Genomic DNA, 72,089 nt, shown 5'->3' on the forward strand with positions numbered 1-72,089 from the left:
CTATATATGAACCATGTTGTTTCCCTGTATATTGTATTATACAGTTTACATACAGGGAAACAACATGGTTCTCATATATAATAGTCATGTTGTTGCCCCTCTGTATATATGAGACATGTTGTTTTGCCCTTCTCTATATATGAACCATGTTATTTCCCTGTATATTGTATTATACAGTATACATACAGGGAAACAACATGGTTCTCATATATAATAGTCATGTTGTTGCCCCTCTGTATATATGAGACATGTTGTTTTGCCCTTCTCTATATATGAACCATGTTGTTTCCCTGTATATTGTATTATACAGTATACATACATGGAAACAACATGGTTCTCATATATAATAGTCAAGTTGTTGCCCCTCTGTATATATAAGACATGTTGTTTTGCCCTTCTCTATATATAAGCCGTGTTGTTTTCCTGTATACTGTATAATACAGTATACACAGACTCCCTGTATTATACAGTATACAGGGAGACAACATGGCGTATATGCAGAGGGACAGCAACATGTCTCATATATAGAGAGGGGCACCAATATATATTAATTAGGCTTTTACCCACCACCTGTATACCCCACATATACCTGTACCCCCCATATATATATTTGTACACATATATCACTATTATAGGCTATATAACCACCTACCTACTGCTCCACCCTTATACCTGTATCTATATGGTAGATAAATAGGTGGTAAGGTATATTGCCTGTAATAGTGATATACTGTATGTGTGCAACATATATGACAATCACTATTATAGGCAATATACAGTGGTGCCTTGGATTACGAGCATAATTCGTTCCAGGACCGTGCTTGTAATCCAAATCACTCTTAAACCAAAGCAAATTTTCCCATAAGAAATTATAGAAATGCAGACAATTGGTTCCACACCCAAAAAATAATGATTTATTATTCTGAATAACATGTAAAACAGATGAAACAAACATATTGTGATATTATAAGTTACTGTACAGTAATGGAGAGGATGTGAAACACAAGGGCGGACAGAGACTGCAGGCAGCATGAAGGAATGAGCAGGACAGATGTGGGCACATACATGCAGCGCTCTCTGTCCGGGGAGAGAGGGGTTACAGCTATGGGGAGATTACCTCCACAGTCCTGTCCCCTGATGTAAGCCCCAGCCTGAGGTGGATCTGCTATGATTTGGCAGGTGAGGGAGACTTCCTGGGTCAGAGTATAGAGCTGTAGACCCCGCTATTCAGACCATGTCCCTCCTCTACCCGCCCTCCCACCCAATACAGGGAGCTCTTAAACCAAAACAATGCTCTTAAACCAAGTCACAGTTTTGAAAAACTGTGAGCTCTTAAACCAAGTTACTCTTAAACCAAGGTACCACTGTACCTTACCAGATAAGAGGGGCGGCGGCCGCTGGGGGGGGGGGGGGGTTAATTCGCACCTCTGCCCAGGGGCCCATAATGCTGTTAAGACGGCCCTGTCTGTATGCAGTGCATTATATTCACCCTTGCAACGTACAATTTATAGCGTGTCTACAAGCCCAGCGGGGCTCATTATGATGGAGACTAAAACTTACACAAGAGTGGGTTAGGGGTTCCCCTGTATTCAGAATGCTGTTGAGTGCTAGGCAATGCCCCGTCTGGGATTATTGAATTTCGAGGGTCTATGCAGAGCAGGATAAAGACACCTCTGCTGCACAAACAGGATCTCCTAGAAAGCGTTCTCACCGCCATGTATTCGCTATCACTGGCTTGGGTGAGCTAAACTAGTCTGCCTGGGGGGGGGGGGTGATTTGTATATGCTCACTAACATGGAACAGCCTCATTATATTAGCCTTATCAACATATTCTATGTTAGTGAGCATACCCGGGGGGGGGGGGATATTGGTGAACATATATAAATCAAACAGCCCCCCCAAACCCTCAAAATTCAATAACCCCAAATGGGGCATTGCCTAGTACTCAACAGCATTCTGAATACAGGGGAACCCCTACCCCACTCTTGTGTAAGTTTTAGTCTCCATCATAATGAGCCCCGCTGGGCTTGTAGACACGCTATAAATTGTACGTTGCAGGGGTGAATATAATGCACTGCATACAGAGCACAAGAGGCAGCTATACAAGTAAGTGTCTGTATGGTGACATTTAAATTGCACCTTGTTCACATTTAATTTCTACAATTTTATAACTGTATAACAGAGGTTACATTTTAAGCCACTGGGGAAAATGGGGTATATGAGCCAGTTCTCTAGAATTGATCTGAACCAAATTATACCTCCCAGCAAGGTGTGGGGCGAACAAACAATTTCTTTTATTTTTTTATTAATGTGGGGGGCCCAGACACTTTGGTTGTATGGGGCCCCGAAATTCCTGATGGCGGCCCTGGTCTTTCAGGTGGGGGCAGTTTTGTGTTCAGCAGTAATGACTGAAAGGATTTTAAAAGGTAAAACTTCTACTAAGAGCCAGAAATGCACAGTTGACACTTCCTTTCACCCACTCTCCTTGGCAGCTTGTAAAAGGTACACCAGTCAACAGGGGGTGACAAAGAGCACAAGGGAAAGAGAATGCGAACCTTAAAGATGGTATGATTGGAGGAATAGGTGAATAATACTGATTGGGGGTGTTAGTGAAATCTATTTTTTCCATATAATGTAGGAATAATTATAGCATTGATGTCAATATGAAGATTGACTGTGAATGTTCTTTACTCCATACACTATACATAATACAAGGGCAGCAGAGTCTTTTAATGTGGAGGATTTGGCAATTACAACCACAATAGCCCGTTCCACGCTGCATCCTCAACATACACGAGATGCAGAGCTTAACCTTTACCATGCACATGTAATTGCTAGGCCAGTTGTTGATGTGTTTAAAAATGAAATGCCCTTCTGAAGCAATTCCCTGAAATGTATTGTGTGTTGCTGAGTTTCTTATGACAAGTGAGAGTGGGAAACGACAGCACGGTTATTGTATGAAGCCTGCTGCCTCATACTAACTACAGCCAAGGACAGCGGACAGGCTAGTCACGTAAAGGCAGTGAATTCAATGAGAGCAACGAATCCTACAATATGAGGAAACAGAATTGCTGCCATATTAAATGCATAAATTTACCATATTTGCAGACAGGACTAATGTGATTCTATGAGTCCCAAATGTTCACAAGTCATATATGCTCCACTATTTATCTTCGCAGTCAATTTTGGGCACTTTCACTCATTTCAGGTCCAACAACGGCCATACTTTTACGTAGTGTGAACATAGCCTAAGAGTTGCATGCCCCAAAGTCTAGAGCAACCACGGACCAAGCCAACATACAGGAGCACCTATGAGACATTGTTGACGGAAAGGGTAAAAGAAAGGGCTCAGACATAGAAGGTGTATAGGTAGCATACACACTGAAGCCCTTGCATCTGAATTGACTCAAAGGATGTTCTGCCACATCAGATATTAGTATTATTCAATACATGGTAGGCAAAGAACCCTTTTAAGCCCCTATCACACGGGGTGACTGTGAGGAGTGCTGTCAGCGCTCGCTTGCTCTTTTTGCCCCCCTTGCTGCCGCCGCTACTACACTTTGGGAGGGGGGCGCTTGGAGCTGCAGGGGGGCTGCCCGGATGATCACTTGATCATGTGGGCAGCCCATAGCATATAGCAGTGGTCTGCTGCCACCGCTCTTGTTCCATGGAGCTATGGCAGCAGATCGTTGCTATATGAGTCATTTGTCTTTCAACATACTGTATTGAAAGACAAACGATTACAATGATCAGCCGACATTGTTCATTCCTTTAATCAGATTCGAATAACTGAGAAATTCTGATAATCCAGAGCTTCAGCTAGGGGAGTTACAGTAAGTAATAAGGAGATTCCTTTTATGATAGTAGGATTTATTCCATTAGCATTTTATTTTGCTTCAGGCTAATACATTTTAAATACCAATCTATGGTCATCTTGAATATCCATAAATCCTAATAATGTTGAATTAAAGAAATTGTACTATATATTCTATGGTAGGTCTGAGTTGATCTACTAGTATCCCTAAGTGCAGGAGAGTCACTAGTCCAATCTGGACCACCACCACTGATAAACAGAGACTTTGATACCATCTAAGATCTGGTAGGAATTATTCAATTGGAACTATCCCGTTCTCATAACCGTGCACTTAGTCATTTACTCCATGGTCCAATGAGACCATCAGGAGCACTGGGGCACCATCAGGAGCATTGGCCCATCCCCATAGCGGTCTGCACTATATGGGCAAGACAGTGCTGCTCACGGTCTTACCGGACTGAGGAGTAAATGACAAGTGTACAGGAACAGCACTGAGGATTAAGGTAAGAGACATACCTTCATCCTCAGCACATCCTGCACAATAAAGATATATCAGCAGGTTAGATTCATCTAACCTGCTGATAGTTCCACTTTCAGATTAGAGAGAAATGGTAACAGCCTATTAATATTACTTTTCTACCCCCCCGTCCCCCCAAAAAAATAAAAAAGTATTTTGATTTTTATCTACTGCAGCTGGAATGTCCTCTCCCTTTCACTTGCAAAGTTACTATAATTATCTAAACTGGCATTATAATTATTACAGTAATTATAAGAAAATTATAGCAGAATATTTTCTGTTGAATAATTAAATCTTTGAGTTGTAGTTGTTCTAAAAGAAATATCACCCATAAACGTAACTTTTTTTTATTTTATTTTGGCCAGTAACATGATATGATATGTGTCCGGCTCTGCAGACCCACAGGACCTGAATAACTATAATCTTTCTATATATTGGCAGTAGAGTTGAGCGCACCTCGAACATGCTCAAGTCTGATTTTGAAGGATTTGAATCCCGGAGGCTGAAGAAGTTGGATGCAGTCCCAGGTGCTCTCCTGTATTCTGCACATCTCCCTCACCTGTTTGTCTGCACATTGAATTAACGCCATGATGAAGCTGAGAAGTATTTATTTATTTTTATTTATAACATGGGAAAAGGGAGGTGATTCAAACTTTTATTAGGGGAGGGGGCTTTTTATTAATAATAACGCTTTTTTTTACACTTATACTAGAAGCCCGCCTGGGGGACTTCTAGTATAAGTACACTGATTTTTTATTGAGATCTATGCAGTATAGTTAAGTATACTATGCAGTATAGTATAGTTGAGATTGGCACTCAATTGCTTTCGGCTGCTGCAGCCGAAAGCAATCGAGTGCCGAGCTGGGATCAGCGCCATTACAGCGCAGACCCCGGCCAGTGCCGGAAGCAAGGATCGCACCTCCACAACAACGTTGTGGGGGGGCAATCCACCCCACTAGACACCAGGGAAGCCCGACAGCTAGTATTCAGATGCAGCTGTCAACTTTGAAAGCTGCATCTGAATACTTAATTAGCGGGCACGGCGATTGGACCGTGCCCGCTAATAGCCGGCCCCCCTCTGAAGGCCCCTAGGTGATCTAGGACGTACAGGTACGTCCAGGGTCGTCTAGGGGTTAGGATGAGTATAGTCTATATATTATCCAAGGATTCCAAGTTTTGTTATATTTTGAGAATGACTGGTTTTGTATATGGGAAGTTCATATATATATATATATATATATATATATATATATTGTAGAAAGGTGAATGGTAAGATACTGGAATGGCGGGTAGGTTGGTAGTGGGACCTGCCATTCCCTCCCCCACTCCAGTCCACACCTTGCACACAGATGTAAGCAGGTGCTAATCGCTCCAGCTCATAAAAGGCAGCTCAGAGGGCTGAATGTTGCTGAGAGCCTGGAAGCCACTGACCTGTGTCAGATATTACTGCTGTTTATTTCTGTTTGGTTGAGTCAGGTGAGACCTTTGTTTATTTAGAGCCCAGCCGGGCAGGACTTTATTTTGTATCCTGTTTTTGCACAGTGCTGCTATGTTTTTAAAACCAAGTTGGACTAGTTGGCATAGGGACTGCATTATTCTTGCTACCCCCTACTAAAGATGTCCACAATATATATATATATATATATATATATATATATATATATATATATATATATATATATGTTATATTCTTGTACAAAGCTATATAGATCATAAGCTGGCACTGCCATAAGAAGCGGGAATACCCTGCGAAACAGCTGTAGCCAGTGTATGCAGTGATCGGCTTCCTCCTTCCTCCCCCAATGTATGCCACTGTCTGAATAAATGGTTCTTTAATAGAGATGAGCGAGTAGTGAAATATTTGAAATTTCGAATATCAAGTCGAGTAATAATAATAATAATAATAAATGTATTTGTATAGTGCCAACAGATTCCGCAGCGCTTTTTTTCTATGCATACAGTACAGAGATACATAATACACAGTTAAATAATTAGAATAAATAAAAATAACATAAAAATACAAAGTATAAACGAGACCCCAATACTCGACTATTTGATCGAATATCGAATCCCAGTCTATGGGAGAAAAATGCTCGACACTTAAAAAATCTAAATCAACCACTTGGAGGTCACCAAGTCCACAATGGAGATGATGCCAACACCACTGAAATGCAACTGGGACAGCAGGGGAAGCATACCTGGGTGCATCTAACATGCCAAAGTTGCATTATTATGCCATTATAGCTGCCTCTCAACAATAAACTTCAAACATAATATAACCTCTATGTAAAGTTGAAAAAACACCAGGCAACCTTCTTTCCTCTATCTTATTATGGAAATAAAGCCAAATTTTAAGCAAAAAAAAAAAAACCCAAAACAAAACATTTTCATGCTCCCCTTTAAATGACATTGCCTATGACAACCACAGATGGACGCAGCTCTTCCTGGTAGCAGGACCCCATCACAGGCTTGTTCTTCCTTGGTCTGGAGATATTTTAACGCAAACGACAAATGGAGGGTGGTTTGCGCACTGTGCCATTTCAAACTGAGTAGGGGCTCAGAATACAGTCCAAACACGAGTGACCTGAAAAAGACAAAGAGAAACAATTAGCAAAAGGGGTGGATTAAATGTACCATGGGCCCCAGGCTGTTCAGAAACTGTTCCCCCCCTGGTAACCATGCCCCTTTCAGCCCTGCCCCCTTGCAAACATGGAGGATACATACAAACTCTCTGCACATGAAACATCCCTGGCTTCATTGGACAGTAAAGCGGGAGGTACACCTATGTTGTGGCCCGAGCAGCCAGAACAGGAGGTAAAATGGATAGACTATAATGCTTCCAGTCACTTGTCCACCACCCAGGTCATCCACCCAGAGTCTAGTCTCGTCACTAGCCAAGAGTCTGGACTGCAGAAACTTCACTCTGACCCTCCTTCCTCCCAACCTGAAAAAGAGAAAAAGAAACATTTAGCAAGATGAAAAAATAATGAACTCAAGCAGTGGAGACTGGAGTCTTCCGCAATCTGATGGCAGCTATTCTGTCCCTAGCCGTGTGCTTTAGCATAAGGTGGGCCCTGAGTAACTCGGTTAGCACAAAGTTCCACTTGACCACCAAAACGTGGATAAGCGCTTGTGGCAGGGAATGCTACATCTCCCTGACCAGAATATTTGCCAGGACCCAGCAGAAAACAGGATGTCCTCTCCCGATTGGGCGCAGGTGATCAATAACAGCAATCTGTAGCTTAACCGCATATGGTGTTAACACGGTGCTATTAAATAAATTACTGTCTTTTGGAGTCCATAAGGTGCAAAAACTGATTTATTTGTGGCACAAATAAATCAGTTTTTGCACCTTATGGACTCCATATGCGGTTTAGCTACAGATTGCTGTTATTGATCACCTGCGCCCAATCGGGAGAGGACATCCTGTTTTCTGCTGGGTCCTGGCAGTGATTTACCTTCAGTCCCTCTGGGTCCCTCCAGTGTGCTGCGGTGACATTTCCAATACGTTGACTAGCGTTGTGCCTACTTGCACAACCCTAGTAGGGGAGTGTAAAGTTAACCCTCTCTGGGTACCTCTACAGCTCATTCTTATTTATCTGGCAATATTGCACCAGGAAGCGCTTTTCTGTTTGTGTTTTGTTTTATTACATCTCTCTGACAGCACACTGGGTCAATGTTGTGGAGGTGGGGACCAAGTGGTACCCAGGGACGGGCTACCTACTACCTTCACCCAGGATTTAAGACCCTGGTTCTGTCAGGGTTTCTGCAACCCCTCCTCCTCCTTGTGGTGTTGTGGTTTTCTGAAATCCCTGGGCTGGCAAGATGCTAAATTTCGAATTCTGTCCAAGCAGGAATGACCTAAAAAACCCTAACCCTACTTGCTTAAAGGAAGGGGCAGAGGGCCCTCAGCAGAGTGCAGCATCTGCTCCTTCCTGATCATCACTTCCCGGATAGACAAACAGAAACAAAAAGGTGACTACCTGACTACCTCTGCCCTATTTTGGCGCCTGTTGGGGGTAAGGAGGCTGACATGTCAATTAGAAAGTTATAGTCACGTCAATCGTTGAAGTAATAGTTACCCTCCCCGCGTGGGTGGGGGCGTTCGGAGCGGGGCCGCACGGCGACCCCGCTCTGAACCACTGCGGTCCTGGCTGCCGCATGTAGCCTGGGGCTGCGGCTATTAGCGGGCACAAACCCATCGCCGTGACAGCTGCATCTGAAGACTTCAGAGCAGCTTATCCCTGGTGTCTACCAGGAGATCACTCCCCCGTGACGTTGTCATGGAGGAGCGATCTCCGTGACTGGTGCCGGCCGGGGTCTGCGCCGTAATGGTGCTGATCCCGACTCGCCGTTCGGTTGCAGCAGCTGGAAGCAAACGAGTGCCGATCTCATTGATCTATGCTGCATATCTATGCAGCATAGATCTGAATGAGAGATCAGTGCACTTATACTAGAAGTCTCTCATGGGGGCTTCTAGTATAAGTGTAAAAGTTAAAAATAAAGTGTCATCATTAATAAAAAGCCCCCTCCCCTAATAAAAGTCAGAATCACCCCCCTTTTCCCATTTTATAAATAAAAATAAATAAATAAACAAACATGTTTGGTATCGCCACGCGTGTAATCGCCCAAAATATTAATTAATCACATTCCTGATTCCTGATCTAGTACGGTAAATGGCGTAAGCGCCCAAAAATCCCAAAGTGCAAAATTAAGCATTTTTGGTCACATCAAATCCCAAAGAATTGTAATAAAAAGCATTCAAAAAGTGGCATATGCGAAATCAAGGTACCGATAAAAAGAACACATCATGGCGCAAAAAATGACACCTCACACAGCCCCATAGACCAAAGGATAAAAGCGCTATAAGCCTGGGAATAGAACAATTTGTTAACAATGGTTTGAATTTTTTACAGGCCATCGGATACAATGTTATACAAAGTTATACATGTTACATATCGTTGTAATCGTAACGACTTGAGTAACGTACATAACAAGTCAGTTTTTCCATAGGACACACAGCGTAAAAACGAAACTCCCCCAAAGAAAAAGAATTGTGTTTTTTTTTTCAATTTCAAAATTTCGCATATAATTTTTATCTGATTTCGCAGCATATTTTATGCAAAAATTCAGCCAGTCATTGCAAAGTACAATTAGCGATGCAAAAAATGAGGGCTCATGTGGGACTGTAGGTGTAAAAATGCAACTGCTATGGCCTTTTAAGCACAAGGAGGAAAAAACGAAAACGCAAAAATGAAAATTAGCCTGGTCCTGAAGGGGTTAAGGCACAAACAGCATTAACAAACTATTAACTGTGGCGGTGTGTATCCTAAACATCATTTTTGTCAACTCCATTTTCTCACCCTCCTCCTCACTTTGAGTTTCATCCTTGACAACAACCTCACTGTCTGACAACCGGGTCTCATCGTCATCATCAGACACCTCTTCCAACCCCGCTTGCAAGTCCCCACTCTCATCACCCACTCACTGCGTGAGCTGCATAGGTTGGGCATCAGGACAGATCGACTGCTCCTGTTGCTCTGACTCAGGGAAGGGTCCAGAAAACAGTTCCTGGAAGCATGGTGGTGGATCTGAATCCCTTCTTTCCCTGGAGGGGCCAGGCTGTGGGGAAGGAGGCTGAGCTAATGGCTGGACCTAGATACACGCTGTGATACCCCTTTACAATGAGCAGTGAAGTTTTATAAAGGTGTACTACAAATCCCAGGAATACAGTGTAGTACACACTAGTTTAGTGGGGGCTGTACGGTACTATCTGGTACTGGCTGGACCTAGATACACGCTGTGATACCCCCGTCCAATGAGCAGTGCAGTTTTATAAAGGTGTACTACAAATCCCAGCAATACAATGTAGTACCCACTAGTTTAGGGGGGGCTGTACAGTGCTATCTGGTAGTGTCTGAACCTAGCTACATGCTGTGATACCCCCGTCTAATGAGCAGTGAAGTTTTATAAAGGTGTACTACAAATCACAGCAATCCAATGTAGTACAGCAGCACCACGGTCTGTATGCAACACCTAATGTCCCCTTTCTGCCAGCAGCCGATCACCACAGTGTGCTGATTAAATCGTGGTAGCAGCACTGCAAGTCCCAGCCAGCAGTCTGTAGTAATACTATTAAAAAACTATTTGAAGCCCTGAAAAGGGCTGTTTGTTTGTATTGCTAGTATTCCCTGCCTACTGGAACGCTAAATCCTACACTGACACGCTCCCTAACCAGCAGCAGCTCTGTCCCTGATCTCTCACAGCATGCGTCTGAAGCAAGTACTGCCGGCTGCGCGTTTTATATGGCAGGGTCATCTGATCTGGCCAACCAATTGACATGTATGGGTCCCATTTGATCGCAGGATGTACCAAAGAGTATCCTGCATGTTTATTGGCTGAGAAATAGCGCCCAAACTTACAGGAAACAGATGATGAGATTTCCTTGAGTATCGCGAGATGCTCGTCCGAGTAACGAGTACCATCGAGTACCCTAATACTCGATCAAGTACCAAGCTCGGACAAGCATGTTTGTTAATCACTAGTGTTGTTGTTTTTTTCTTTATTTTTTTGGTTTTGTTTTCTATTGTTCGCAGAGTGCTATGTACTGCACTGCGACAATTTGTAGCTAACAGCAGCTAACACTGGCGTATACAGTATAAGTAGAAAAGTGGACGTATAACGCTGGTAGATACATGTTGTTGTTTTTTTTCTTTATGCCTATCTGTGTGAATCCAAAAAAGGCACTAGGGAAGGTGAGAGGTGAATCAAATTCGGACAGATGCTTGATAGAAAATTAGTATTTCAAATAGCGTAGTATTTGATCGAATACCTACTTGATCGGGTACTACTTGTGCATCTCTATTCTTTAATAAAGTGGTGAGTGCTGGGGATTGCTGCCTGTGCTTCTATCTGTCGAGGCTTGTGATGGTTTTATAGTAGTTATATTCTTGTACATAGGAGACAGTATTATAGCAGTTATATTCTTGTACATGAAGGGCAGTATTATAGCAGTTTTGGTGAGCCACATAGACAAACAGACGCCAAGCACTCACCATTAGAAGCTTGAATGGACTTGCTTTATTAAATAATCAACTCACATAGGGTAGGGAGGACAAGTGATTCGGAGGGGGCAAGTTCTCACAGGACAGCTGTTTCGCGCCGCCCGGTGCTTCGTCTAGCTGAGGGAGTCCGTCTAGATTACACCAGTTATATTCTTGTATATAGGAGGAAGTACAGTATTATGATAGTTATAGTCTTGTATATATAAACAGTTTATAGGAGTGATATCCTTGTACATAAGATATATCATTTTACAACTTTCCTATACATAGGGGACAATATTATAAAAGTTATATAATTGAGCATATGAAAAAGTATTATTGTAGTAGTGTTTTTGTATATAGGAGGCAGTATTATAGCAGTTATGTTATTTTGCTTATGAAGCAGTGTTATTTATAATCTTGAATATATAGTAAGTGGCAGTGTTAATAGTTATACTACAGGGACATAATTATAGTAGTTGTAGTTGTATTTGTGTCCAAATAGGGCAGTATCCTTTCTCATATCCATACTGTTGTCACTGTTGTTGCTAATTGCTGGTCTTCTCTCTACTGGATTCCTCTTAATCAGATTGTATGCTCATGTACATACCCATTTAAATGGAAATAAAGAGGAGGTCCTGAGTGGTAAGAATGCTTATCTATATCAGCCAGCACCTCTACTGAAGTTTCTGAAATTAGAATATTGTCAATGTGTGATTAATATAAGCCACGAATAAACAGGATTTCTAACTCAAAGTAAGAAAATTCGAAGAAAAAAAGAACATGTTTTGATGCAAAGACTTGTAAAGTTCTGCACAGTTTACTTAACTTTCTCTTTGAAGACGTGTTCCCCTAATGATGGCTGCTCCCTTTAACAGTAACCAACAGCAAACAAACTCTAAACAGTTGCAAAAATAATGGTCACTTCTTTCACCCTCCTTTGGTGATTTAAAAAAGGAAAAAAAAAATCAGAGGGTTGCAACTGTGCACTTCAAAGCAGAAGATAGCAGGAGGGGAAAAAAAATCCTTAAAGTATTTTTAAAGTTAATTAAGCCCTTTTTTGCAGCTTGTCCTTCCCTTAAATATTTCACAACTAACAAGAAGCGTTAAGTAAAGAAGAAAATAGTTCAAAGAAAGAAAAGATCACTGCTTTTAATGAAATAAGATGTATATGGAAAGAGGAGTTAAAATAATGAGGCAGCGCATTTCAGCACCACGGAGAGCGGCCTGATAGGAGCTACTGTAAAGGAACACATACACAGTCAAAAGGAAACAACTTCAGCTTTCTTCTTCTTTAGCTTTTTTAAGTTTTGAGAAACTTTTCAAAGTTTTCAATATGCAATAATCACATTGTACACAAATGTTGAGACATTATAGTAGAATTTACATAATTTTCTCATGTTGTACCGTATAGTTCAAGCATTTACAAAATGATAATTGGAACAGTTCTACTAGTCCTATAATAAGTCCTGGGGCTCACTTTTCTTCTATTGACTTCCACATCAAATTATTCCCCCTATAATCACAATAAAATGACAAATTACTTCTTTACTTTAATTTCTAGTGAAGATTTCTGACCAAATTGGATTTTTACAAATTGCCAAATTACTTTGTCTTGGGTAAAGATTGGGTTCATGTGATAATCATGGTAGCCCAATAACTTTAATGGGACCATTGCACATCAAATTTTAACAAGAATCTTTCTCACCTTCTGGAAGCCGATATTCTACCTTTCATTTCCTGCAGGAGATCTATAAATGTTCAGGAACCTTCTCAGTCACCCAAACATATATCTAGTGTAATCCAATAAATAGAACACCATGAGAATGGGAGAAGAAGGGATGCAGTTGCAGTATTTTGCCCTCACTGTGTATGTGAAACTGCATGCTGTGAGAGGAAGGGGGAGCAGCACTTAACAATGATAGAGGGAGAGAAGATTATATCCACAGAAACCACAGTAAGTGTATTGGGACTGTTCTTTGGATGATTTGCCATTTAAATTGATTTTCTGAGGTCACAATTTTGATAAATGTGAGTACCTTGGCATCCCCACAGAGCTCAAGTGAGCTCACTGCAGCTTCTTCATTATTTGCATTGCCTTGAATGGGATAAGGCTGCATAGATCTGCAACCACTACTAAATGTACAGACTGCAGGTCTACAGAACAATGTTAAATCAAATATACCACCAGGTATATTGCTATGGGCTTTTTAAAACTAACATACTGGCACTGGCATGGGGATGCCGGTGGCATGGTCCTCTTTTTGAACTGCTGCCTGGTTCCCAGCCGATGTCACAGAGGGGAGGTGAGATCATCACAGAGGGGAGGGGAAATGGTCACGCTGATGCTTAGGAATAGATCAGTGCTGGTGTGGAGATGCTGGTGGTGTGTTCCTTATTTTGAACCGCCACCTGGTTCCCACGCACGGCACTGGTGTATTCCCGAGCACCAGCCAGGCATTAGAGCACTGGTGTGTCACACAGGGGAGGGGAGATCATCACACTGGGGGCCAACAGGCCCGGACCCAGTGCGTCATGCCTGGTAATACACTGGTGTCTTGCGTGGGAACCGGGCAGTGGTTGAAAAAAAAGGACTTGTGCCACCGCTGCCGGTCTATTCATTCCTTTTTAGCTGCTATATGCACTATTCAGACACAGTACTCCTGGCTACCACCTCTGCCCATGTCAGGAACTGTACAGAGCAGGAGAGGTTAATTTGGGGCATTTGTTTCTGCTCTAGACAGTTCTGGATTTGGTCAGTGGTGGCAGCAGAGAGCTCTGTGTCAGACTGGAAATATTACTGTACATCATCCAGAACATACAGCAGCTGATAAGTACTAGAAGTTTAAATAGAACAATTTTAGGAAGAAAGGATATGAAAAATAGCTCTCACACCTCTTGAGCAAAGAGATGTACCTTCAAGTCAAGTCTTGCTCATTCAAGGAGCCTTAGAACATTAACTGGGGATTTTATGCCAAGCCAAACAATCTCTCCAAAAGGAAAGATTTCCCATCTGCATACAGCTGTTTCGGGGTTTTTGCCCCTCATCAGTGCAGAGCAGGGTGCTAGCTGGCTAGTGAGAGATCTATTGACGTGGGTCAAAGGGGTAGTGACTCTCCTTAAGGAGAACCAAATCCATATAACTTTCTTGAAAATCAGGTTGCTTTGCATTGCAGCCTCTACAAGCATCTGGATGTGAGTTGTTCCCCTATGGATCTGATATTAATAGCCTATACAAAGAAAAGACCATTAATAATGTGATCTCTGACAACCCTTATAAGACAATTACTATACAAATCTATTAAAAATGGACCTATCATCCGGTGAATTCTCAGGGAAAATCTGCTGATTTTAGTCTGACTGCATAAGTAAAAACCTGGAGACAGTAGAACAAAGGATGTCATCAAATGCCTTTCAGTGTCTTCTTTTCTGATTAATCTTAATTTTGCGGAGTTTAATGTCTGGCTCTGGGCTCCTGTCACAGCTCATGCTGTGTGTGTTCAGTCTGGAGGTAGTGAAGACGTGCTGGAGCCGTGTATTGTCATTTGTGCTAAATGAAAAGCTTGTGCAATTTATCTGCTAATCTATGAGATTTGAAAATCCACCTGTTCTTATCCCATTAATAGCTAATGTGGATAATACAGGGCTTAGTCGCTGAAGGTACTGTATGGGAGCCATTACATGTGCCGCAATCTAAGCCAGTCACCTCTTACTAGTAAGCATGGCAGCAGCATGTAAAGAATCACCAAGGACAACATAATTACTGGCATATTGTTTGTGAGTGAAAATGCTTTTAACCCCTGAAAAGGATATTAAAAAATATATATGGCTGTTCTCTTCTAGAAAGAGCACTACACTCTAATGACCTGAGATAGTGGATCCAATGGACCAGCACAAGCAATGTTATAAGCCAAACCATGGAGTGGACTACCCCAAGCGCGACTTGCTTGTGGAGGCAGGTGAGGTGAAGCATGAAGCATTAAGGTCAGAGCAGGCGGCAGCCAGAGCAGTCAGGAACAAGGCATAGAGGTTAGGGCAGGCAAAATGTAGTCAGGAAGAAGCAAAATGGACTGGTACATAATAAGACAAAAGGCAGGCAAGGAACACTTGGCAAAAGGCACTAAATATCCAGGAAGGGGCTAGTATTTATTACAGGTGGGTGCAGACATTAACCAATAATTAAGGGGCTGACCTTTAAATCTCACCTGGCAGGGGCAAGCGCCTAGAATGGCAGAGGTGCGTACACCGGCAGAGAAGAAACGAGGCTGGAGAGGTAATTAGGAGCACTGGGGACCAGGGGCACTACATGATAGCACTATTGGCTCCTGGAACACCATCTTAGCCAATGCAGGAGCAGCGGAAGTGTCGGAGGGTCGGCTGTGCCTGCAACTCTAATCAGGGGTCGCAGCAGTAGCCATAACACACTTATACAAAAGCAGTATCTGGTTTTGCACTTCAGATACAGTCAAGAAAATAGCAGACATATCCCATGGACAAGGCAAAAAAAGGAAGCTATAGTTACCTGTCCTGGTGCCAGTGCAGCACCATGTCCCACTCAAGGACCCCGCCAGCTGTCTTCTGAGCTCCCTGCCAGCTTTGTCATGACCTGGCTGACAGGTGCCCCGCTCAGCCTGTCAGTTACTGGGGCAGGACAACGCAGCAGTCACTGATTGGCTGAGCGGGCGAAATCCCACTGGTCTGTTAGCTGGAACCTTGGTTGTGACGTACCTGGAATCAGTGAAAAGATGACAGCCGGCGGGGTCTGGGAGCTCCGTGATGCAACACAGCGTGGACACTGGGAATCCTAAACATATTGTCTTTTTTACCTTCCCCCCAACCCCTGCCTCTAATAATTTTTTACCCCCACCCCTGGACTTGTTTTTTGTTACCTTATCTGAGACCTTGGGAGCTGACCCTCCCTTGTAAAGATGAGGTAGACAACTAACATCTGTGCTTTCCAAGACAATTGCAACAGTAGGTGGTGCAACTTATTTTTAATGGATATAAAAAGACAGAGGGGACCCGGCGGAAACACTAACATCTGTACCCATGCAGGGTGTTGGTAGTAACTGTGTCATGGTGTTGCAATATCACACTATTTTTTTCCCCCCATTTCCTCTGGATACTATTGTTAATGCTAAAACTGCAGATTGACGCTTTCTGTACACTACTGCATTGTCCCAACTGTGTCTAACGTCATCTGATTCCAACATTTCCCCCATATAAAAGTCTGTTTATCTCTTCGCTGCCTTCCATGTGACTTTGTCCTACAATTTGTGGCTGCTCCAGTTTAACATAAAGCCTCTTTTCTCTGTGTGATACAATGTCACTGCGTCGTCAGCTAAAGTGAAGCATTTTCTCATATGATTTGGAAGCTGCATATTTGCACATAATCAGCATCAAGCCTTTCTCAGGGATCATTATACCAGAGAGTCTATTCCCTGTTGCTCATTCACCAGCATTACAGCTAACAGGGCATTTTGCTGCTTATTATTCAACAGTTATTTAAAAACTATGCAAAATGAAATTCATGTTTTATGTATCCATTATGAGTTGTGATAGGAGCAATTATCGGGAGAATGGGGTACAGCAGCTGTGGGCCCAGATAATAACGGTTCTGAACTGATACCAAAACAAATGTGTATTAGGAAACAGTAGGTTTCATTTTGCTGTATTGTGCTGCATGGAAAGCTATGGATGGATATGGAGAACGTATTGTTACAATGTATTATTGTACATTCTTTCGGGTTGACTGTGCGGAGACGTTATCTGTGTGGAATCGGTTAAAGAGGCGATGCAGGGATCAAGCAGCACAATACCGCATCAATAAAAATTAATTGGTTAGCAAAATGGATGTATAGACAGACAAGTAAAGAACCTTGAGCACCCTACGCAGTTACATTCTATCTCCAGACAATGTCAACCTCAGCGCTGAAGGGTTTTATTCAAATCTTAAATTTACCAGTTGAAAAGAAGAAATATAGGTTTTGCAAAAATAAAATTGCTCCTATAGAGTCAATATAAATACATAAAATAGACCTCTTATCTGAACGTGTCCCCATCCCTATTGGTGCATGCAAACTCCAGCTAGGCATTCTATCAACAATTTGCTCCGAGCTCTCACTATAAATAATGCCTCTATTACTTTGTAGGGTATTGGGTCATCACCGTTCTCTGACGCACTAGATGCATTGATTCTTGAAAGATTATATTCGTAGATATGTGACTTTCTCCAGAATATTATAGTGTCTTAAAAAGACAGCAATCTACCAACTCATAAAAAGGCATTAGTCGAAACACAATGAAATGAGTGGCACAATTACCAGTGATAGGAATTGATCACCATTTATTGTGCCTCAGGGGTAACTTCAAATACCAGTAATAATCAAACCATAATGATTATCAATTCATTTTATAGATTTTTTAGATACCACAGATGTAATGATTATCTATTGTGGTCGAACCATTAAATCTATTGCTTTATTCATCAATCCAATAGATTGTTGTAGGAGTGGACTGCCGGGTCTTCAGGAACATGACTGAGAATTAATGAAATCTGTTCAATGCCAGTAAGAGCAGCAAAAGCTCAAATAGAAAATATTCTGCTACTTCCAGAACTTTGGACAGGGATAAACTGCTAGAATCATCCTTCACTAGTTGGTTTACCACTGGACCCATCATCTCCAACAGAGTAATAATCTACTATATTGCCTATTCCCCATGTATTGACAGTTTAACAATATGGCCAACTATCAGCTTAAAGGGGTACTCAGATATGAGGTAAACAATGTAATAAACATGCTGCTTATGCATATATCATGACTTACCTGCCTGCCTAGTTCTGAAAACCACCAAAAAATAATTTGTTTATGGAGTCTAAAGAGGGGATTTTTATTGTTCAGTCTAAAAGCTGTGATTTTTCTAACTTTTCTAATTCGTCGTGAATTTTTTAAAAATTGCCCATATCCAGAAAACATTGCTCACGGCTCAATAAACTGTGTACAGCTTAAAAAATTGTGCACAACATTTTTTGTCCAGCTACATCTGGTCCAGACCAGATGTAGCTTAGCAGCAGCAGATGCAATTTTTTTTATTTTTGCACAGATGATAAATAAGGCACACTAGCTCAATAGGGTGAATATTTTTGCCTACGCTACAAATAGACAAATACTAAAATAATTGCAGCGAAAAAATATTTGACCAGTTAATACAGATAATGTATATTCAAATATAAATAGGTGCAAAAGCCATGATAAATGTCCCCCTTAGTTCAGTCCTTCCTGATTGTACTTCCTGGTTGAGCAGTTGCCCAGTACTACAATTTCCCGAATGCATTACTTTCCTACAGCTCTAAGTCACAGACCTTCCACCCCGCCTACACCCTCCCAGAGCATTTCTGCCAGTTCCCAGCCCAAAGCTGTGGCAGAACATCTCATTTTACTGCAGACTATTGCACAGTGAGATTACAGCACCTGCTCCTTCACTCTGCTTTTTTTTGTAGTATCATCAGAAAGCAGCATTCTGTAATCACACCTTTCTCTCCTTAAATGTACCAATAAAGGTATATAGGTTTCTGTGTATATAACAGAGAGATAGTGAGGTAGACTGGAGGGGCTGAGACCAGATCCAGCCAAGCCTTATGTGACATCAGAGGATGATGCATTGTCTACGGAAAAAGGGAGGAGCTGTGGGGGTGGAGACAATACTCATTTTGTTGTTCTTGTGTTTTCAACTTCTGGTCAGAGGTAAATCATGCAAAAACTCACTGAAACGGATACTATTGGTAGTAACACTATATTAGTATGTCATATATGTTGTGGTTATCTAGGTATTTAGTTTTAGTTAGCTACAATTTTCTGATACTGGAGTGCCCCCTTTAAGATAACTATCCACCACAAGTCTTTTAACTGGCAGCTGGACACAGTGATTGTACACTGGAATTATTAACTCTGTGAAAGTAGTAATCTGCTCCCTTAGTGGTTTTAGCCAAGCATTCTCAGCTGGTCCCATTATCCCCAAGAAGATAGTAACTTTCTCCACTAATACGTATAGAAAGTAATCAATCACTGTATCCATTATAGAAGAAAGTAATCTGCTACACAGCTTCAGACATGTCAGATCTGTCACTGAACGCATCAGCTGTTCAATGGTTGTAATCTATTACCCCAGAACCCTCTTATTACCTCAGAGCAAAGTTATCTGCTCTATTAGTGAATTCAGTCCAGCAACACCTAACTGTCAATTGGAAGCACTGTTTCCCACTGGTAGCTTCATTTCTACAAGATCACAGTTCTATCTTTGGACCCGCCATCTCCATGAGGGCACTAAACCACTGAACCATCAGGATCAGTCAGAGATCTACATCTGGGCCCATTAGTTAGCATCTGCTAGAGATCCACTACTCCTGAACACTATCTATGCAAATAAAGTACAAATCTCTAGGTTCACCATCTGCTATGCCACTTCCAGCTGTGGACAAAGATCTGCCATTAGACCCTAGCTTCTTTAAGACTGAAATAAAACCCTAGGGCCTTCTAGATCCCTCCATGATGCCCAACTGCACAACCACTCAACCCTATGAATTAAGTAATGATATGAACAAATATAACAGATTTAAGATCGGGTTCACACTACTTATAACAACAGCTGTTCTGTGACCCGGCCGGGTCACACAATGGCCGGTGTTATTGAATATCATCTCCGGCCAGGAATCCATTCTTTCACATACAACGCATGTTTTGTATAAATCACAGCCGCGATTTATACAAAACATACGTTGTGTGAACATAAACATTAACGCAGTTACATTGTGTACATTGCATGTTAGACTGGTTTCTCATTGTATCTTCCATATTTCCCTAGAACTGAAACAATCTTTAGATCTGACACATCAGAAGATTTGTGTTCCCCCTATGGAACAGTCAGGTGATCTGCAAATGAAGCAGTTGATAAGACTAACAACTTCTCGGTGGTAATAACACTAGAACAGATCTTAGAAAATCCCAACAAGTTCTTACTAATCCCAAGGAAAGAGAGAGAAGTTCAATACATTGTATCTTCTCTTATATCGTTACAGCTGATGGAGAAGTGGAGGCTAATAGAAAAGATGGTATCTCTATGAGTGACTGTGAATAGGTTGGATTTACAAAGAGTGGCACTTCATATGCCACTCTTATGTGAAATCCCACCCGCTGCCCGTGGCTCTCAATGACTCCAAGGGAGGTGCGGCAGCCTCAGACGTCTATTTCAGCTTGGGTTAGGGTAGATTTCAACACAATTAATGGATGTTGCAAGTGTACCCACACCTAAATGTACCTTTTTGTTACAAGTGGTTGTGTAAAGGTTCTGTTCTGTGACTGGTTGTTGTGGGGCGTTTACACCAGTGTATATTTATTTCACCCTTTGATAAATCTACCCCTTCATTTATACATATCCTTTACTTACTCACCTTTCTTTGCGTTAACATTAGAAACGGCTTAACCCGAATATGGAAACACATTTTAAGACCATATTTACATGCTTTAAAAGCGGCTGTTCTGTGACCCAGCCGTGTCACAGAATGGCCGATGTCTGTTAAGTTCATGAACATCACTTGTTTGGAATGGAATTAGCCATTAGCCATTGTAGACAATGTAAATTCCGGTCAGAGCCGCACTTTACATTGCAAACTCAGTTTTGTGAGGCTGCATGGAATCCAGTGTGTATACACTCCGGCCAGGATCCCATAGAGTTCAATGCAGTTAGCCGCTGTCATCAAATAATAGCCGTTGCTGTAAACCTGCAACAAAGGCAGTTGTTTAATGAACATAAACATTGTGTGAACCTGGCCTAAGGCTGTGTCTCCACATTGGCGTTCAGATGTTCCTGGCAACATCACGTGGCTATTGTGTAAGAAATGGGGGCATAGTTTAAGCTGTAGTTTAAGCTGTATTCAGAACACATTTTAAATGAAAATTTGGACACAGAACCACAATGTGGAAATATTCGCCTACACTTATGTTTCTGTTTATGCTCACATCAATTATTGCAGGTAACATTTTAACTTGCCACAGCTAAAAGTGGCAAGTCCAGGTGCTGCCCACAATGCAAAATCGTAACTGGCACACTAAGCCAGTATTGCCACATGTAAGGGCATTCTAAACTCATCAAGCAATTACAGTTAAATAAAACTATTCTTCAAAAGATTAGGGGAGGTATAATAAATTGTTTAAATATAATAATGGCCCCTACAAGAAATATGGGGAAAATATGTTCCAGGTAAAACCCCCTCAAAAGACAAGAGGGCACTGCCTCAGCCTGGAGAAAAAAGGTTCAGTCTCCGGAGGCGGCAAGTCTTCTTTACCATGAGAACTGTGAATCTGTGGAACAGTCTACCACAGGATCTGGTCACAGCAAAAACAGTGGAGGGCTTCAAAACAGGTGTAGACACGTTTTTAGACCAAAAGAACATAAATGCATATGTATAGAATATAGAAAATATCCCTTCCCTTTACCCATCCCCTCTTTGGTTAACTTGATGGACATACTGTATGCCTTTTTTTTCAGCCGTTCTAACTACACTATGTAATAGAAAATCTGATGCAATTATTGCTTAGTCTTTCCTACACACAAATATCCTGTGAAAAGTTCATGTCCTGCATCCTACCTAGACTAATTATAGAAACCCCCCACCCCAACCCCCCAGTAGAAAAATTGTCAGTGATAGAAATAAACAGTAATAAAACACATTGCCCATCCCACCCTGTCCTGGCTAATGGATAATTAATCATCGTTGCGACTAAGTGACAGGGGTGAGATGAGGTGAGAGGGGTGACGTCTACTATTGGCTCAAGAACATCCAATAATATTGCCATAGAGCACCTCTGGGACATTCAATGGGTCCACTTGGCTTCCTCCATAATTATAAAGACTGCTTTTATCCATGGCCCCAAGATATTGAATACTCCCAGTAGCCTGTAAATTGTCGATCTGATAAGGCCAAGTTATTTTACAATGAGCACTGAAGTGCGCTCCACTCATAGGGATTGCATTAAGCAAATAACAAGCTCCATCTGAATGACATATACAATTATTTTCTTAGTGTGTATTTGAGTAGTGCCGTCCTCCAGGGCCAAGGTTCATCCCCCATTAACGTGGCTGACAGATAAATACGCTATCTAGGTTTCAGTAATACGTTATTATATTTTTTTGATTATTGTCGATGATTGTAACCATGGCGATAAGTCAGCGGAGAGATTCTGATAAACATCTCCAGAGTCGCCATATCCTGCATGGTATGAACAGGTTAATGCCAGCTAGAATGTTAGCAGGACTGTCTCAAGGTATAGTCAGCCCTGCAACACTAATGAGGGAAATGGATTGCTAGGGCTGTTAATTAAGATCGTTAGGCACTCGCTGGAAATTACTGATGATTGGACTCCTGCTTTTTTCTCTCTTCTTTATTAATAAACAGTGGTTTGTCAGGCAGAAAGGAAAACATTGCAAACATATATTACACAGCACACATCCATGTTTTTCCTCTATTATGCTTGTTGGAATTGGTGGCCGTACACAAAATCAATGGGACACAGGTTTGAGATCCCTCCTCTGTGATAAACATATACACCATTGAGTGGGGATGCCAAATTATAAAATCTTGCCAATGCCCAGTATAACACAAGCCAGGGTTGTATACTTCTATATACTGGTATTTTTTGTATATATCCATCATCCGTGAAGCCTAAACAACATAAGTATATAGCAACCAATAATAACAGTACCTAAATCACCAGCCGACATATCTGCTTCAACCAGCATGTGCTCCTGACACTAGATCAAGCATTTCAAACTCATAGTGGTTGTGATAAATGCTTTAGTAATGTTCACATGTCTAATACAGACTTAAAGGGGTTATCTAGCGGGGAAAAAAAATGGGTGTCACAAAGTTACATAGATTTGTAAATTACTTCTGTTTACAAGTACTTACAAGTGCTCATCCTGCTGTGTTCAGTTCCCGTCATGGACAGAGGCGGCAGCAGGGAGCAGTGTGCCAGGTGGGAAAGAAAACTCGACTTTCTGTAGGACATATAGCAGCTGATAAGTACTGGAAGACTTCATTTTTTTTTTTTTTAAATAGAAGTAATTTACAAATCTGTATAACTTTCTGACACCACTTGATTTAACTTTTTTTCTCTTGAGTACCCCTTTAAGGTGCTACTACATTGGCATCTTTGCTCAACAAACATATATCAGCTTAATTAAGGAGCATATTACATATCTTGACCATCGCCAAGACAGGGCTTGTTGTTCGAATGATTGTTGTACCTATTATACAGAGCAGTATCATCAGCCTGTCGATAATTGGCCCAAGTAATAAGGCCTTTATGCAGTTTCAAGCTATAATGGAAAGAAACCAGGTTGGTTTTGCAAGATAATACCATCTGTAGACTAGGGTAGCCCCTCTGGTAGCCCTGATAACCTGCAGCTGAGTGCATCTCCGCCCATGCCTTAGACTCCATTCTATGCACAGGCAGATTCCACCATCCACCCAAGTGATGTACCTGTTCATTCTTCAGGCAGATGGCAGAGTCTGCCTGATTATAGAATGAAGTCTATGGAACCGGGGAGATGCGAGTGGGGGTGAGATGCAGAATCTGCAGCGGGGGATCCGGGCCTTAGTGTGCACATACCCTTATGGGGGAAGGGATAACGAATAGAAATTAATAGCTAAATGGAAGATGTCAACTCATATTTTAACTCATATTTGCTTATGATTATATGAGGTTGGGGATGTTCTGTTTGATCTCTAATCCATATAATGCAAGTGCATCCCCTGCAGATCACTTACCCCCCATTCATTAGTTAAATACATCTAAGTATACATTTACCTATCATTTTTGAGCAAGAACTTAACTGTCTGCCATTGATGTCCATCAGTCCCCGTGATCAGGTTGCAAATTCTATATAATTTGATGGCATTGTAATAATACTGCAGCAAAGGCAGAGGAGCTGCAGCCTCGGAGACTGAGTAATAATTAGCGCACTGGAATATGGCCTGGCAGCCGACAGCAGACGAGTTACTCTGACCTCTTCAGTAGGAACATAAAATGAAGATTCCTCTGCCAGATACAAATTTACTATGATATCAATCCTCCTCATCAGCTCCACGGGTTACAGGTTACATCTTTCTGTAGAAAGTAGGTCATTGTATCCAATGCCGAGACACAATCATAAAAGCAAACTGACTACATTTCATGGACTGCCTCCATGAATTGTGGGTGATTGTTCAAGGCGATGACCCCGAAAATATTCATTCAACTCATGTAGCCTGTGTAGCCTGTATGCAAAAAGTAGTGTTGCTCTGTGCCTGTAGCCTGTGTTGCCTGTATGCAAGGTTTGGTTGCTTTATATAGTGCCACAGTTCATGGACGTTGGTTACAATACAAAGTGACATTTAAGTGGAATTCTTTTTTTTAAAGGCCTTCACCTATAAAGACGTTCCTTGTTTGTGTGCCCTGTAGTCATCATAGACCTTTCTACATTAGCTATAATGCACAACAATTGCAAACAGTATTTCTTGGGCTAAAGGACTTGACACAGCCATACTTTACATGCTCACCCATTGCATTTAATGTAATACTACATTCCCCCTCCAGAAATGCTCAGAAACACTTTAATGATCAAAAATGACTAACATTATGGCCAGCTATACCTGAGGCTCAGCAGTTTGGACAAAGACTGGGGACCAGTGGCGTAGTAATAGGTGTTGCAGCAACCACAATTGTGACTTTGCACCACATGGTACCACCACATGTTATCAGTATGCAGATGTGATGAATTGGCTGTGAAGATGACAGCCGGCTCAGAGAAAGGCCATGATCAATGCTTGCCTACTATTCAACTGTATCAGTGTTCTTTATAATGCTGATACAATTGAATAGTTGAGAGCTTGCAAAAGCAAGGAAACCCTCTCCTCTCTGTCCTGCCACTCAGTACTTTCTTTGTGGTGTGGGCATTACGCCAGTAGCTCCCAGGCATCTACCATTTTCTTAGTAGGCTACCAATAGGAGACAGTGTTTTCGGATCGGAGATTGTGCTCTTCTGTCCCTTCAGGTATTGAAGTGTGCTAAATCTGCAGAGCTTTACTGAAAGTACTCTTTATCACAGCTAGCCAAGGTAAGAAGATCTTCGTAAGCAGAGTCTTTTCTAATTGAGTTCCCTTTAAGTAGCATTCTTAAAGGGACAGTGATCAAGCTCTCTAAAGGCCCTATTACACCAAATGATTAGTGGCCGTACTTGGCTGATTTCCCGCCGTTCTAGTCGATAATTGTTTGGTGTAATAGCTCATGTTAAAAGACCACGATCAACTGACATGCACAATGTTGATCAACATGTTGAAACGCAATGATCAGTGCAGAAACGATCTGCTGCTCGTCACTCTGTGCAAAAGAAGTGTCGGCAGCAAAACACTGCTGACTTCAACGGCCAGCCCGGACGATCTAAGGATTGTTTGGTCAGCCCCTCCCTCTGTTTCCCGCTCGCTGTCTGTTCGTGTAATACGGCCTTTAATTTCAAGCAAAAGAAGCTGTATGTTTTTCTTGTGCCATAAGAAACTACATGATTGGTGGAATTTTACACAAGAGCTTTTCAGTGAAGTTTACAGTTGTTTCACAGAATCCTAGTGTCAGAGGTCATTCACCTACACGTTTTATCACCAAAACTGCTTATTGACAATCAGTGTGGATTACCTAGGGGCTTTACACTAGTGACAGCACCCTACCTTGTGAATACAGACTAGGTGGACAGTGGACACCAATAATAACAAAGTAACTGTTTGCCAGTGTGCTAAAAAATCATTGAATACACAGAAAAGCAACATTTGATCAGGTATACAATGGACTGCATCCAGGGGCGGATTAACTTTACCATAGGCCCCGGGCTGTTCACCAAGCCTGGGCCCCCCAACCCACTGTAACTATAGCAGCACTAGAGCGGTGTTAATAGTACAGGATAGATAATGTCATGATGCCCTGAATTGTGCAAAATTGCTGTAGAAAAGCAACTCTTTTTTCCAAATCATGGCAGAATTGTAGCCAGGAGACATTTCACCACAAAAAGTATCAGTCTTTTTGGGTGGCCATGGGCCCCTCAGCAGCTCAAGGCCCCGGGCTACTGCCCTAAACAGACTTATTATAATCCGCTACTGACTGCACCTCACAAAAGATATCTGAAAAAAAATCAGCTTTATCAAACTACTGTTAATACAAATAGGGCCAGATTAAAACATTTAAAACCATTTTCCTGACACTTATCTTGATGTGGCATAGTGAACCCAGGTTCACCATGAGCAATACATAGGAAGAGAAACACCAAACATATCAAAACATAAATTAATACCAGCAGTCTGTTGGGGTTTTGCAGTCTACACAGTCTGCACCTACATGGTATGAGCCATCCGACCAAACTATAAAAGAAATTCTGTGTCCATCTGAGAGAACTGGGACATTATCCCCCTTTTGAATGTTTATTTACAATCAATAGCACCAATGTTATTGATACTTATAGGGGTACTCCAGGAAAATCAACTTTTCCCCTATCCACAGGATAGGGGAAAAGTAGGAGATTGTGGGGGGTCCTACCTCTGTACCCCCCCCCCATATTGGGCCCTGGCTTCTGTATTATAAATAGAGCCATAAGAACGGCACATGACCAGCTGCTCTATTCATTCCTATGGAGTGACAGAAAGTGTCACTCGGCTATCTCCGTCGGCTTCATAGAAAGAAAAGAGCCGTGGCTCGAGTGCCTACCCACGGCTTTATTCATTACACAGAAGCCGAGGCCTGAAACAGAGATCAGCGGCGGTACAGAGGTCAGACTTCCCGCAATCTCCTACTTTTGACCTATCCTGAAGATAGGGGAAAAGTTTCCTGGAATACTTCTTTAAGTTTTGTTTTCATTATACAGACTTTCTTCAGCTAGAGTTGTACACTGTTGTATGATATCCATGTCTATCTTTGAGTGGAGAAGCCTTAACAATACCAGTATTTATAACCTAATAATATAAATGCCTAAATCATCAGCCACCATATCTACTCTAACGAGCAGGTGCGCCTTTATCTGCATGCCACTAAGACCTATGTTGTAGCCTGGCTTATAGAACTATACAGAAATGAAGCTTTACTGTCCATCTTAAGATACTGGGGTGTCATCCCAATAGTGGGGTATACCTCTGCTTACATGTATTCCTTCCATTGTATGCTTGTCCTTCTACCATGGCTTTCTTTTTTTAGAGAAATAAGAATAAGAATGTTGTCTATCATGTTGTGAGAGATCATGGCTTGTAAGTTAAGTCACTGGATTGTATGTAACCTGTTAACTGCCAGACTCTTTAATGAAGTATTTAAGAGGTTGTTTGCAAAAAGGGAAAAAAGTTAAAAGAGCTGGAAATTGTCCAACAAATCTTTCTTCCTAGTGAAAAGCATAATCTGTAATTAGGATAATTCTGTGATATTTGTGTCTCCGCAGCTTTGTTTCTCTGTTGTATGTATAACTCTTGATTGGAACATTCTCTTTTCTTTTGTGAGAGACTAAATCCAATCAAGGATGCACCAATTAAGAAATAATGAACATGAATTATTTTGGTTTGTAAACCAGCGCGACCATATCCTGCATTCTGATTGGATGAAACACTCAGTGTTAATTCCACACAAATCCTTCTGTGTCTGCATCGGATACAATAAGAGGAAAGGTGGGGGCTGGAGAAGGCTTTAATGGGTTATTAGAAGAGCTGCTTTGATAAATGTATCAACTAAGTGTTATCTCAGGCTGCTATTGAACTGTGCCGCCCATGACGCTCACCTGGTTGTGGCAATGATGCATAGAGACAAAACATTATAGATCATTAGAGATTACTACAAGGATTGAAAAGAAGAAAGTAGCAAATAGGGAAATGATGTAATATGAATGTATTCATGAAATGCAGAACAAAGATGTTTAACCTGTATATACTGTGTACTGAAGATCTGCTCATTGGTAAATATGGAGCATCTAGATATGAACAATAACATTGATAGTTGGGGTACAGAGTACTAACATACTGATATAGTCTATAGGACAATGCCATATAGAAATGGGGGGGGGGGCACAGTACATTGACACTTTGAGGTGGAAAAAGAACAAAGACACAATGACACTTAACAGACCTCTCTGCCTGTCAATCATCCTGCCGAGCGTGCTGACAGACAGAGTGGTGACTAGTGACTGGTGGGAAGCCGCCCAGATGACTACCTCCCCGCCTCTGCCTGTCACGCGCCCGGGTTATTAAACTCGTTTTTCTCCTGTATAAAGCTCCTGCAGCAGCCGAGGCCAGTACATGCCACAACTGCTGCAGGAACTTTATACAATGTTCCAGGAAACCATATCAGCCCAATAGGGCTGATTGGTTCCTTTTAAGGTACAGAACGATGAAACAACAGGGGCTAACAGGTAGATGACACACTGACACCCAGTGCATTGGACAATGACATACTGACACTGTGGGTACTAGACAATGAAGCCATAATGCCTTAGTTAAAAAAAATCAATTTATGGCAGGTCCAAGGCATCATTTTCTAATAGGGTATAGAGATATATACAAAATGTTGCACAGCACTAGATATTGCTGGACTCTTTGCTTCACCATTGAGCACCACCTTTCTGTACATATGTGTAAGATACCTGGTTCTGCCTGGAGTCTGTTACAGTGATGCCATCTGCTTACTTTCTCTGAAAGACTTTAGTAGGATAGTTTACACGTGGTGGATATGCTGCAGATTTGGACTTCACTTGTGAAGTTTATTGTGAAAATCTTTTGTGTATCTACCACGTGTGAGCATACCTGTAGAGCGCATGAGCGATAAGAAAATAAGCACTCACTGGGCAATGGTGTTATCTTGAAAAGAGGAGAGATTCTTACTAATCAGACTGTTATGGAATTCACATACATACGAGTACTTAGTTGCCATGCCATAAAAATTCCATATGATAATCCACAGTAAAGCAACTTTGAGTTAAAGGATCATATTTCGATAATTGTTAGGGTCCTATTACAAGGGCCACTACGGCCTGATCATTTTAGTAAACAAGCGCTGATCTGCTAGATCGGCGCTCATTTACTCAAGTAGTAAGGGCTGCATGGACATTGTTGGCGATGCCCATGCAGCCCTTTCCTAAAACACCTGACACCTTACCTCTCCCTGCTCCCAATCTTCTCTCCTGTGCTCTTCAGCTCCCCGATCCTGGCGGCTGCAGCATCTGAGCAGCCTGTCAGCTGAAAAGCCACTCAGCCAATCACAGGATAAGACCGCTGTCAGCAGATGGGAGCGGGAAGCTGCAGCCACAGGAGATAAGACTGGGATCGGGGCGAGGTAAGGTATCAGGTGTTTGGGCAATCATCAGCCATCAGCTGCTCATCGCTATTACACGTAGCGATACATGGACGACGCCTGGCAATTTTCAGATCCAAACTTAAACCGACGATCAGCTGATGATTGTTGTCATCGGCTAATTGTTGTCTCTATTACACAGAGCGATAATCAGCCCGATTTGACTGATTATTGCTCTGTGTAATAGGGCCCTTAGCATAACAATTATCTCTCACATCATCCCCATACAAACAAAGGTTTAGCACGGCCAAACGTTCCTGTGTTTTCTATGGGGAAGGGAGAGGTAAGCCAAAATCAGAAAGCTCTGGCGGAATTTTATCTTTCCAAGAACAAGGGGGTCGGGCAGTGAAATTTCATCACGCCTGACCTATATCTATTGACATTATCTATCGGTGGAGACCGCCATACACTTCATACTGATGTCCCACAGCGGGTTTTACCAACATGAATACAGTATAAAGTGTATAGGGACCTTAAGGGACACACTAAAAACCCTGACTAAAAGTTATATTAACACACCTGGCTTGTTATGTCACAAAAGTGAGAAATTAAGCCTGTTGACTTGCTGAACATCAATATCAGCTGGCTTTTGACATCTGTATGGATTGGAAAGGACCTGTAGACCTTTGTCCTTCCCATCAGGACATCAGATCTCAAGCCATTCTTGGAATTATAGACATATCATTGTGTTTGGGCTTTATTTATAGATAGAATTACATCCCTAATCTAATCCCAAGGCTTTAACAATGAGATATTGACCATCAAACTAAAGCCTGATGTGAAAATGCTAAAACAGACCTTGACAAGGACAGAAAGGGTTAACTTGCACACTTTTTAGGCCTAACTACCAGACAGATCTATGTAAAGTGCTGTCAGCTACTGCTCCAGTTGTGACACATTGTAAACATGTCTAATATTATACTGTCAGTAATATCCTCCTTGGCTCTGAGCTGATGTGTTGATCAATACAATCACAGAGTCAGGCTTTCCTTCTATTATTTATTGCAATGCAGCCCCTGGGTGCTGTAGCGGACTCAGGGATGGAAGCGATTCCTAGATAGAAAGGCATAATGAGAGATGTGTCAGTTATCTGAGTAATGTGCCATCATGGATGCCACAGGCCAGCTTGTATATCTATAGAACTTCCCCAATGCATTGATCTGCATGAATTAGACACAAGCTCAGTCAATGACCATCAAGAGAGTAGAACTGTGTGTTTCAGTCACTTTTGGATTAATTATGCTACATGGATTGATGAAGAATCTATGGGAACAATTGTGGGTTCAACAGAAGACAAAGGCAGGCTTAGTATAAGACCTTGATGTTTCCACCATAAGGACAAGATAGATAGGCACAACATCAGGACATTATAGATCCACCATAAATCCAAGGTTTATAACAATATCTTATCCCCCATAAATACCAAGATGGGTTTAACCACAAGACCTTGAAGTTCTACTATCAAATCAAGATATATTAGATCCAACATAATACCACAATGGTTTCAAGATCTTTTTTTTTTTTTTCTTACAAAGCTAAGACAGATTTAAAGAGAACCAGATATTTCCTGTAAACTGAACTATGGACTACAAAAAACAGACACAGGTTCCCACATATTAGTGCCTGTCACGGCCGCGCCGGCGTCCCGTGCTCCGGGCCGCCGCCGCGACTCCCCACTGCCCCATGCAGCAGCCGGTGTCCGTAGGCAGGGACCCGGCGCTGCTGTCACTTCGGCCCCGGGGGGCGCCTTACCTCTCCACGCTCCTGTCCGTCGCTGTGCCGGCCGGCGCGCGCGTCCCCGCCCCCTCGGGGGCGCGCGCGACGGCTGTCTCAGATTTAAAGGGGCAGTGCTCTCCTAATTGGTCCATGTGCACAATCACTCCCTATAAATTCCAGCCCTGCCCCACTACAGGTGTTGGAGCCTCTACATGCTTCCCATAGCGTTTGGCCCAGCTTCCTGTTGTTCCTGATTCCTGTCCGCTACCTGGTCCCTAGTCCTTGTTCCTGATTCCTGTCCACTACCTGGTCCCTAGTCCTTGTTCTTGGTTCCTGCTTCCCCGTTACTCTATTGCTCCTGTCTTCAGCCTGTCTCCTGCGGTCACGACTACAGTCCTCTGCCACTACCATCTCCTGCCTACTGCTCCTGCCACGCCTCGCCTGCCATCACCAGCAACCAAGCCAGGGGTAGCGACCTGGGGGTCGCCTGCCGCAGCAAGTCCATCCCGCCTTGCGGCGGGCTCTGGTGAAAACCAGCGGCCCCTTAGACTCCGCTCCCTGGTGAGGTTAGTGCCATCGCTGGTGACGGTCCAGTGGATCCACTACTCCAGGCGTTACAGTAGGCTCCAACCATGGATCCCGGCGAGGTGCCTGATCTCCGTGACGTCGCCAGAGTGGTCGCGCAACAGGCTCAACAAATCCAGCAACAGTCGCAGCAAATCCAGCAATTGACTGCCGCCCTACAGCAGCATGCTACAGCCCAGCGCTCACCACCACCAGCAGCCACCTCGAGACTTCGACTGGCCCTCCCGACTAAATATGGAGGCGATCCCAAGTTGTGCAGGGGATTCCTGGCTCAGTGCACCATGCATATTGAACTTTTAAGTAGTCAGTTTCCCACCGAGCGCTCTAAAATGGCTTTCATCATTAGCCTATTGGAGAGTAGAGCTCTGGCCTGGGCCACGCCACTGTGGGACCGAGATGTCCCTGTTGCTGCCAATCTCCGAACCTTCCTGGCCGAGTTTCGCTCCGTCTTTGAGGAACCTGCCCGTGCTACTTCAGCTGAGACAGCTCTCCTCAACCTCTCTCAAGGGAGCTCCTCTGTTGGTGACTATGCCATCCAGTTCCGCACCCTGGCAGCTGAATTGGACTGGAACGAGGCCGCCCTATTAGCCACCTTCAAGAAGGGCCTTTCCACTCGAGTGAAAGATGTGCTCGCTGCCCGAGACCTTCCTACCTCCTTGAACGAACTCATTCTACTGGCTACCAGAGTCGACACCAGGTTTTCCGAGAGAGAGGAGGAGGTCCGACAAGAACGGCGTCTGAGTCTGCCCCGTCGCCATCCTCGGTTGGCACCGGTATTCCAAAATCCCGTTGCTCCTATGCCCCAGTCGTCTCCAGAAGTTCCTATGCAGGTGGATCGAGCTCGCTTGACGACTGAAGAAAGGGCCCGTCGACTAGAGCTGAATCTCTGCCTATACTGCGTTGGCGCTGATCACTTTCGGCAGAGATGTCCCCAACGTCCTCAGCGTCCGGGAAACGCTCGCACCTAGGTCCAGTGGGAGAGGTCTCCCTAGGTGTGAATGCCACCTCTCCAAGATTGACTATGCCAGTCTCCATCCAGACACCCTCAGGGCAAGTTCTCCAGACTACTGCCCTCATCGACTCTGGCGCTGCTGGCAGTTTCATTTCTGCTTCGTTGGTCCAAAGATGGCGGCTACCCATGATACAGCTAGCCCAACCCCGGTCTATCTCTTCGATCACGGGCGAGATTCTTACCGAAGCTGTGCACTGCCAGACTGAACCCCTAGTCCTCCAGGTGGGCGCCTTACATCAGGAGAGGATCTCCTTCTACGTCTTGCGCCATTCCTCTTCCGCCATCTTGCTGGGTCTTCCTTGGCTGCAATTACATACCCCTAAGCTGGACTGGAGAACTGGGGAGGTTCTCAGCTGGGGCCAGGACTGTCCAAATAGGTGTCTGAGACCTCCTCAACCCAAGTGCTCTACGAGGTCACCTGCTAATGCCAAGCCTTTGTCTGGTCTACCGCACGAATACCAAGACTTTATTGATGTCTTCTCGGCCAAGGAGGCAGACTCTCTACCACCTCATCGGTCCTATGATTGCCCTATAGACCTTCTTCCTGGAACTTCTCCCCCACGTGCTCGAGTATACCCTCTCTCTGTGCCCGAGACGGAAGCCATGTCCTCCTACATCCGGGAGAACTTACAGAAGGGCTTCATCCGTAAATCCACGTCTCCCGCTGGCGCTGGATTTTTCTTTGTGCAGAAGAAGGACGGTTCCCTCCGCCCATGCATAGACTACCGGGGCTTAAATAAGGTGACTGTCAAGAACCGCTATCCTCTTCCGCTAATCCCAGAACTATTCGACCGTCTCCGTGGAGCTAGGATCTTCTCAAAGTTGGATCTCAGGGGAGCGTATAACCTGATCCGTATTCGTGAAGGAGACGAATGGAAGACCGCTTTCAACACCAGAGATGGGCACTACGAATATCTGGTCATGCAATTCGGCCTATGCAACGCCCCAGCGGTCTTCCAGGAATTCGTGAATGATTTATTCCCCGATCTCCTCTATGTCTGCGTCATTGTCTATCTTGACGACATCCTGGTCTTCTCCCACGACCAGCAGACCCACGTGTCCCATGTACGACAGGTTCTACGGAGACTACGGGCCAACCGTTTGTATGCCAAGCTCTCAGCTGTTCTCCAGTGGCCTCGTCCTGAGGGACTTAGAGCTATCCAACGATTCCTTGGATTTGCCAACCACTATCGGCAATTCATCCCTCACTTCTCTACCCTGGTTGCACCCATAGTGGCTCTCACAAAGAAGAAGGCGGATCCTAGACGCTGGCCTCCCGAGGCCGAACATGCCTTCAATAGCCTAAAGTCTGCCTTTGCCTCCGCTCCTGCTCTAGTTCGCCCGGATATCTCCAAGCCGTTTTCTCTTGAAGTTGATGCTTCCTCTGTGGGCGCCGGAGCAGTCCTCTCGCAAAGGGACACATCAGGCAAGACCAGAACCTGCGGGTTCTTTTCTAAGACTTTTTCCCCTGCCGAGAGGAACTATACTATAGGAGATCGGGAACTCCTGGCTATTAAGCTGGCACTGGAGGAGTGGCGTCATCTCCTAGAGGGGGCTAAACATCCCGTTAACATCTACACGGACCACAAGAACCTCCTCTACCTCCAATCGGCTCAACGCCTCAATCCCCGGCAGGCCAGGTGGTCCCTCTTCTTCTCTCGGTTCAACTTCACCATTCATTTCCGTCCAGCCGAGAAGAATATCAAGGCCGATGCGTTATCCCGAGCATCCGATGTTATGGGGCAAGAGGAATCTCCTCGACACATAATACCTCCCGATCGCCTAGTACCAGTTGCCACTTCTACTCTGCAGCAGTTGCCTCCCGGTAAGACTTATGTGCGCCCCGCACTCCGTAAACGCATCTTGAAATGGGGTCATTCCTCTATGGTGGCCGGGCATCCGGGAGTTCTAGAGACCGGGCAACTGATCTCCCGTCACTACTGGTGGCCTAGCCTACTCCAGGATGTCAAAGACTTTGTGGCGTCCTGTACCATCTGTGCCAGAAACAAGTCCTCTCATCAAAGACCTGCCGGCCTACTTCAGCCCTTGCCAGTTCCAGACCGCCCCTGGTGTCATATAGGCATGGACTTTGTCACAGACTTACCTCCATCTGCGGGTAACACAGTCATCTGGGTTGTCACGGACTGCTTCTCCAAGATGTCCCACTTCGTGGCTCTTCCTGGATTACCATCAGCCCCTCGCCTGGCCCAGCTGTTCTTTCAGCATATCTTCCGCCTCCATGGTCTTCCTCTTCATATAGTCTCTGACAGAGGCTCACAATTTGTCTCCAGATTCTGGCGTGCTCTCTGCTCTCAACTCCAAGTGAAGCTGGACTTCTCTTCGGCCTATCATCCCCAGACCAATGGGCAAGTGGAGAGGGTCAATCAGGTCCTTGGCAATTATCTTCGACTTTTCGTCTCCGCTCGCCAGGACAACTGGTCCAGTCTGCTTCCTTGGGCAGAGTTTTCCTACAATCATCTGGACTCGAGCTCCACAGGCAAGTCACCCTTCTATGTGGTCTATGGACGTCACCCTCGTCCTCCTCTGCCTCTCTCTCCATCCTCTGAGGTCCCAGCCGTGGAGGAGTTGTTATCTGACCTGCAGTCAATCTGGGAACAGACTCGACAATCTCTGCTCAAGGCATCTGTCCGCATGAAGGACCAGGCGGATAAGAGAAGAAGACACGCTATGAATTTTCTCCCTGGTGACAAAGTCTGGCTCTCGGCCAAATATGTCCGACTCAAGATTCCCAGCTACAAGTTGGGTCCTCGATTCCTCGGTCCTTTCTCGGTGCTAAAATGCCTCAACCCTGTCACCTACAAACTCCGCCTACCCCCTACGATGCGGATTCCAAACGCCTTCCATGTCTCCCTCTTAAAGCCAGTGGTCCTCAACCGGTTCTCTGATAAGGCTTCGCTCTCTGCTCCACAAGCCGTCTCTGATGACGTTTACATTGTCAAAGACATTCTGGCTATGAAAACTGTCAGAGGGAGACGATCCTTCCTAGTGGACTGGAAAGGATTTGGTCCTGAGGAGAGGTCCTGGGAACCCGAGGCTAACATCCTGGACCAAGACCTCATCAAGAGGTTCCTACAGGCCAGAAAGAGGGGGAGGCCAAAGGGGGGGGTACTGTCACGGCCGCGGCGGCGTCCCGTGCTCCGGGCCGCCGCCGCGACTCCCCACTGCCCCATGCAGCAGCCGGTGTCCGTAGGCAGGGACCCGGCGCTGCTGTCACTTCGGCCCCGGGGGGCGCCTTACCTCTCCACGCTCCTGTCCGTCGCTGTGCCGGCCGGCGCGCGTGTCCCCGCCTCCTAGGGCGCACGTGCGCCGGCTGTCTCAGATTTAAAGGGGCAGTGCTCTCCTAATTGGTCCATGTGCACAATCACTCCCTATAAATTCCAGCCCTGCCCCACTACAGGTGTTGGAGCCTCTACATGCTTCCCATAGCGTTTGGCCCAGCTTCCTGTTGTTCCTGATTCCTGTCCGCTACCTGGTCCCTAGTCCTTGTTCCTGATTCCTGTCCACTACCTGGTCCCTAGTCCTTGTTCCTGGTTCCTGCTTCCCCGTTACTCTATTGCTCCTGTCTTCAGCCTGTCTCCTGCGGTCACGACTACAGTCCTCTGCCACTACCATCTCCTGCCTACTGCTCCTGCCACGCCTCGCCTGCCATCACCAGCAACCAAGCCAGGGGTAGCGACCTGGGGGTCGCCTGCCGCAGCAAGTCCATCCCGCCTTGCGGCGGGCTCTGGTGAAAACCAGCGGCCCCTTAGACTCCGCTCCCTGGTGAGGTTAGTGCCATCGCTGGTGACGGTCCAGTGGATCCACTACTCCAGGCGTTACAGTGCCCTATGGTTTTCTCTGCAATACTGTGGCTGTTCAAGGAAAAGCTGTAAACACTATCCAGGAACTAAGATGTGACCATCATAAGGTTCATTACATTTGATGACTATAAGGCTAAGTTTATACAATGTGTAATTTTATTAAACAACGGCCATAGTTGCAGGTTTGCAACCACAGCCTTATTTAATGAAATTGTAGATTGCTTTAATTACTATGGAATTATGGCCGGAGTGTATAGACATAGCCGCACATGGAGAGCACGGAAAACTGACATGTTAATTTTGTGCGGCAGCTTTTCATTGAATAGCAGCCACACAAATCAGACAGTGCGGACAACGTAAAGTGCGGCTCCAGCCGCACCTTACATTGTCGGCTATGGGGATTTGGAATGCAGGCACACCACTATGTGCCTGCATCCCAATTCAAAAGAAATTAACTTCACTGACACCGTCCGTTTTGGGACACGGCTGTGTCACAGAACGGCCTGTGTCATACATAGTGGGAACCCAGCCTTAAAGGAGTAGTGCGGCGCTAAAAAAATATTATCAAAATGACAAACATTACAAAGTTATACAACTTTGTAATTTATGTCATGTATGTGAATGGCCCCCTTCCCGTATTCCCCGCCCCCCGCCCGTGTACCCGAAAGTGTAGTGCAGTAAACATACCTGATCCGTCTCGACCGACCCTGTCTGTAATCTTGTCAAAGACGTCATCTTCGGGAGGCTGTCCGACCCTGCCGTCCCTAATGCCGGCCCCCCTCTGCCACGTCATCAGCTTCTCAGCCGCGATTGGCTGAGCATAACTGTGCTCAGCCAATCGCGGCTGAGCACAGTTATGACGCGGCAGAGGGGGGCCGGCATGAGGGACGGCAGGAGTGGGTCGGCCGGCCTCCCAAAGATGACGTCTTTGACAAGATTACAGATGGGGTCGGTCGACACGGATCAGGTATGTATACTGCACTACACTTCCGGGTACACGGGCGGGGGTCGGGGAACACGGGAAGGGGGCCATTCACATACATAACATACATTACAAAGTTGTATAACTTTGTAATGTGTGTCATTTTGTGAATAATTTCTTAGGGCTGCACTACCCCGTTAAGCTAAGAACTCGATGGTTTCACCATAAACTCAAGATACATGGGTAGGACAAAATAAGTAGTACTTATTAATATGACATAATTAAGCTGAACTCTTCCTGACACAGCTGCCATCACCGGTTTTACTGTCTTTTCCCCCTAGTGTTGTAGCTTGTATCACTATTGACAAACATCATTTGTACTGCTCTGAAAATAGGTTATTTGTTTTAAGGCAACAATAAGTTAGACCTGTTAGGGGCATCTGTGACCCAAGCTACTGGGCTTTTTGAGGTTTACGGTTTCCTCACCACTCTCAGTGTGCCCAGACCAGCAAAACATCTATAGACGGAAGTAGCTGTGGTTGAAAGTCAAAGCTTGCCCATTTTAGCCAAAAAATTTACATTTTTGTACAGTAGAGCACACCTGATCACTGGAAGCAGTGCCTTTAAACTTGCTTTCAGCCTTGTAGTAATCTGAGGGGCCATAGTTTTTAGTTTTGTGGCCACAATTCAACAAAGTGCATTTCTGTCCCTTACATGATTTTTTAATTTTCGACCACAGTTACTTTTGTCTGCAGATGTTTTGAGGTATAATATTGCTTTTAGTCATTTGAAGAACAGAATTTGATTCTTCTAAGAAAGATAGGCCCAGATGGTCTTAGGTGTAAGCAGTTTAAGAGATTGTTAAGGTGGCCACATATTTTCAATACCTGTCAGCCTCATGCACATGAACAATCGGTATGGCTGAATGCTCATGTGCTCTTTATGAGGAGGGGTAAGTCAAAGCAGGACAGGTCTGGAGCGACTTATCTGTCCCACAAGAATAGGATGGAAAAGGTAAAGTCCAGCATGCCTAGTCCATTTCTCCCAAAATCATCTGTTGGAGAAAAGTCGGGAGGTCACCACTTTTGCCAGTTTGCCAAACCTACTGAAGTTAACTGGTTCAGCCAACTTTTGTCTAAAGCATATGGGCACCTTTACCTAGCCATGATGGTTATGCACATTTATGTTTGAATCGGTTGTTTGGGGTATGATTAGTTATAGGTGGAATGCTTGGTATGACTCATCGTGGTATGAGGCTGCATTGTATTTTCTATGTGTTATTTACAGCTACCTCCTTCTTGTGTTGTCACTTCCAGACAATTTACTCCAAACCAATGTTCCTATATTTCTACAAGCTAAAAAATAAACTCAACACAAACTGTAATTTTTCATAAATTTGCCATTGAAGGTCACAGAGCAGAAGAAACCTACTGTAGATGCTATATCCTCTTTTTACCTAACAGCTTAAACCTTACAATATTTGGTAATACTTATTTTCCCATCAAGTCAGCTGGTCCCCCAGGGGTTCAACAACAATTCCACAGATCATTGCCATTTTAATTAGACAAACATACTGTAAACACTAAGTGTGCGCCTTTCTTCTCTTTACACAGAGACCTTGACATCAGCGATATAAATAATGCAGTGGAGAGGTTGTTAAATTGAAATGATCTCAGAGCTGGCAGTGTGCAGACACGAGGAAACCTGATGATTCGATTGTATTGATCAACATAGAAAGGAGAATGTTACACATTGTTACAATGTGTCAAAAGCTCAGTGATCACAGGCACAAACAGGGAGCATTCGAGGCATTCACCAAATGCCTCATAGGGACCTCAGAACACGACGGTGTATCATTTCCCACAAAATAACATTCTGCATCTCTCATTATTCCTGTTATCACCCAAGAGACTTAAAATTATTTCCCATGAGCGGAGGGCATGTCCTTAAAAGTAAATCTTCATCGTTTGGCTATGTTTACACACTGTCATTTTATGACTGTCATTTTGAGTCCATATAAATGCCAGTTATTTTATAATGACGATCACTGTTTGTATAATTGCTGCCTTATATAATTATTTGTAGAGATGAGCAAACTGAACTTTCGAATTGAGATTTATTATGTTCTTTACTTTGTTTTGTTACAGAACCAGATTTTTTGCAAATTTCATAACGAGTTAAAAAAAATGGCAGTTACACAATTTAATACACATAAAAAAAAGAGAGAGCCTACTATGTGCTAACCTGCCTGCGCTGCCCTGGTGTCCTCCTGCAGGTCTTTGGTGTTCCAAACCAGCTTCTTTTGTGTATATTTACTTCTCGCAACATGTTTAAGTTACACTGTTGCCATTGGGTACGAAAAACAGCAACACTGGAACAAAAACATTCTGTAATAGCTAAATATACAAAAAAGAAACTGGCAGGGGAGAAAGCAATTGGCATACACCAGGATCACATCAGTGCAAACCTAGTATACAGAAAACTGTAACTGCCTAATCCCCTAAAATAATATAATTTGGTTAGTAGTAGGTGGTCTATAGCCTATAGCCAACAACAGCACCCCTGATATACAGGTCAGTATTGCAATAGAACTAACCACTAACCTTACAACATATGCAGGATGTCCCGGCTGAATGAGGATTTTCCTGCTGGTGGCATCACACAGGACTTGAACTTTTTGGAAGAGCTATACCAGCGAGTGAAGTATGCGCCACCATCTGGGACGCACCCCTTGCAGAGAAGATTTACAGATTTGTCCAGCAGCAGAAGAACAGCCCCCGCTGAGGATTATACCAGCAGGAAAATCCATGACAAGTCAATCTCAAAAGTAGGAAGAAGAATCACAAGCAAACAACTTTAGCTGCACCCAGCATAGCAACAAAGGATATAAAGATAAGAGTTGGGACTGAGCCCCTATTTACAGAATAAAGGCCCTATTCCACGAGGGTATTAGCGCTCGTATGCTCCTCATTCCCTGCTCACTGCCGCTGCTATTACGCAGCAAGAGGGTGAGTGCAGGAATTGCCGTGGGGAGCTGCCCGGGTGATCGATGGATCATGCGGGCAGCCCATAGAGGATAGTGACGGTCTGCTGTCGCCGCTCCTATTCTGTGGTGTGACGGCAGCAAATCGCTGATATCACAGTCCTTTGTTTTTCAACATGTTTAAAGACAAACGACTGCAATGATCCGCCGACATGAACGATGTTGGCTGATCGTTGCCTTCTATTCTAGATACGGTCGAAATTCATTCCGTAAAATAGGGCCTTAAGTCCTGATCTTCCCCGTATAAGTCAAGGTCAGGATGTTAAGACCCCCACCAATCCTTAGCTAAAGCCTAGAGGAGCACACAGCTAAGTGCTTCACTTTCTGGTTTGCTGCTTTTCAGTTGAGCCCTTTCCTATAACATGATGGGGGGGGGGGCACAGTAATTACCCCTTTAGTTATTTAAAAATCAGTTACTGTACTGGGATCATATGCTTTTTATGGCCATCACTACCACCCTACAGGTAATCGGACTTTGCGTCAATTGTGGTTATATAAAAGAAGACACATTCACCATTCTACCTGTCCCAGCATTACATGCCTCAAGACGTCTCATGCTTCTTACTGATTAACACTAGCAGCATAAAACTGCCAGAGACATCAGCTATTTATTAAGTGTCTGCTGCAGCCTCAATAAATAGCCTTGTTCCAATGATGGCCATTCCCTTTGATGAATAACCCCACATGTATTCCTCTGTTTAACTCATTAACAGGGTATTCTTAACCAGAAGAGCTTGAGACGTCTGCAAGAAAGCACAAGACAAATCTCTTATTCCAGAGCTCGTTGAGCGAGAAGCATTAGATGCCTTTCATCCTTAATTCTGAGGAGTCAGCTCTTTAGCTGCCCATTGCTAAGAGTTTTGTACTTCTTGTAGTCTTTTGTAATTCCTGCTTCTGCTGTTACATCTGTGGGTCCCGGGTGAGGCTGCAGCAGCTTAGCAAAAATAATAAGGAATGATAAAGGAATTACAATAGACTTTAGCTGATGTGAGAACAAGGCGACGCCGCTGCCTCCAGGTGTTAAGCTGAATCACTGATAAGTTATTAACTTATTAATGAGTTGAGAGAGGATGAGCTAATTTTTGTTAGCAAATCCCATGGGTCCGCCAGTGTCCTGTATGCCTTGATCTTCTGTTTAATTTTCTCTGAGCACAATGCGCGCATACTGAGAATGTTCTGCAGAGAGCCTGTCATCATGGAAGATCTCAGCGGGTCACTATAAGTCAGCATATTAGAAACAGAGTCGTTGGAAGTGGATGAGAGGATTTCAATGATAAAGGAAATGTAAGGACAGTATTAAATATGCAGTAAAAGAAAAAAAACTACAAGTTGTTGCCATGTCTGTACATGTCTAAGTCTTCATCAGGACAGGTCTTCATCTATTAACTGATAAGTTCAACCGGGTACAAATATGCCATAACCTATAAAGGTTGACTTGTTACCCATAGGGGGCAGTATTATTGTAGTTATATAAACAGTGAAGACAGAGGTCCTGGGGTAGCGTACGCCCGCACTTTCACCTGTCCTCCCTTCCCTGATGTATACTGTGCCTGAATAAAGATTCCTGAAGATCGGTGAGTGCCCGGACCTCTGTCTTCACTGTTTATATTACACATTCTTCTGTTGTACGGAGCACCCCGTTGGAATTTCTGTGTCACTGCATATCCTCCTGCTATCACAGCGTCAGTGGTGCCGACCGCATTCTGCTTTAGAGATTATTGTAGTTATATTCTTGTATATAGGGGCAGTATTATAGTAGTTATATTCTTGTACATAGGGGCAGTATTATCGTAGTTATGGTTCAAGGAAGAAAAAGAGTGCTGCACCTCACACCTATGGCTGATACTAGTACCTCTCGGCTGCATAAATAACATCAGAATTCTGTATGTGAATTGATCAAGCCACACTGCCCCATGTACCTCGTGCAGGTATCTGATACACATGGGTCCCTACACTAAGTCCACACTGTGCCGGTCAGTGACCACCACCCCCGCAGGCGTGCACAGTCAGGGAAGGGAGGCCATGGAACGGCCCTGTAACCCCCATGCCACAGGACCAGTCCCTATTGCACTCACCATAGCTATCAAAGATAGAATGGGACAGACATCGTAGTTATATTCTTGTATATAGGGGCAGTATTATAGTAGTTATATTCTTGTACATAGGGAGCAGTAATATAGTAGTTATATTCTTGTACATAGGGAGCAGTATTATAGTAGTTATATTCTTGTACATAGGGGCAGTATTATAGTAGTTATGACACAAACTGGAGAGAATGGAACCGCTGCACATCCCATCTATGGCTGATACTAATGCCGCTTGGCCTATATTAAAAATCAACACCAGAGTGTCTGTATATGAATTGATCAAGCCATATTGCCCCGTGTACCACCGCGCAGGTCCTCTGGCCCACACGGGTCCCTACGCTAACTCCACACCGTGTCGGTCAGCGACCGCCAACCCCGCAAAGCGTGCACGTGCAGGGAAGGGAGGCCATGGAACGGCCCTGCAACCCCAATGTCACAGGACCAGACCCAAAAAGCCCCACCAAAACCCAGCCAGCACCACCGGCGGGGAAGGCCGCCCCCAAACGACACAAGTATGGATATGGTATTACACTTACCATTGCTGCTCTCACAGAATGGGGAAGACATAGGGTCCAGACATGTGAGCACAGGCATATCCTGCTAATTTTGGTCATGTGGGTCTTATAAAGGAGTGCTAGCTGTTCAGAGAGGGAGAACTGTAAAACACGAACTGGAGAGAATGGAACCGCTGCACATCCCATCTATGGCTGATACTAATGCCGCTAGGCCTATATTAAAAATCAACACCAGAGTGTCTGTATATGAATTGATCAAGCCATATTGCCCCGTGTACCACCGCGCAGGTCCTCTGGTCCACACGGGTCCCTACGCTAACTCCACACCGTGTCGGTCAGCGACCGCCAACCCCGCAAAGCGTGCACGTGCAGGGAAGGGAGGCCATGGAACGGCCCTGCTATTATAGTAGTTATATTTTTGTACATAGGAGCAGTATTATAGTAGATATATTTTTGTACATAGGAGCAGTATTATTGTAGTAATATTCTTGTATATAGGGGCAGTATTATAGTAGTTATATCACACAAGCTTCAAAGAGATGTCGGCACTATCGCATTCAGTGGTGAGGAATGTGTTCACAAATGTGTTTTAAGTGTAGGAAGTGTCATTCTTGGTATCTTGGGTAACAGGATTGTTCAAACCCGATCGTCTTGCCTATATGTGGTGCTCAGACAGGTTTTCAGATAGTGTATAAGTCCATCCAACATAATGCACAAGCCAGGTAGAGAAGCAACAGATGTCACCCTGAAATAAAGATACGTATTGCCTGAAGACTGGTGAGTTCTACTGGTTATCTTTCTGTTGCAGAATCAACGATGAGACCCTCATGGATGGAGGCATCAGGTGATTTTCTAGACAATTCCTATATACATCTACAAGGATTGGAGCCAAGAGGTCTCTGAATTTCTTATAGAATTCTGCTGTAATACCATCTGGACCTGGTGCCTTCTTCAGATGTAACTTATCAATCGCCTCTTTGACCTCCTCCACCGTTAACTCTGCTGTCAAAGGAGAAAAGTCCAAATTATTAGTATCAGGGAGCGGAGAATTGGGTCACCTTCTCTTTATCCAAAACCTTCCTCTGAAATTAGTCAGTATAGTAGAATCTTACCACCCCCAGGATACCCTCCCGAGATTCCTGCAAAACACCCTGGGAGTCAGTGAGACCGGTGACAGATTTCTTTGCCACTCGCTCTCTGCAATTCTCAAAGGGATCAGGAGACCCCAAGGACCCATAATCCCGTTCAACTTCCAGGGAGGTATACCTACTTTACTGATACTGCCTCATCTCAGATTTCAGCCGGTCAATCCTTTGTTGGTCCTCCCCACCCGCCGAATACAGTGACTCCAATTCTTTACGCAGCTTGATATACTGGCCATACTTACTCTTCCCCTTATTAACTGACAGTCTTCTTAAGAGGGAGCGGATCTCCTCCTTGACATCCTCCCACCAGTCAGCCATGTTGTCATAGAAGTCCCCTCGCTCTAGCTGGTTCTCCATAAGGGAGTGAACATATTCCTGAACACAAACATCCTCCAAGAGACTAAAGTTTAATTTCCATAAACCCCTACCTATATCTGGGCGATTACTGGCCCCTAGACAGAAAACCAAGGCCATGTGGTCTGAATAAGGGACAACTTGCTCACTCCTGCCACTAACAACTTCTGTAGGGTTCACAAATGCCATGTCAATTCTACTGCTTCTATCAGAGCAAGAATATGTACATTTTGGCTTTCTACCACCCAAGGTAAACACGTCCTTCAAACCAGCCTGCAAGAGAATATTATTTAGAACCTTAGAGTCTCTAGCCACTGCTCTGCCCGAGGATCTGTCACCTGCTGTCCTAGTGACATTGAAATCCCCAGCCATTATTACAGGTACAGAGGTAAATAGATACGGCTTTACATCATTGAACAACTGCACCCTCCCAGTCACTGTCTGTGGGCCATAGATATTAATTAGCCGGAGCCTTCTACCGTGAATAGTGACCTCTAGCACCAAACACCTTCCCATGCTGACCTCTGTCAGCCTATGTATTGTCACGTTGTTGGTGGTAAACAATATGGCCACCCCAGCATAAGGCTCCACAGCCAGTGACCAGATGTCCAGTCTCTCTCCGCCTCTCGTACATGTCCCAATGTTGTCAAACGTGTCTCCTGTAAAAATATGACATCTGTGTCCAAGTATCTGAGATGATCATATACTACATGACGTGTTTTCCTCACTTTGATACTATTGACATTACTTGAAGAAATGTTTAAAGAAAACCCAGCCATCATGACACAATATTGGAAGAGAAGAGACATAACACCCATCATCATAAGTCAGAATCCTCTTCTCTACCACCCATCTCCATGTCTGACTCTACCTGATCTTCCACAGCTTGGGTTTTCCTCTTTGTCGGGGGATGGTCACCTGTGTCATCTTCATACTCATCCTCTATTCTATTTAGCTCTTTTTCTATATCTCCTTCTGACTCTGACAGAATCTGGTACCTGTTGGTCACAACCATCACTCCTGCCCCAGTGGTAACTCTTTTCTTTGCACTATGTGTGGTGGTATATTGGCCCTCAGGTCTACGTGTGGACAGATCTTTTTTCCTCCTTTTAGTTATTTGGGTCTTACCCTCCTCAGCTGGAGATACAGAGGAAGCTACCCCTGGCTGCTGATGCTGGTCCTGTGAGACAATCTCCATGTCACCCTTTGCACCCTCGGACCGCTGCGATTCTTGTGCTGTAGTACCCTGCTGGACCTCCTGTCTAGTTAGTATAGAACCAGATATTAAAGCCTCCTCCCAGGGCCGGCTCCAGCTTTTTGTGGGCCCTTGGGCGACAGAGCCTCGGCGGGCCCCTTTGAGGAGCAAATCATGGAGAGACAGGTGAGGAAAGATTTGCAGCAAAAGAAACATGCGGCTGCTGCATATCTTTCTCCTCCTGTATCTCCTGATCTCTCCTGCATGCAGCTCCTGCTGTGTGTGTGTGTGTGTGTGTGTGTGTGTATGTGTATAAATACAAGCGCACACACACAGAGCAGGAGCTGTATACAGGAGAACTAGCAGCACCAGCATGATTATATATATATATATATATATATATATATATATATATATATATATAAAAACATGGTGAGACCCCTAGTTCTCCTATATACAGGTCCTGCAGTGATATACAGTGTGTGTGTATATATATATATATATATATACACACTGAACATCACTGCAGGACCTGTATATAGGAGAACTAGGGGTCTCACCATGTTTATATGATAGAGACAGAGAGATAGAAGATAGATAGATAGATAGGAGATAGATAGATAGATACATAGATAGATACAGATATCTAGTTGTTTTGTGTATAGAGGTCCTGCTGTAACATATATATATATCCTGCTGTAATATATATATATATATATATATATATATATATATATATATATATATATATATATATATCCTGCTGTAATAGATATATATATATATTACAGCAGGACCTCTATACACAAAACAACTAGAAACCAGCACATACAGGACACTTAGTTTGCAGAGCCTACCGTGCTGCCCTCTATCAGGTCAGGTGTCCGATCACATGACCCGTGACATCATCAAAGGTCCTACACACTCAAAGGTCCTTTCCTACTCAGCTGTAGGGAAGATTTGTGAAGGAAGACAGGTGCCCGGGGGCCCCAGTATGTATCGGCGTGGCCCCTAATTGTCACATGCGGCCTCTAGGGGCCCAGTCCCCTTTGTTACTACACTTTTTTTTCTTTTTTACTAACAAGAAAATGTAGTAACAAATGGGAGTGGGCCCCTAGAGGAGCTGGGGGCCCCGGCATTTGCCCTACTTAGCCGGGTGCTGACGCCGGCCCTGCTTCCTCCTCTACATCTGCCCCTGCCACAAGGACCTCATCAGGAAGCACCTGCAAGTAGTTATGCCAGGCGTCTGGGCAGTCTCTGTGAGCATGGCCGATCTGTCCACACAGGTTACATCTTATGTCGTTACAGTCAGCACTTACATGACCAATTTCTCCACACATATTGCACTTTTTCACTGTGCAGGCACTAGCTAGATGACCAGCCTTGCCACATCTGTAGAGGGCCCTGCTGCATCTGGTGTGTTTGTGGGTAATGGGGGAAACTCACATACATTGTTCTGTACAGTATTATCTGTCCCATCCACCTCTATGTCATCATCATCAGGCAATACATCCCACACCGACTGTACACTCCCTCCAACCACCGACCCCTCAGGCAAAACATCACAATTATCAGTGTCCCCAGTCTGTGCCCCAGAGCTCTGCTCTAACACCCCATCACCTTCACACAGAAGTAAATGTCCATTGTCCTGCTGCTGCACTGGCCCTTCTGGGACTTGTAGTGCTTCTGCTGGAGTTTCAGGCTCTTGCTCACAGACAGCTGCAGGTTGTCTCTGCTGAGGGGGATTTTCTCCATGCTTGTAAATGTCACCTTCTTTAAAGGAGAAACTTGCAGCTTGCACTAGGGGTCTTTTTCACCTGCTGGGGCTCATCTGGGGCAATGGCTGATCCTGATTCCACATCTGATCTGGGCTCTGTGTCAAAGTTCAGCTTGTATTGAGAAAAACGTTCCTTGTTCTTATATGACTCAGAAAGAGGTCCCATCCTCTCCAGGACACTGTCCATTTCTTTCACTATGTCAGCGAGCTCCATGCTTAGTGAGTACAGTTTGTTATCATGCATCTCCTTATACTGTGGGTTGGCAGTCTTCAGCTTGTATACACAGTCTATCTGCATCTGTAGCATGACTTTCTGTTGTGTCAGTTCGTCCATTCTCCTCACCAGGGCAGGGATCTCCTCTGCCAGTTGTAGCTCAGGTGCCCGGGTGGTCTCTTTGCTCTGCAGCCTGGTTTTGGACAGATTCTCAGGCTGCTTGAATACAGCAGATCCATGGCCACCTCTGTCTGCTGAGGCCGGGGCACAGTCAGCAAGGTCTGGGGCAGTAAGAGGTGCAGACAAACCAGGAGACTTTCCTGCAGATACTACAGATGTCCCATCCACAGACTCCCCACCATCACTGCCCCTACCTCCAGCCTGGGATCGTGTGCGGCCGGAGCGCTGTGCATGTTGGTCACCACATCATGCTGTCTCAGGTTTTCCTGCAGTGTCTGTCTCTCTAGTGATGTCCTCCTGTCTCTGGGCTGCTGAGGTGAGCTGCACACCTGATGCACACTGTGATGAGCTTGGCCTCTGCTCCTGGGCTCCATGCTGACTTTGTTTTACAAACTTTACTTTCCCCACAGAGGATTCTTTTTGAGAGACATTTGGTTTCTCACAAGACTGTATGCCATGGCTGGCCGGCTGCTTTACCACACATTTCTGAGATGCAATCACTGCTTCTTTCTTTACTGTACTGACTTCCATCTCTTTTCCTTCTTTCTTGGCACTTGTAGTGCTTCCATGTTGAGGATTCCTCTGCTCAGGATTCGCTTTAGGACTCACATCCACATTAGGAAAGGCCTGGGAGTTTCCTCCCGATGTAGGCCAAGAAGCCTGGGCCTCGCTTGGGGAGCTTCCCTGCCCAGGGTGGCCCCTCCCTGGGCTTACTCCAGACATCAGGAGAACCACTCACACACAACCTCACAGATAGGAGGCAGTATTATAGTATCTATATTCTTGTACATAGGAGGCAGTATTATAGTAGTTATATTCTTGTACATAGAGGGCAGTATTATAGTAGTTATGTTCCTGTACATAGGAGGGAGTATTATAGTACTTATATTCCTGTACATAGAGGACAGTATTATAGTAGTTATATTCTTGTACATAGGAGGGAGTATTATAGTACTTATATTCCTGTACATAGAAGACAGTATTATAGTAGTTATATTCTTGTACATAGAGGGCAGTATTATAGTAGTTATATTCCTGTACATAGGAGGGAGTATTATAGTACGTATATTCCTGTACATAGAGGACAGTATTATAGTAGTTATATTCTTGTACATAGGAGGGAGTATTATAGTACTTATATTCCAGCCAGCAGATGTCCACCACCTGAGTTGATCCATTATTGTCTAGAAGAAACACATGGTTAGATAGAGGAGTTTAAAGGAACTCTGTCACCTTCAAAACTTCAACTTAACTTATCAGTATATTATATATAAGACCATCAGTTTTTATCTATGTTCTTGCATTCCTTTGCTATAAGCCCACAAATTAAGGAGTCTAAGTAGTCCTCTCTCTGCCCTGTCAATGAGACCAATTTGTGCGCTTACAGTGGTGACATAATAAGCAGTAGAAAGCTATAAATTACAGATTTGGAATCAGCATCCTTTACCCTACTAACAGATTGCTTTAGTTTAGGGTTATGAGAAGGGTGGGTTGGAGGTGACAGAGTCCCTTTAATGAGGATTGAAAGCAAGAATGATCTTGTCTCAACAGGGGCGGATTAACTTTACCATAGGCCCCGGGCTGTTCACCAAGCCTGGGCCCCCCTCACCTCACTGTAACTATGGCAGCACTAACCTGGCGTTCATAGTACAGGACAGATAATGTCATGATGTCCAGATTTGTGCAAAATTTCCATAAAAAAACTGTGATTTTTTGCAAATCATGGCGGAAGTGTAGCCAGGATCCAGTACACCACTGAAAGTATAAGTCTTTTTGGGTGGTCATGGGCCCCCCCAGGAGCTCAGGGCCCCGGGCTGCCACCCGAAACGCCCCTATTATAATCCACTACTGTGTCTCAATATTGGTGGTGCTCGGTCTAGACTTTGGGTTGTTTCGGGACAATTAGCTTGGTGTAGGAATGTGATCATGTGGGGAGTAAAAGGAACCTGGGGGGTGAAATAATAATAAATGTACTGAATAATAGAGGAAAAGGCAGTTGGGAGAACTAATCCGAGGATGTGTCAATGAGTTGCCTCTCAGAACAAGGTCCAGATGTGGCTGGAAAGACAAAGCAGGTGACTTGGTGGCATATTAGTCATGGAGAATGACCCTTGACAGGAGCAAACTGAAGTTGCAAACCCTTATGCCATTGGATGGCTGGTGCAGGGAACAATGGTGGTGCTATAGATAATTGCTACAGACAAGTTCCCACTGGTTTCCACCTCACTGCCATGCTTACCACTTCACTTTTGAAGGTTTCTGGTCAGGGCCTCTGTAGGGCCTTTTTGCCAGTCCTAATTCTCCCTGGTCACCCCATAAAGGAAGGCTGTAACTCTTGGTCCTTTTGGAGGTCACAGTAAATCTGAATGTTGGAAGTTTGCAAATTCACAGTTTCATAATTATTCTAAATAGATTGCATTGCTTCTACGTAACAATAGATATTATTGTTGCAACTGTTCTCTATAGAGGACATTGAGCAAAAAAGATAGAAGCCAACAATGTAATCAGTGACACCTTCAGGTTATTAGGTAGAAAAATAAAATAAAACAGTACAATGTGTAACCTGTGCACTTTTCATGCAGTGTTATAACCCCTTTAAGATGTATTAGCTTGGTGTTAACTTCATTGACTACCAATGTAGAATATGATAAATGACTGCATAAAACAAATAATCAGGAGCACAAATCAATGTGTTGATTAATGCCTCTGCCATTTTGGGCAACTCTGTGCCCCTAAAAAACGATAACTGTATTTACACTCATGTGAGCCCCCCAGACATAAGCTCAGTGTGTGAGTCAGGATTCACCCAGCCATGTCCACCTGTTCATTATCAGCCAATTCAAGTGGATTGAGATCGACTTGTAATCCGTACATAGCAGATTGACCAATAATTGAGGTCAAAACACAGTCAAAGCACAGTTATGGTGGTGATGTGAAAACCCACACCGCTTAAGGATATTACATGTATCTCAGCATGAAGCTGCATTAATACTAACCGGCCTCTCTCCCTCTAAACTCCCCCCCCCCCCCCCCCCCCCCACACACACACACACATACACTATTCGTAATGCAGCAGCCAGGCTGATCTCCCTGTCTAGCCGCTATACTGCTATACCTGTCCAGCCTCTATACCGATATACCGTATATAGCCGCTATACCGTGCCAGTCACTACATTGGCTCCCTATTAAGCACAGGATACAAAGGATACAATACAAACTCCTCCTGCTCACCCATAAAGCTCTCCACAATGCTGCACCTCCCTACATCTCCTCCCTCATCTCTATCTACCGTACAACCAGTGTTTTACACTCTGCTAGTGCCCTACTCCTAACATTATCCTTAATCTGCACCTCTTACTCTCTTCTTCAGGACTTCACCCAAGCTGCACTAGTTCTATGAAATGCATTGCCTCCAATACCCAAAGCTTCAATCATACCCCATAAACTAATTTTTTCAAACAGGCCTTTCAGGTTGCCTAATTTGGTCCCCCACCCCTCCTGTCAAGCACTTAGACCTGTATATATGGGCATGGGTTTGTGACAGGTTCATCCACCTCTACCTGCACTGTCCTATTTATAAAGAAGACTGGACCATAGTAACAGTAAGGCACTCCAACTACAGATGAGTGAACTTTGAGCATGCTCGATTCGATCCGAACCCAAACTTTCGGCATTTGATTAGCGGTGGCTGCTGAACTTGGATAAAGCCCTAAGGCTATGTGGTAATCATGGATATAATCATTGACTGTATCCATGTTTTCCAGACAACCTTAGAGCTTTATCCAAGTTCAGCAGCCGCCACTAATCAAATGCCGAAAGTTCGGGTTCGGATCAACTCGAACCCGAACCCGGTTCGCTCATCTCTAACTCCAACCCTTTCCTCATAGTCTGTAAAATCTTCCGAGCAGGGCCCTCACTCCTCATATATGGATAATTATATGTATATCTCTGTAATGTTTGATTTTTGTCTATGTATGTACCCCCAGAATTGTAAAGTGCAGCAGAATCTGTTGGCGCTATATAAATAAAAATTATTATTATTATTAGGTTCACAGGATCTTATAGATGTACACCTATAGCTAAGCAGGGATACAAGGCCACTATCCTATCAGAACTATATTGCTATGTAAGTAGAGATATAAGCCTAGGTGACTCAAATGTATGGCCTTTAAAGGTCAATGACTCCTTATATTCAGAATGTGGCCACATATTAACTAATTGATGTAAGCAAATGCTTCTGCTTACCTAGGAAATAACAGTGGAACACCAAAGGTCCTAGCACTGGAACCACTCACTGGCAAAAGTAGCCATGAATGTTGGACAAGGGGTTGCCCAGGTGGATAATTTTCATAAAGTGTAGCTCCAGTTACTTAGACCAGGCATGGGGAACCTTCGGCCAACCAGCTGTTGCAAAATTATTATTCCCATCATGCCTAGACAGCCAAAGTGTCAAAATGCTTAGAATTAACATTGGGTGACGCTGCAAAAAGGGAGGGCTGGTTTCTTTCTGGGGGAACTTCCTGAAGTTTCTGTAAACTTGAATGTTGAGTTTTTGATATCAATTTTGTTACTAGCTCTACACCGTCATGTACCTCAACACAATTAATACATGGCTATTCCTACTCAGATTTTTTTTTTTTATTTAAAAATTGGGCATCTCAGATATTTTTTGGGGAAATGATAAGAACTAGCCTAAATTTAATTTTATAGTAGTCTTCAAAATGTGTTACTGATGGCTTTTGGCCCATTAAAAGGAATCAGTCAGTATCTGGATCTCCTGGTATAGTGAAGAGTCAAAGAAGAGTTGTGGCTCAGCGTTTGTGCCGCACTCTGAAACGCCTCACCACCTTTTTCCTCCTCATGATTAATCTCTACTGCCCGGCCTCCTGCTCGCTCAGCTGTCAGTTAGTATCTGCCAACAGAGGACTCATTTGCAATTAGATACAGGTGAATCTCCTAGCCTGTGTTGGAGCTGTGTCTAGAGGTAAATTACCTGTCTAGAGACTGGCAAAAGTTTCTGGCAGCAGTTAAGTTTTTTTAAAATACAAAGATGAGAAAAATAAAATATATATAGTTTTGTATTTTTCTCATCATTTAATTTAAACAGTTTAACTTTTTTGGACCTGATTGGGAATTTTTCGCAGTTTAAAAAAAATGATACAATAATGAAAAAAGAAATAACTATATTTTATTGCCATCAAGGGAATCAAACCAAGGGAAAAAAAAAACTGTTGACAATCCCGAGACAGGTGATTTACTCCTAGACCAAAGCTCCACTCTTCTCACACCTGTTTTAGCATGATTTATGCCCATTCATGGAGTCATTTAAACAACTAGACCACACCCATGAGGGACCACAGGTAATGTATCCAGTTTTGACATAGCCTTGGATGTAGATAGTAAGAATGAATTTATGGAGGAGACAGGAGGAGACCCTAAATGTTGCAGGTCCTGAAGACTTTTTTTTGGCCCTGTTCATAATCCAAACCTGATGCTGAATGGAGTAAAATTCTATACATGATTGTGTCTCCTTTAAGACTTTTCACTTATTTCGACAGATGAATATTATAATGTTATTAAGCATAGCCCGATCTTCAGACGTCTCTTGCTAACACGATGATAAATATTCCAATTGAAATGATTGTCTGTCCCCTGAGCAGATTACAGTATTTCACTAATATTATTTGCTTGTGTTGACACTGCAGTTTTTATTATCTCATTGATTGACAACTATGAAATGAGAGGGAGAATTTTTTTCCTTCTTATGTCTCTGATCGATGTCCCTTATTCTTTTTTTGTTAGCAAGAATCCAATGGAGAAAAGTAAATTATAGATATGACTGGGTGTAACACATTGTAAATGTCACCTATCAATTTGGCTATTTTAGTAGGACAGGAAGTAAATTGTTGGGATGCAAATCTTGCATGTCACTTTGTTGGAGGAATAGGGAGGATCCATATCATCATATGTAATGCATATACAGTATATTACATATTGAAGTGCAGTCAGATTGGCATGTGAGGAATACTATGATTTAATGGTGCTACAGGTATAGATTACTTGCTGTGCTATAAAAAGGTATGTAATGAGTTCCTATTAGAAATGGTTCTGAGAACTATGTATTATTAAACAATGGGTGTATTGCTGCATTTATCTGTAATGGTTTTCATTTAAGAGATTTTGAGGTCCAGCACATGATCCCAAATAAAAGAGGGGTGACCACCATTTCCGGTAGAGATACAACCTTTTAATTATTAATGGCACAACCGATTCATGGTGGGAGCCCTAGGGGTTAGAGCTGACTCATAACATGCACAGCATATCCTATCGAGGTCTTATAAATGTCAATGATCAAGACATTTTTTGAAGCATAAAGGGGCAGTTCCTTTTTTTATCAAGGTGTTATCGGGACATAGAATTATTTTTTTTGTTTTTTTTATTATATTACCTGTACTATATATTAGTAATGCCATGACTGAAAGTGACAAAAGCTAGCATCATGATGTAAGATGGAAAAGGGATCACATTATTTACAAAGTGGTCCTGCACCCTTGAGTACATGTAGTGGAAGCCTAGTGAAAGAATTCCACTATCCGTCTGTCAGCAAGAAAAAAAGTCCACAGCACTGCAGAATAGCAGACTGATTTTTCTCTTATAAAAGGGAACCAATCAGGGCGTATAATGTGCAACCAAGTCATTTGGGTGTTCAAGATGGGTGGACTGTAAGTCATTGTAATCATGTCTCTCTGTGGCGCTTCCTATGTCACAGAGAGATGTGCCCATAGCTTTGTCTTAGCGCCGACGGCATTTAAATCACACCCAGAGAGGTGTGATTACAACAGATTAATGTCCACCCACCGAGACTATTTGAACATCCAGATGACTAATTGAGCATTATTTGCATACAGTGAAAGACATAATAAAAGTATGTTTCAGCTGAAATATGTTAGGAATGACTGTAGGACACTGTATTAGGTAGGAGTTTTAGCTATATACTCGTATAAGCCCTGATTGGTTCCCTTTAAACATCAAATCGGATGTTAAGTAAAAAGTGGAGACTAGTGATGAGCGAACATGCTCGTCCGAGCTTGGTACTCGTTCGAGTATTAGGGTACTTAAAGGTACTTGTTACTCGGACGAGCATCTTGCGATACTCAAGAAAATCTCATCATCCATTTCCTGTAAGTTTGGCCGCAATTTCTCAGCCAATAAACTTGCAGGAGACTCTTTGGTACATCCAGCGATCACTTGGGAGCCATACATGTCGAAAGTAGAGATGAGCGAACCGGTTCGGCCAGTATGGGATCCGGTTCGGATTTTTCCAAAAGTCCGAGTCCGGTCGGATTCGGATTTTTGGAAGTCCGCTCCGAATTTATTTTATTTTTTTCTTGCTTTCTAAAATAGCAGCCGCCATTTTAGAAAGCAGGAAGTGTTCTGGGCGGGAAAAGTGCTTTCTCATGATGCCCGGAACGCATCCAATCAGCAGGGATGTTGCACTAGCCCACCCCCTGTGTGACATCGGTATTGCTCTAAGTGGAGCAGTCACATGACCACATAAGCCAGTCTGCACAGAGAGGGGAAGGAGACTGTTGGCAGTGCACAGAGCTCTTAAGTGACAAAACGCTGCTGCTGCACGCTGCTGTACTGAGAAGTGTACAAAAGCAAAAAGATTTTTAGGAAAGCAGAGAGGAGAAACATAAAGTCCGGTCGGAACGAACTTTTGAAAAGTTCGCTCATCTCTAGTCGAAAGCAGCAATTGTTTGGCCAGATCAGATGACCCTGCCATATAAAAATCGCGGCCGGCAGTGCTTACTTCAGACATATGCTGGAAGAGAGTAGGGACAGAGCTGCTGCTTGTCAGGTAGAGCATTAGGGAGGGAATTAGCGCTCCAGTAGGCAGGAAATACTAGCAAAAGAACCAAACAGCCCTTGTAAGGGCTTTAAATCGTTTATAATTTGTATTACTACAGACTGCTGGCTGGAACTTGCAGTGTAGCTACCACGATGTCAGCAGCACACTGTGGTGATCGGAAGAGATGAGCAAACTTTTCAAAAGTTCGTTCCGACCGGACTTTCTGATTTTTTCGGAAAGTTCGGTTCGACCGAATTTCGGATTTCTTCGGATTTCATAGTTTAAAGCATCTACTGTATATGATACGGGGGTAGTGTATTTTGTTGAATTTAGGGCTCTACATGTCAGTAACATCATTATCTTTTTGATATCTCAAAGTCAATTTTTTTTTTTAGACTTCAATATTCACCATCACAGGGTCTATGCAGGAAACTCACCATTACAGGGTCTATGCAGGAAATTCACCATTACAGGGTCTATGCAGGAAATTCACCATTACAGGGTCTATGCAGGTAATTCACCATTACTGGGTCTATGCAGGAAAAAGGTCACAAATGCAGTGAAGGAGCAGCAGTAGTCATTGGAGGCCAGTGGAGGTCCAGCAATAGTCATTTGAGGCCAGTACTGGAGCAGCAGTAGTCAACATGGAGGGCAGGCATCAGCAACAGTAGTCAACATGTAGGCCAGGCAGGAGCAGCAGTAGCCAACATGGAGGCCAGACAGGAGCAGCAGTAGCCAACATGGAGGCCAGGCAGGAGCAACAGTAGTCAACATTGGAGGTCAGGCAGGAGCAGCAGTAGCCAACATGGAGGCCAGGCAGGAGCAGCAATAGTCAACATGGAGGCAAGGCAGGAGCAGCAGTAGCCAACACGGAGGCCAGTACAGGAGCAGCAGTAGTCAACATGGAGGCAAGGGCAGGCACACCAGTAGTAAACCTGGATGCCAGTTAAGGCCCTGCACCAGGTATTTTTGTCTGTCAGGATAAGACGGATGTGATATACACACTATGAGAAGGGTCCAAGTATAGAAATTGTCTATATGTATACCACTTTTTTAAAGACTTTTATGCTATACACCTGCACCAGGTATTTTTGTCTGTCAGGATAAGACGGATGTGATATACACACTATGAGAAGGGTCCAAGTATAGAAATTGTCTATATGTATACCACTTTTTTAAAGACTTTTATGCTATACACCTGCACCAGGTATTTTTGTCTGTCAGGATAAGACGGATGTGATATACACACTATGAGAAGGGTCCAAGTATAGAAATTGTCTATATGTATACCACTTTTTTAAAGACTTTTATGCTATACACCTGCACCAGGTATTTTTGTCTGTCAGGATAAGACGGATGTGATATACACACTATGAGAAGGGTCCAAGTATAGAAATTGTCTATATGTATACCACTTTTTTAAAGACTTTTATGCTATACACCTGCACCAGGTATTTTTGTCTGTCAGGATAAGACGGATGTGATATACACACTATGAGAAGGGTCCAAGTATAGAAATTGTCTATATATATATATATATATATATATATATATATATATATATATATAGCACTTTTTTAAGATACAATGCTATACACCTGCACCAGGTATTTTTGTCTGTCAGGATAAGACGGATGTGATATACACACTATCAATCAGAAAGGTCCAAGTATAGAAATTGTCTCTCTCTCTCTCTCTCTCTCTCTATATATATATATATATATATATATATATATATATATACACACTCATCGGCCACTTTATTAGGTACACCATGCTAGTAACGGGTTGGACCCCCTTTTGCCTTCAGAACTGCCTCAATTCTTCATGGCATAGATTCAACAAGGTGCTGGAAGCATTCCTCAGAGATTTTGGTCCATATTGACATGATGGCATCACACAGTTGCCGCAGATTTGTCGGCTGCACATCCATGATGCGAATCTCCCGTTCCACCACATCCCAAAGATGCTCTATTGGATTGAGATCTGGTGAATGTGGAGGCCATTTGAGTACAGTGAACTCATTGTCATGTTCAAGAAACCAGTCTGAGATGATTCTAGCTTTATGACATGGCGCATTATCCTGCTGAAAGTAGCCATCAGATGTTGGGTACATTGTGGTCATAAAGGACATGGTCAGCAACAATACTCAGGTAGGCTGTGGCGTTGCAACGATGCTCAATTGGTACCAAGGGGCCCAAAGAGTGCCAAGAAAATATTCCCCACACCATGACACCACCACCACTAGCCTGAACCGTTGATACAAGGCAGGATGGATCCATGCTTTCATGTTGTTGACGCCAAATTTTGACCCTACCATCCGAATGTCGCAGCAGAAATCCAGACTCATCAGACCAGGCAACGTTTTTCCAATCTTCTACTGTCCAATTTCGATGAGCTTGTGCAAATTGTAGCCTCAGTTTCCTGTTCTTAGCTGAAAGGAGTGGCACCCGGTATGGTCTTCTGCTGCTGTAGCCCATCTGCCTCAAAGTTGGACGTACTGTGCGTTCAGAGATGCTCTTCTGCCTACCTTGGTTGTAACGGTTGGCTATTTGAGTCACTGTTGCCTTTCTATCAGCTCGAACCAGTCTGCCCATTCTCCTCTGACCTCTGGCATCAACAAGGCATTTCCGCCCACAGAACTGCCGCTCACTGGATGTTTTTTCTTTTTCGGACCATTCTCTGTAAACCCTAGAGATGGTTGTGCATGAAAATCCCAGTAGATCAGCAGTTTCTGAAATACTCAGACCAGCCCTTCTGGCACCAACAACCATGCCACGTTCAAAGGCACTCAAATCACCTTTCTTCCCCATACTGATGCTCGGTTTGAACTGCAGGAGATTGTCTTGACCATGAGTTGCCGCCATGTGATTGGCTGATTAGAAATTAAGTGGTAATGTGCAGTTGGACAGGTGTACCTAATAAAGTGGCCGGTGAGTGTATATATATATGTGTATATATATATATATATATATATATATATATATATATATATATATATATAGCACTTTTTTAAGATATAATGCTATACACCTGCACCAGGTATTTTTGTCTCTCAGGATAAGACGGATGTGATATACACACATACATCAGAAGTATAGGACTTGTATATCTGTACAGCAGCACGTTTTGGTTTCGTGCACCCTTTGCTGTCCTATGCCTAATCTATCTATCTTTTGCCCTCTCTATATTTCTCTCTCAATCACTAGATGTTTCTCCTCTCCGCTTTCCTAATCTTTCCTTTCCCACAATATCTTCTCAGTAGTCTGTAGTACACAATAGCAGCAGCAGCAGCTTGCTTCCTCTCTCTCTCTCTCTCTCTCTCTCTCTCCACACTGCGTGGTGCACTCATGTGACCGCTCCTCTTGAAAGCAATACCGACGTCACACAGGGGGTGGGCTAGTGCAAGATCCCTGCTGATTGGATGTGTTCCGGGAATCATGGGAAAGTGCTTTTCCCGCCCGGAACACTTCCTGCTTGCTAGAATGGCGGCTGCCATTTTAAAAAAGCAAGGGTAAAAAAAAAAATTGGAGCGGATTTCCAAAAATCTGAATCCAATCAGACTCGGATTTTTGGAAAAATCCGCACCGGATCCCATACCAGCCGAACCGGTTCGCTCATCTCTAGTAATCGGCTGCTGGCAGAAAGGGGACATTAGGTGTTGCATACAGACCACTAAGAAGTGCTCAGTACTCTTTTATGATTTTGTGGCTGGTGGTGCTGCTGTCGTAGATTGTATTGCTGTGATTTGTAGTACACCTGCATAGAACTTCATTGCTCATTGTCCTGTGTAAAAGGTGCCATAGACCACAGCCCACCACTTATACACAGACTCTATAGACAGCCTCCAAATACTAGTGTGACACTGACCACCAGTATATTTGCTGATTTCTGTATTTACTTCTCAAGGCATATCTAAGCTCACTACTGATTGCCCAGTGTAAGAGGGTGTCACACAGTGTATAGGTGCAGCCACCACCAGCTTGTATACCACAGCCTCCCCAAAACTAGTGGGACCACTGGTATACTTTCTGATTTCTGTATTTCTTACTGAAGGCATATCTAAGCTCACTAGCGATTGCACTGTGTAAGGGGGTTCCACACAGTGTATAGCTGCAGCCACCACCAGCTTGTATACCACAGCCTCCAAAATACTAGTGGGACCTGGCCACCAGTATATTTTCTTATTTTTGTATTTCTTACTGAGGGCATACCCAAGCTCACTGCAAATTGCCCTATGTTAGGGGGTGTCATACAATGTATAGCTGCAGTTAGCAACAGATTGTATACCACAGCCTCCAAAAACTAGTGTGACCACCAGTATATTTTATGATTTCTGTATTTCCACCACCACCCAGTCTATCCATGCAGACCACCCACGCTAGCCAAGGTGCTCCAGAAGCTCAGCCTCCTTTCCCACAGCCTGACCCCTCCTAATATATATATATATATATATATATATATATATATATATATATATATATATAATATTTATAGCATATTTATATACTATAAATAAAAAATAAAAAATGACATTTTTATATTTAGTAATATATATACTGCCATGCTGTGTCAGGCTAAGTTTTTGGGTGGTTCATATGCTAACTCTGTTTTAATGGTTCCCTGTGTTCTCACTGCCATGCTGCGACAGGCTGAGTTTTTGGGTGGTTCATCTGCCTACCTATGTTTTAACCAGGCTGTTGCCCATAATTTGACATAATGGTGCGATTAGGCAGCCTCAGAGGCATCCATACATGCTGCCCCTGCTGTTTCCTGTCCATTTCCATGGTGTTTCCATAATTTTCTGAGGATGACAGGTTTTCACACGACTTTCCCTCTACCGAACTTGGGTCCCCTGCAAAAATGCTTGAGTTTCCCTCTGACTTCAATAGGGTTCGTTACTGAAACAAGTACTCGAGTATCGGGAAATATTCATCTCGAGTAACGAGCACCCAAGCATTTTAGTACTCGCTCATCACTAGTGGAGACCAATTGTGACATTATATATACTCGTGCTCTAGTATTCTTTTCAGATTGTATGTAGATAGTGGACCAGCAAAGGCTGTAAAAGCAGATATAATACACAATATTTTAGTCCAGAATGGACCTTTACCAAGTCATATCTATCTGTAAGAAAACATGGTATAAGTAAACTGAATATGCATAGCACAAGGAAAAACATGTATGCAGATAAAATAGCTTAATAAAGGTCCATTGTGGACGGAAACATTGTGTAATATACAGTATCTTAAAAAAGTGAGCAAACAGAAGGTGGAGGGGCGCAAGGTCTATAACATCCACCAGCTTTATGATGTCTTAATGGAGGATTTCAGTGGCAACCTGTGAACCTCTAGTGAACTCCATGCCCAGGAGGTAAGGCAGAGCTGAAATATAATGGTGGACACACAAAATATTGACACTTTGGGCACAATTTGGCAAATTGCTCTTGCACTCACTTCTATTGCTGGGGGTTTACACATTAATGGCTGTATGTTGAGTTATTTTGAGGGCACATCAAATTTACACTGTTATTCATGCTGTACACTTACTACTTTACATTGTATTACAGTTTCATATCTTCAGTGTTGTCGCATGAAAAAATATAATATAAAATTTACAAAAATCTCAGGGGTGTACTCACTTTTGTGAGATACTGTATCTACGACTACTACTACCTCTTTCATAGAAGCTGAGGATTTCGAAGTAAAGTATGCTGATATGCTGATCTTGTTAGTGGTGCACAGTAATCTGTGTACTCTTGAGATATGTTTTAAAGGGAATCTATTTGTTGTACATTATGCTTGGAGCTGCTGTCTTTAAGCTGATGGCTATTTGCAAAGTTAAAAAATCATGTTTTCTATAAACGCTTAAGTGTCAGGGAGGCCATGCTGAGCTGCAACATGCATGCCTCCTCCCTTCCCATCCCCCCCTGCCTTGACTGATTAACATACAGAAGTCAATGCTAAAAGCCAAACTCTGTACATCAATAGTGCAGGGCAGGAAGAGGTGGCAGAGGGAGGAAACATGTATGCTGCAGCTCAGCCTGGCCTCTATGATATGAGCTTGGAAAAATGTGATTTAAAACAACCAACACAGGTATCATTTGTTTTGTCTCCTTAACAGCTATCTGCCCATGTCCTCACCTCCAAACATGATATACAACTGACAGATTCCCATTAAAGCAACTCTGTACCAACAATCTGCCCCCCCCCCTACACACACACACACACACACACACAAACCTTCAGATAGCTGCTTTTAATCCAAGATCTGTCCTGGGGTCCGTTCGGCAGATGATGCAGTTATTGTCCTAAAAAAAATACTTTTAAACTTGCAGTCCCTTGCCTAACGGCCGGGGCTTAGAATGTTTATGCATTAGGCTGGCACAACCTCTCTGTCCCTCCTCCCCGCCTTCTTCATCATTAGGAATTCTCCAGGCAGATTGTCTCCTATTCGTCAGCTGTGTGAATACTGAACATGGGCTGGATCGTTAAGGCACCTGTGCAATGTTCAGGCAGAAGAAAATGTTCCAGAGGCATTCCTAATGATAAAGAGGATGGGGAGAAGGGACGGAGGGGTGGTGCAAAGTTAGGGCACAGATACTCTAAGCCCTGGCCGTTGGGCACGGGCTGCAAATTTAAAAGTTGTTTTTTAGTACAATAACTGCATCACCTGCCGAATGGACCCCAGGACAGATCTTGGATTAAAAGCAGCTATCCAAAGGTACAAGTGGTTGGGTTGGGTCAGATTGTGGGTACAGAGTCACTTTAAAACATGACTGACAAAAGCAGTGTAATGATTTGAATGGAAACATTAGGGAGTTAAATCTGAAAGTTAAAAATAGTGGAAGGAGCAGGGTCTCTGGCAGTGTTTCAGGAGGGTAGTATGCAGATCTTGTTAGGGGAAGTGACCTGTCCAATGTGACATGTTGTCAAAAAATGCTGGGAGTTGTAGTCTCACATCAGCTGGAGATTAGCTGTAAAACCATGTGTTACTGGGTTTCCATTCCTGCAGAAACTGATATTGACAGATGAGGCGATGCTGCCAGGGTGATTGATAATGTGTAAGATAAAAGATGTCACAGCTTTAAGATAAGACCCAAGTTAATTTTACCATCAGACTCTGCCGACACATTTACATCTCCTGCCAAAGCGGAATCTCCAAGAGTTTGGAGAAACACTTTTCTGGAATGGAAACCATCTAATTTAACGTGAACACAACAGGCAGCTCATAATGAGCCGCAATTCAGCAAGGAAATTGCCACCTATCCCTCTGATAAAGTGGGGAGGACGAGCAATCTCAGGCACTGCTTGGATTTCAATGATAGACTCAATTAAATGATTTGTAGAGTTATCAGAAGGTAAACCTGCTGCCTCTGCCACCGCATGCCAACATATGTTATGCTGCCAATCCCTAACTATGCATCAGTCACCTATAACAGGTATATATCAAGCAATGTATAGGGCTGTGATATTAGGGAGATTATAGGAAGTGATGATGCGGCGAGCTATTACGGTGATACATGGGGAGTTGTTGTTTTGGTGATTTCCCTGCCGGGTCAGCTGGTACGGTGGTATTGTAGATGTGTGGGTTTAAGGTCACTTGGGCACTTGTAACAGTAGCCTGGAGAGGTGTAGGACCCACCCCGGACAGTTTAAGCCTCACCAACACAACACAAAAAAGAGGTTAACCCAAGTGTACAGGTGTGTGTGTGTGTGTGCAGGTTCGCAAGGAGTAAGCCAAAGTCCAGTGCTTTAGTAAAATAGAACAGTTTACTTAGGAGAACTTAGTGCAATACAAGGATAGTACTTGTGGAAGTAACACAGTCCAGTGCAATACAAAAGATAGGCAATCTTGCAAGTTTCTTAGCTGCTCGTAGTCGAGATAGAGATAAGGTGCTTTGCAGTAGAAAGTAGAGGGATTGCCATAGGGGCAAGTGTCCTCTGCTGTCCTAGGTGGGTAATACGAGCCTCAGGCCTTGTTATCTGGGCTAAGCAATCTCCCAAGACTTCCCAGTTGTCTTGCAATGCGCAGTGGACTACGTAGACTTTCCATACCTTTGTATCACTGGGGTCAGTTTTTATTGCTCCTAAGGTAACTGCCCTGCACTTTGTAGAGAGTTGGACAAGGTGATCTTGTTGTGGCTTCTCTTCCCTTGTAGAGTTCTAGCACTGCATAGTGGTTCTGTTACTCATAAGAAAGAACTGTGGTTGCCTTGCTGTGTCCCTGTCAGACAGATTTCAGATGACCACTAACTCTGATGGAACTAACTCCTTTTACCAGGAACTAAGTCCTAACTACAGGGGCCTGTCTAAGCCTGTCTTTGATTGGTGGGCTGTGTGTGTGAAGAGAAAGGAAGGAGAAGATAGGCTAAACAGAGGAGGGAAAGCACCTGCACCTGTGAGTGGACAAAAGGCAACATATGACGTACAATAGTTAAATAGTTAAAACAAACACAGTAGAGACACTTAGTGGGAAAAACACTAATTGCAGTGGATACCTCATCCGACTTGTGTGAACCCAAGGGAGTTACCTTACTCAAGTGCAATAAGGCTTAGGGGCCCGAACCGGGTCACTACAATAAGATAAGTAAAACAGGGGTATAATCTTAACATAGGCCATGTACTTTTAAATAGGTTGTCTCAACATGTTTGAATCACAAATAGCAAATATAATACTGTCCCCTATGCACAACTATATAACGTATATACTACTGATCATTTCTAAGAGAATATACCACATTCTTTGCTAAATATATAATACAATTACTATAATTTGTTCCTCTGAGGCCATAGGAAGCGCGCCTTGACCCCACGAAACAGGCTGTAGCCTGCCCAGTCAGCCACATGGCTGATTGTTTTACCTGGTCCAGTTCTCCTATTTTTGTATGAAATAAAGAGAAGATTCTCCAGAATGGTGATTGCAACTTGTGGCATCTTTTTTGTTCATACTTGAGAATATAACTACTATAGTACTGCCCCCTATGTACAAGAATATAACTACTATAATACTGCTCCTATGTACAAGAATATAACTACTATAATACTGCCCCTATGTACAGCCCCCAACTCCTGCACCCACACAGAAGAGGACATCTCTGGAGAGACAGACTCTGCAGGAGAACATCAGGCAGCAGGTAATGGTCTCCAGGATGGTGGGTCAAGGCAAGACCAGATCTGCAGCAAAGCTTGAAGGAAAGCTGGAACCAGGTGATTGCAAACTGCCTGAGAGACTGAACAGACCAGCACCTGAGGAGAAGGAGCCAGAGAGACCAGCACCAGCAGAGAAGGAGCCAGAGAGAGCACCTGAGCTGCAGATGGCCAAGGAGATCCCAGGTCTAGTAAGGAGGATGGGGGAACTTAGGCACCATAAACAAATGCTGCAAATGCAAATAGACTGTATGTACAATCTCAAAACTGTGCAACCTGCGAGTAACACCTTGTATGATACCAAACTGCACTCACTGAGTATTGAGCTGGCTGATGTGGTGAGGGAGATGGACTGTGTCCTGGAGAGGAGACATACCATAACCAGGAACGTTTTGCTAAACAAGCACAGACTGCACCATCTCAGTCCAGACCCTCAGCGAGGGCCCCGTGTTATCCTGCAGGCCCCAAGCTTTGTGTTCCAGGAGGGAAAAAAACACCAGCAGGGACAACAACAGTCACAAACATCCCTGGCCGTCCCTGAGCAGCAACCTATCTCTCAGACTGCACATGCACTACAAGTGCCAGCCAACACTGCACGGCAGCAGGACGGTGGAGAGTCATCTGTGTGTGAGACTGTGGACAGTAATGATGATCATGGTGTGTCTGACCCTCAGACAGCAGCACATGGACTACAAATCCCAGGAGAAGCAGCATCGGCACAACAAGTCCGAGCCAACACTGCACAGCAGCAGGACAGGACAATCATCTGGGTGTCAAACTGTGGACAGTAGTGGTAGTCATGCTGTACCTGAGGGGTCAGGGGTTGGAGGGGATACGCAGTCTGTGTGGGAGATGGAATCATCTGATGATGCCATGGTTGATGGGGTGGTGGAGGTTGAGAAAAATGTTTTGTGTTATTTCCCTCCATTAACAACCTGGGTTGAGGCTGCCCCCTCTAGTACAGACCCTCACCCTAAACCCCCTGAGAGTGAACCCCATCAGGAACCCCCCCAGAAACACCTGGATCCGGGGTGCTCCATCATTTTACCCCCAGCGCCCATTATACCGGCTAGGTGTTTAAGAGGAGAAACGTGGTGAGGTTCAAGCATAAGGGCAACAAGGAAGACCTCCCTGCCAGGAGACTACTGATCCGGGAGCTCCTGTGCCACCAGATGGGGTTTACACCTGCAGACATCCTGGCAGTGATAGACCTACCAGACAGACAGGGCTATGACGTCAGCTTTAAGCTCATGTCCAGTCTGGATAGGTTTTGGGCGCATTTTCCAAGGTTAAGGGATACAGACAGCTGGAATAAGTTTATCCTCATTACCATTTCTAAGCCTGATACCGCTACTGTAAATATAATAGTGGTATGGCTCAGGCGACACTGTGACCTCATGTCTGACCTCACCTAAGCCTGTGATGATGATGGTATCTGGACTGGAGGGTGGCTGGCACTGGTAAAGCTGCGGCAGCATAATAATATCACGCTGTATCTCCCCAATTTCTTATTTATTGGGAGAGAGAAGGGGGTATGTTTCTACCCCGCTCAGCCCAGGAAATGCTTTAAGTGCGGTAAACTTGGTCATGTGGCAAGTGTGTGCACGGTGCTAAGGTGCAACCTTTGTGAGGAGGTCGGCCATCCCAGTTCCATCTGCAAGAACATCCGCTGTAACCTCTGTGGTAGGATTGGCCACCCACACAGGGAATGCCCAGATGCCTGGCACAATGTATGTGGAGATCTTGCTGGACTTGCTGGAAGCGACAGATGTCTTAGAGGAGGAGGCTCTAGTATCATGCACAGTACTGACAGACAGGAGGTCCAGCGGGGGTCAGACAATATAGAACCAGGTCTATCATCAGAGGGGGTGCAAGGACACACAGAGCGGGTGCAAGGACACACAGAGCGGGTGTTTAACAACACTGACGTGACTGTGCATAGGATGACTGAGGTTGTTATGGGGAGGTGTCTGGTCCTTGAGGTCACTGTCCATGGCAGACGGCTCAGGTTTATAAACATCTATGGCCCACAGACAGTGACTGAAAGGATCCATGTGTTTAATGAGGGGAAGCCGTACCTGTTCACTTCTATTCCATAGTAATGACTTTAACAGTTGACAGGTCCTCCGGCAGAGCTGTGGTCAGGGAGTCTACAGTGCTTAATAATATCATTTTGCAGGCTGGTCTGAGTGATGTCTTTGCACAGGGTGGGAGGAGGCCAAAATTTATATATTGCTGTGGTGACAGGAGGAGTAGAATAGATCTGGCGTTTGTGAATCCCACAGAGACTGTTAGTGGGATAAGTGAGAAAGTCGTCCCATACTCCGACCACCTGGCCTTGTGTTTCTGCTTGGGAGTCGCTAAATGCTCAGGTCTTGGTAGGGGGTTATGGAAACTTAATTCCAGCCTCCTAGATGACGTTTATGTCCAGAATTGTCTTCACTCCCTCTTTCAGAACCAACTTGAGAGAGTGGATTTTTATGACACTATGGCTGACTGGTGGGAGGATGTCAAGGAGGAGATCCGCTCCCTCTTGAGGAAACTGTCTATTAAGAGAGGGAAGAGTAAGTATGGCCAGTATCTAAGACTGCGTAAAGAATTGGAGTCACTCTATTCGGCGGGTGGGCATGACAAACAAAGCATTGACCAGCTGAAATCTGAAATGAGGCAGTATCAGTATAGCAGGTATACCTCCCTGGTGGTTGAATGGGATTATGGGTCCTTAGGGTCTCCTGATCCCTTCGAGAGTTGCCGGGAGCGCGTGACAAAGAAATCTGTCACTGGTCTCACTGACTCCCAGGGTGTTTTGCAGGGATCTCAGGAGGGTATCCTGGGGGTGGTGAGATCCTACTATACTGACTTGTTTCAGAGGAAGGCTTTGGATACAAAAAAAGTGACCCAATTCTTGGAGGCAACTCCAGTAACTGATACTAACAATTTGGACTTTTCTCCTTTGACAGCAGAGCTATCGGTGGAGGAAGTCAAAGAGGCCATTGATAAGTTACATCTGAAAAAGGCACCAGGTCCAGATGGTATTACAGCAGAATTTTATAAGAAATTCAGAGACCTTTTGGCTCCAATGCTCGTTGATGTTTATAGGAATTGTTTAGAAAATCACCTGATGCCTCCATCCATGAGGGTCTCGTCGCTAATTTTGCTGTTTAAAGACCCTAGCGACATCAAGAACTGGAGGCCAATTGCCCTCTTGAATTTCAACAGGAAAATTCTGGCAAAAATTCTGTTTTCTAGATTAGTTTGTTTGTCCCCGGCACTGTTGGCAGGCTGTCAGTATGGCACAGTAAAATGGCGGCACATCTCTGGAGCGGTGCTCTCCATCAGGGAGATGTTTGAGAGATGTAAAGCCCTTGGGTGTGGGAGATATGTTGTTGGTCTGGACCAGGCTAAAGCCTTTGACAGAGTAGATCATCCGTATCTATGGGCCACTTTATCAAAGTACGGTATTCCGGGACCATTCATAGATTGGCTAAAAACTTTGTACTGTGAGGCTGAGAGATTTCCTCTGATCAATGGTTGGCAGGGTGACACGTTCAGGGTGCGACAAGGTTGCCCACTGAGTCCACTGCTGTATGTGTTTGCTATTGATCGGTTCCTGAGACCACTGCAGCGGTGTGGTTTTCAGGGGGTACCGGTCCTCCGTTGCCTGCCCCTGGATTTTGTTGACTACGCGGATGATGTGACTGTAGTGATATCTGAGCCTCGTGAGGTGGAGATGTTGTCTGCAGCCATCAGAAGTTACTTGGAGGCCTCAGGGTCTCTGGTCAATCTTGAGAAGAGTCAAGCTTTCTGGACATTGAGTACAGACCCAGATTTTGATCTGCCGCAGTTTGCCAAGGCCTCCACACATATTAAGATCCTTGGGGTTAAATTCGGGAGGGACAATAATTCCTGGTCAAATTGGGAAGGGAAGCTGGATGCCGGAAATGTAGAGGTTCAGCGATGGAAGAACTGGAGGCTGACCTATAGAGAGCGGATGTCAATGTTGAAGACTTACCTGGTCCCCATCTTTTTGTACGTCTGTCGTCTTTCCTTTGCCAGAATCTTTCTCGGCTGGGCTCTTTAGCCTGTTCTTCCAGCTCTTATGGGGGAACAGGTTGAATCCAGTAAAAAGAGGGATAACCTACCTGCAGAGGAGAGAGGGTGGGTTAGATATGTTAAATCCAAGGGTGTTCTTTGACTCCATGTTTCTTAAAGTTAATTTTGGTTGCTCGGACTCAAACAACAGTCCTCTGTAGGTGAATAGTATCAGGAACTGGATATTGCCTTTTGCAGAACCTTGGAAGCGAGGCGGCAGTCTCAAGAGGGGCAGATCGACTTGTGGCTTCCTCCCCCAGTATCTGGAGTACGGTATACGATGTCTCAAGAAATGGGGTATAGATAAATCTTTCATTGAGAGTAAAACCAGGAAAGATCTATACTCCAGAGTGTGTAAGACTTTCTATTGTTTACAACCTGCACTAAGGGACTGTCCAACAACAACCCTGCAGGACAGTCTGAGGCTTCTCAGTGGTCCAAAGCTCCCCCCTAAGTTCTGGGATATTGTTGGTTATCATTACAGGGGAAGCTTTTTGTCAGGGGAAACCTAAAATTCCTCAGTGTGTCAGATCGCATGTGTCCCTTAGGTTGTTAGCAGGAGGAGACTATGCTTTACTTCATCTCAGAGTGCTGGGGTGGACGGAAAATCTGGCATGACATATCAGCCAAGCTAAAGATCCCAACATTACAGTCCCTGAAATACCCAGAAATCATCTATGGTGTCACATCTAATGGGAATAACATCAACCGGGGGACCCTGTATCTGATCATCTCTGTGATAAAGTATTATCAGTGGCAAACAAGAACACAAGTCTTAGTCCATAGTGAGCCATTCAATCCCACCAAAGCCAAATCCCTCATTGTGTCAGAGCTCAGGTGGATCCAGGCACTAGAGGTCAGGAAAAAAGGGGAGAACATCAAATTATGGAGGAACGTCCGTCTGGAATAATGTATTATAGTGTATATTGTGACTGAGGCTATTATTTACTTCTTTTTCTTTTCCCCTTTAGTTAAGATGGACTTAAGTTACAATTAGTATAAATTTATTTTCCTTTGCACAAGTATAAGTTAAACGGTATGATAATTTTTTATTTATTCTGATGAAAAAGTATTTCTGCATTTATGTTTGTTTTATACCAATAAAAATTGCCTCCTATGTACAAGAATATAACTACTATAATACTGCCCCCTATGTACAAGAATATAACTACTATAATACTGCACCCTATGTACAAGAATATAACTACTATAATACTACCTCCTATGTACAAGAATATAACTACTATAATACTGCCTCCTATGTACAAGAATATAACTACTATAATACTGCCCCCTATGTACAAGAATATAACTACTATAATACTACCTCCTATGTACAAGAATATAACTACTATAATACTGCCTCCTATGTACAAGAATATAACCACTATATTACTGCCTCCTATGTACAAGAATATAACTACTATAATACTGCCCCTATGTACAAGAATATAACTACTATAATTCTGCCTCCTATTTAAAATTCTATAGCTACTATAATACTGCCTCTAAATTAAAATTCTATAGCTACTATGACCTATTAAGAGGGCTTTACTGTAGAATCACTGGGTACAGCCGTGCATGAACAAGTGTAAAAATATGTCAGAGAGTAGACGGGGAACTCAGCTGATTCATCTCACCCATCTCCTGTTCTTCTTATTGTTTTATAAAATTTCATACTAAGACCAGGCCCTGGATTGGGCTGATTTCCATTCTATTAGCTTAGGGATTTTCAGACTATTACTGTGTATGTTTTTGCTCTTCTCAGAATTCTGCTTTTTTCCCTTTCCTCTGCTTTTTCTTGATCCAGAGTCTGGCGGGACCTCAGCCACTCGCATACGTATCAATCAAGCCTGCATAATTTAACATAATAGAAGCTTGGGCTACATGGATCTGATTGAAAAAGTGCCTTCAATGTGAAAATACACGTCTGGATGGCTAATACATTTCATTGATGGGAGTCCCTGTTAGTTCATATAAATAGGGTGGGGGTGACAGGGTGTAATGGATTGTTATATTGCCTCAAGTCACTATGGGATAAAAGCCATTTGAAATTCATGTGTGGCCTGTAAGGAAAGAAGATCTATGGACCCGTTATCCTTATTCATTGGAACCCAACCTGAAATATTTATTGTATACGAAGAAACTCTCTAGACACTCCAATAGTACTCCAAGGCCGGGGAGGAATGAGTATGTACATGACACACAAAGAAGTTGTTACTGCAACAGTATGAAGGAGCTGCAGAATAGACATTCTGTATTGCTTATTGTACATGGAAGGGTGACAACCACTATTAGAACCACTGTGATTGCCTTAGTCACCCAGCTTTCCTAAATGTCTGAAATATATCAAATACTGTATAGATTTTAAAGTGATACTGCCCCCCCCCCCCTTACTCTTGCTTCATTTCAATGGTGGACAGTGTCACATGGGCGGGGCTTCACAGTAGTTGGGCCCCATCTCACTACTGTGAAGCTCCGCCTAGGTGACACTGTCCACCAATGAAATGAAGCGATTTTAGAGCACAAAAAAGAAGATACAGACAAGTGTTATGCAGATATAGATCAAATGTGCAGATGGATGTTATTAACAACCGCACATTGAGTAAGGGGGGGGGGGGGGTGACAGTTTAACGGAAAGCTAGATAGCGACTA

Source organism: Dendropsophus ebraccatus, chromosome 4, assembly GCF_027789765.1.
Source record: "Dendropsophus ebraccatus isolate aDenEbr1 chromosome 4, aDenEbr1.pat, whole genome shotgun sequence".
Lineage (NCBI taxonomy): Eukaryota > Metazoa > Chordata > Amphibia > Anura > Hylidae > Dendropsophus > Dendropsophus ebraccatus.